Source organism: Ambystoma mexicanum, chromosome 11 (genome assembly GCF_040938575.1).
Source record: "Ambystoma mexicanum isolate Mex_15411 chromosome 11, UKY_AmexF1_1, whole genome shotgun sequence".
NCBI lineage: Eukaryota > Metazoa > Chordata > Amphibia > Caudata > Ambystomatidae > Ambystoma > Ambystoma mexicanum.
Window position 1 is genome coordinate 916,223,994 of NC_090934.1, and position 72,089 is coordinate 916,296,082.

The 72,089-nt window shown below is 44.3% G+C and overlaps 1 pseudogene; it reads right to left on the minus strand.

The window, feature by feature from the left end:
* Nucleotides 1-22,551: 22,551 nt before the first annotated feature.
* On the minus strand, nt 22,552-23,696 carry LOC138503911 (terminal nucleotidyltransferase 5C-like; annotated as a pseudogene).
* Between the last annotated feature and the right edge of the window lie 48,393 nt (nt 23,697-72,089).

Below are 72,089 nucleotides of genomic sequence, written 5' to 3' on the forward strand. Positions count from 1 at the left end.
CTCGCCTGGATTGTGACAATGGCCTTTTGGAACACCTTCCTGCCACTAACCTAGAATCTCTGCTAACCACCAGAAGTAAGGACATGTGTAGACTTGAACTCTACCAGACCAGGAAAGAAAGAAGCAGAAGGCAGACCTACTCTGTCTATGCCCCAAGACTCTGAAACCTCCTTCCCATGAACTCTTCAAGGAATGGCTCCTCCCTAACACCTAGGTCCACAAACCCTCCTCTCCCCACCCTACCTGAGACTCTGCTATCTGCTCCTCACTGTTTCTTTCCCTGGTTGCTTGTAGATACCTTGCTGCCAATTGCCACCTCTCCCCTATTGTTAGCTCCCTGCTCCCTTTTTCTCTGCTTCCCTCACTGTGTTCTTTCCCTTGTGATTATAAAGCTCTCCATTGCTTCCGAAGCTAGATCCATGCTCAATAAATATAATAATAATAATGAGAAAATGTTTTCCACAGGGGTGAAAGTATTAGAACTATTGAAGAACAGTGGTGACTGAATTTGGGTTACTGGTACACAGGCGAGATGGTAAAGCAGGTACTATTATATAGTGAAGCTGGTATGGTACTCGTGTAGAGAGGTGATGGTAAGGAAGTATTGTTGTATATGAGTGATTGTGAAGTGTCAGTTGAAAGGGACTAATATTGGAACCATCAAGGAAGTATTGTTGTCCAGGTGGGATGGTACTTGAAGTGCTGTTGTCTAGGTGGAATGTATGGGAAGTGCTGTTATTCAGGTTGGATGGTATGAGGTGTGCTTTTGTCCAGGTGTGATGGTATGGGAAGTGCTTTCGTCAAGTGGGATAGTATGGGAACTGCTGTTGCAGTGGTCAGATTACATGAGAAGTTTAGTGCGCTGGTGGGATGGTAACGAAAGTAGTGTTGTCAGAGAGGGTTGTTGGAAATGGCTGCGTGGTGTTACTTGCAGTGCAGCTTGACAATCTCAGGTCCTTTACTCTTGGGGACCTCATAGATGAGCAGGGCAGCGTGGTGAATGGCGAAAAGCCGAGACAGAGACGGAGCTAAAGGTAGCCGAGTTTGTGCTGGCCAGAGTGTGTTTGGAGATGGATCTGTGGTTGACGGCCCAATCATTTTGTTGACCCACTGTCTTGCCCGTATACAGGCTTTTTTGTTGGCTCTTTTAGTAAGCTGTTGGTGCATTGCATCCTCAGGCCAGGACCGCACTTCTAGAGTAAGGGAGTGTTAAGCCTCCCTACAGGCTGCTGTTTGGCTTTCTGCTCTGTTGGTGAGTTATACCCTAAAACCTTAAGTGGGCAGGTATGCTCAGTGGCCCTGATAAGGCTCAGTTTGGTGTGGCTCAGAATAATATTGTAGCCTGGTGTGTAGCTGGCAGCAGCATGTGGCAGTACCAGGGGAAAGAAAAAGTATTTGTGTGTTTGCTGATGGAGTCCACATGGCTATCTGCTTGTGTTTATCCATGCCTTGTGCAGAACTATTGCCAGGTTCAGGGTAGTTGGCTTAGTTTTGATGGACTGGACCAGAAGTTGATATTAATGTGATTTGCCAGGCCAAATCCAAGATCAGCAACATAATTACCATTGTGTGAATGACTTTGACTGCGGTTATGTCTAGTAAGGCCCCCAGATACCAAACAAGAAGCAATGTGCAGCACAAGGGGGAGAGTTTGAGCGAGACAACAAATGTTTCCGAAAGATATGCATCGAGTTTTGTTGGAATCCACAAGATTAAGTGAGGTTGACTTGTCCGTAGTACCAGATAAGAGTTGCTGTTCCCTTGATGAACAATCACTACAGTGTAAAACGGACGTGGGAAATGCTGGCAACAAAGTAAAATAGAACTTTTGGGGAAACAAAGCTCACCATTACAAACTGTTAACAACACCAGAGAGCCTGTTTTTAAATTGCTCCCAAGGATTGAAATTGTTATTCATGGTCCCGCAGCTTGGGTTACTTACCTCTCAAGATGTGACTCGGGTGCTGCTGCCGGGCTCAGTAAATGATAAAAACTGGACCTGTTTATATCTGAGAAATGTTCTAACTGTTGATTTTATCCTGTCTCATTACTTTTTAAAAATGTGGTATTTATTTGAGATTGCTTTTACATATGATGATCAAGTGTCATTGAATATGCCTAATTTGGCAACAGTGGGCAGGAGAACTAATATGCAGCTCCCCCATTATGAGGGAATAGACTCATGTATCCCCATGCTGCAAAGGCACAGGGAAGTGTGGCCTGGATCCCTCATATTCAGACTCAAATACAGAACTGAAGGTTGAACATCTAAGCCCAATTTATTATGAGATTGAGTGGGAATACTGGAGGGCTGAGCCAACACCCCGGGTAGTGGAGTGTTGTTGAAAAAGAGGATGATTAAGGACACAGGAATGTTTGTAATCAATACTGGTCCCCAGATGGATATGCAAATTGGGAATTGTTGGCAGGTTCAGTTAGTGGCTCAGGATAAGGGTCTGGTATTCATTCCAGTCTCCAAAAACTCTGCTTGTGAGTTGGAACTCTCTAGGTTTCAACCGTTTTTTGCGGATGGATGAATGGCAGACATTTAAAATGTATGACATTGTGCCTCTTCAAGAGACATGGCTGATTGATACACCAATATTTGATGGCTTCTCGGTCTCAGTAAGAAAAGTTAAGAAAGAAGCGCAAAGGGGCGTCCATTTGAAGGCTTATTTATTGCAATAAAAAACCCTCAAGTCTGCGGTTCCAAAAGTGGAATTCATTATCGGATGGCCTGTTGATTGGGGTTTTAAAGTTCATGTCTGAATGAATTTTAATTGAATGTCATATGATTATTTTGTATTTAAATCCGATTTTGACTTCAGAGATTTTAATATGGGAGGAATTATATAAGATACTTATGCATTGGCATGAAAATAGTAGAACCCCTTTAGTTATGTGTTTTGGTAATTGTAACTGTTTAAAATGGAGATGATACATTAGCAGTGGGTACAGGGGTCTCTAGGAGAGAAATGAGGGTGTACAAGTGGACAGCATTTATGAGAAGGTGGAATCTCATTCATTTAAATGGTAATGTGGAGGTAGACTGGGAGAGTGGATCTACTTTTTCTAGGTGCACTATTGATTTAATCTTCATGACTGATTCTTTAACTCATTTGGTCAGTTCCATCTTTATATGTAGTGTTCTAGAGAGTGATGATGCCAAACTGTTAGTCGACTTTAGTGTCATCCCTAATTTTGAGCAGTCGAATATCACAGCATGTACTGGTCTTAATTTAAATGGCCAGGGTAATAGGGTCTCTCATGTTCCAAAGATCCGGTGTGTTTTAATAATTTGATTAAAAGACATTGGGCCTCATTACACGGACGGCGGTAAGGGTTAACCGTCACCGTTAATGGTACCGGTGACCGTTAACCCCTACCGCCTTACTACGAGGTCCCTTTGCGGGTTTGAGACTTTAATGCCTGCTTTTTGCAGGCATTAAAAACCAACCCGCAAAGGGACCAGGGAGCTAATTACGGTACCGCAATTTGCGGTGCCGTAATTAGCATCTTCCCCATTCCCATTATGCCCTATGGGGCGAAAATGGGAATGGGGAAGGGCAATGGGGAAGGGGGAATTACCGCCCCACCAACCTTGGAATAGGGCGGTAATTCTCCTTTCCACCAAGGCGGTGCCAGTATTTTACTGGCATGGACCAAGGTGCTAATAGCACCTTGGTCCACCGCCGTCCGTGTAATGAGGCCCAGTGGGACAACTAGTTGAAGGGGCGAAAGGAGGTGAATAACATAGAAGTTTTGTTTACAGTTTTGTTGAAACAATGCAGTACTGCACTGACTCCATTTAGTTGGTAGTCTGTAGAGCCACTGCTACCCTCTAATAGAAGAAAGTTTGATATGGTTTTGAGGGATAAGAAGCGGGAGTTTAGACAGAGAAATAGGGAGATATTAAAGTCTTGTTCCTATAGTGTTGATGAGTGTGTTTGTCTCCTACATAGGAGTAGATTAATGTTCAATAAGTGGCTTAAATCATACAAAATTACTAAGAAAATCAAGCAGAATCAAGAAATGTTTTCGTTTTGCTCTCAACAAGAAAATAAAAGAATTTGTCAAATTTTGAATGGCTCCCAGGATCATAAAAGATGGTCACAGTCTAATGGAATCCTGGAAGATAGGTGTATTGCTCCCTTTAAGAATAGAGTGCCTCCAAAGAAGGAGGAGGTTTTGTTACCCTTGCACGAGAAGGACCATTGGACAATACATTAACAAATAGCAGATCCTGAATATGAGACAAATAGGCATCAGTAAAGGTCTGTGGACGCCCCTAAATGACTTGCTGTTCACTCTGCTAATTAAAAAGGTCTAATTGTCCAAAAATAAAGCACTATATGTAGCTAGTTTGGACATGAATGCTGCCTTTGATAGAGTGGACCAGAAACAAACTTGGAATAAACTCACTGTTTGGGGGATTCATGGGTGCCTATTAAGTCTTCTTAAACTTCTTTACCATAACAATAAGGCATATGCTAGATTACATTTTGAAGGAATTGTAACTAAGGAGTTTGAGATCGGTGTTGGGGTCAGACAGGGATGTGTGCTGGCCCCCACACTATTTAATTTGTATATTTCTGGAGGCCCTAAAACTGACAAATTCATTTCCTCAGAAGTTGGGCTCCATAGAAATTGTCTGGCTGCTATCTGCTGATGATACTGTCCGTTTTGATTTACCCCAATAGATTTGTAGAGGTCCTTGGATACTTTTGGGAAATACGGCAAGGAAAAAATGCTAGCTATTAATCCAGAGAAATCTAGAATGCCTGTATTCAGTAAGCAAAGGAAATTTAGGAATCATGTTTGGTACATTGATGGGTTCGTTATCCTGGAATTTGTGAGGTTACTTTAATTGAGATATAATTTTGCAGTAAAATCAGATCTAACCATCTGAAAACCAGTGTGTCAGCTACATTGGAAGAAATCATGGTCCAAATGAAATTGATTCATGCCAAACTCTGTCAATTTTCTCTTTTAACTCTTTTCATTTTTTATCAACAGAAAGTGATTCCTGTTGGGTGTCCTGACCCACGTTTAAGCTATCATGCCACAACATTTGGTGCTGTGGGCTTAGAAAATTCAAGATGGCGGAAAACCCACATGTGCGCCGAAATCCAGGAAAGCTGCGCAGTTTGTGCGCCCACCGAAATGGTTGCCTCACTTGCCACCCACCAGTGCGAGAATGAAAGGCCGGATTGCCAAGAGGGAAATGGGTTGCCAAAGGAAAAACAGTAGCGCCAGTTAGCTTCAAAGCGCTTTAAAACCACCATTGGACTACCCGCACAGTAGTCTGAAACCATTGGGAATGGCAATGCTGATTGCCAAATGCAACTTAGAATTGTGGGGAATTCATTTGTTAAATCCCAAAAATGGGTGCAGTACCAGTACTCACCACTATCCAAAAGCCGGCGTTTTAAAACCACCCTGTGTTTCTCTGAAGGCAGGCTCAAAATGCCTATTTTCAAACATTACAATATTTCAAAAATATTCACTGAACACCAGCAGACATTTGGCAGAATGGAGTTTTGTGTGCCTACAAAATCTGGGAAATGAAGAGCCCAGAACAATGCTTATAACAAAACTGGCTGAGCTATGGAGTCAGCAGTTTAAGTTGCACTGGATTTAAAGACACTAAAATCGAAAATGTTTAGATTAAATGAGTGACCTATGTTTGGTGTCACATGCCTTTGTAACTGTTGAAATGTCATAGTTTTGCACTTAGAATCAGCATTCTAGCTGCATGTGTAAAATTGCAAGTTAATTTAAAAAGCAACAAAAAACATGACAGTTAGCTGAAAGTCTGGCTTAAGGAACTTGATTTTGCTTGACAACTACCCCATCAGGAGTGAAACTTGAGTCACAGCTGTGTTCCCAGGACTATCTGCCTTTTTGCTGGCCACACTAAGAATATACCATCTATCTGATAATTGAATTACCTGTGCTCTGCAGGAGAGTGAACAATGCAACTCCCTTCACCCAGGCAGAGGGTTTATTGAGAGGATCATAAATGGCTTCCTCTTGAACAATGAGCCTTTCAGGACCCAAGCAAATCTTATATTGCAGGGGTCGTAAAAGTGGCTTACTCTTGGCAGAAACTGGGAGGGGGAGAAACTGGAGACAGAAGCTGGCTTGGCAGAACTGGATAAACCAGTATTTCTACCTTGTGCTGAGAGGAAACCACACCCCTTTGGAGCCAGAACATAACTTTAAAAAGATGGATCATTCATAGAGCGGACATGTGAAAATTTTATAAATGATACCATAATTCTTGTGATTTTTCTGCCCACAGTTTAAGAGGTTTTTAGAACCGGTGGTATGTTCAGGGGGGTGTCAGCGGAAAAGTGGATATTACTCTAAATGTATGCATGTTAAAAATCTGAAACTTCATCAGTTAATGTCCATACTCCCTGCGCACATGTATGTAAAATTGGGTCAATGTCAGAAATTGAAAAATCAGTTAAAAAGTCAATTATGTGCCATTTCTGAATGCAAGCTCTTAGAAACAGCAGATTTGGACAGAGACATGGCTAAATTCAGCCACACCATGTATATGTAATTTCAAGCAACTGTGTAACTGTGAAATATGTCTTTTGTTATCAAATATAGAATATGGGCAATCTGACAGGGGAGTGGCCTATCTGCAAGCCATAAAATGACATCACTCTGACTCACAGTTCCTTCCCCAATCAAGTGAGGAATGGAAATTTGACCAATGACAAGTGGAGAGGGGTAGGGGCTAGTGATGCTGCATACACACCCACTCTCAAAACACATAAAAGCAGACAGACAGGACAGATAGGGACCTTCAATTCTATCTGCCGCTGGAAGCTCTGCCGGAAAAATCCATACTTACCTCCATCAAACTTCAAAGAGCCAACACTTAGACTCCAAGATAAACAGAGACTTCAGAACCTTAACCAAAAAGGTCACTGCCAGCAAGAGTATTTGTCAGCAGGCCTAAAAATCTTTTTGCAACTGAACTCTTCAGACAGCCAGCTGACGCTGTCTGAATTTTGCCAAGAACTTTTGCAAGAACCCGGTGACAGAAATATCCAAAGAGAAGGCAGGACCGACCCAGAGAACCGGTGCATAGCAGAGACCAGGCCATTGTATCCAGAGTTCTGACCCCGATGCTGTGAGCAGTTCCAGAGACCAGACGCTGTGCCCAGAGACCGTCCGAAGTCCAGACCTGTTGACCAGATCGTGACAAAGCCGCCTTCCTGTTTAAAATCTCTTGTGAGTACCGCCAAACTGTACCAAACCAAAGCTCTTAGTTTAAATTCATCTAATTCAATCTATTTAACCTAAGTAGAACTGCCTGATAGCTCCAAATCTGTCACCTGTCATTCTAGCTGCAAAATCTGTCACTTGTCATTTTGAGCTTTTAAAATTTAAAATCTGAAAAACGACCTTCACAAAATCGCTCATATCTCCGCGACCGTTTGTCTTAGAGACTTGCAGTAACTTTCATTTGGAAGCTGAGATCCTAGGCTTTCCTAGGACCCCAAAACGATAGAGATAGTCCTTGTGGTTCCTCTGTAATAGCGCTCGGCGCATCCGCGAATTTTGCCGCGATTTGCAAATTTCTTCACGTGTAAAAAAATCGGCTGCTGCTTGCCTTCCATTTGCCAGAAATTCGTTTAACCTGCTAACTATCCCTGCATCATTGCTAGTGTGAGCCGGGACTAATATTAACTAGATACCACTCACCCTGAACCTCTGAAAGGGAATTAAAAGAATTTTAGCATATTTTTTAATTCATTGCCAGCACATGTCAAAGCAATTTGGGCCTGTGTTTTCAAACCTCTGTAGTCTAAGCTTGCTGGGGTGAACTGAATCACATTTGATTGCATTTCTGAGAACTGTGTGTTTTCCTTCCATTTCCTTGCCTTGCATCAAGGGGGGGAGGGGATTGCCAGAGAAAAGTGATTACATTGTTTTGTTGAAATCATATTGAGTATTTCTATACTGCATTTCATTCATTCAACCTTGCATCCATTTGAACTCTATAAAGCATTTTGTACCACCTTCTTCTTTTGTTCCTATTCACTTGTGTGCTACCTTATCCATTTCATGTCAACTCCTTATTGATTATAGAGAAGCGTGTTAGTGCCAGATTCTCCGTTGTTAATCTTTATCATATCAGATTAAGTGTGATATTCAATTATTAATTTATTATAAGGTGTGACATATATATATATCTATTGTTTAAATTATCAAATAAACCTTTTAACTTGCAAAACAGAACTACTTCTTGGCTCAGTGGGGTCAGGGGGATTCCAAGAGAGGGGTGTTATATAGGGGTAGTCATCCAGAACGCATGAACTGGACATAATGATATATCAATAAGGGTTTTCATTCAGTATTATAGACTAGGCGTTGACTTAGCTGTAGTGTTGAATTGAATCCTCTTACAAATTGGGGGCTCGAGCCGAGACGTTGGGTTAGATTTACCACTTGTGCAGCTTAATACAGTGTGCTAACTGACGGGATACATACATCCGGTCGGATCACCACGCTGCATTACGCTGTGAAGCATTCCTCAAAAGGGACACTCCAAGAAAAGTTCTGTTCTGCAAAAATAAAATACTAACTTCTGTAAGTCAGGACAGAGACCAATCTCTAGAATGATGACCTTGGTAGATATGAAAATAGCCAGAGAGCACTTCTTACATAAACTATTTGTGAGAGGTGAGTGGGTTGAGCAGGGCCAGGATGCCTGGTTGCAGGCCATCACGCGACAGGTCACTGAAACAGGGTCAGACTTATGGAGAGATCAGGGTCCATTACATGTGGCCCTGAGTGAACTATATATGGCTCCTAAAGCCAAAGAGGAACACAATAAGATTGCCAGGATAGCAGCATACCTGTACCTATATATGGGAGACATGCAGGATAGATGTGCTGAAAGCCAAAATCTGGCAAATAGGCAACAGATGGTGTTAGAGAAGGTCCAATCTGACCTGGTCTCTTCTGAGCAGAGGCTGCAGAGGAGCCAGGAGTCAGAAAATGACAGCAGACTGTACATCACTAAAATGAAGGAGGATATGGATGTGCTGCAAAAGGAAAAGTCAGAACAGGATACCAGATTTCTGGCCTTGCAGAAGGAACACCAAGAAGGTTTGGACTCCCTACTGCAAAGCCAGAAAAAGCTGGAGCAACAGCTAGACTTCAATAGGGCATGTTCTGAGCAGGTAGTCACCCTGCAAAGCCACCTAGATAGAGAGAAGGCAGAGAGCAATAAACTGATTTTGAAAGACCTGGATACCCAGACAGAGTTTGACCAGGAGCGCCAGAAAGCTGGTACCTTCCAAAGGCAGAGGGACGACCTGGCGGCACAAATGCAGGCTCTTAGTCAGGAAAGGGATACCTTAGGCCAGGAAGTCTGCCATTTAAAAAGAAAAATGGAAGAAAATCACCTGGCCCACCAGGGACTGGGTGACCGCCAAAAAGAACACCAGAACTTGCTAGAGCACACCAGGAGGGTGGAGGATGCTCTAGCAAGAAAGGAGCAGGCCAATAGGGACACAGCTCAGGAGGTAACCCTCCTGCAGCAAAGACTGGCCCAATTCTCCAGGACCAACCAGGAAGTACAGAGGGAAAATGAGGCTCTCTGCCAGCACAATGAGAGGCTCCAGCAACAGGTAGCGATGCAGGAGAAACTGATAGAGTCGAGTAAGGCCTTAACAGAGGAGCTGAAAGCACAAATGCAGGCTCTTGCATTGCAACAGGGAGCAGGGGCGGATAGAGATGAGGTTCGCTGGGAAATGGAAACTCCGGAGCATAACCTCAGGAGCCCTAGTACCAGAGGCCCTCATACCTCTCAGTCCCTGGACTCTGCCACCCCCATGTCCCCTGGCGCACGTGAGCACAGGACCACAGGGATGGCAGATTACTATCCAGCCAGAAGCATGGGGCTCATAGGCCAGTACCACCCAGGAATGGAGGGGTGGGCATCCGGGTATGGGCACCCAAGTACAGTACAGTTCAGTGGGGAACCCCAGGAGAGTAGGCCCATTAAGGGCATCCTGAAAACCTCTGCCCAATTAGGTCAGTGGAGGGGGTACCCATCAAATCCTGGCAGCAAGGAGGAATCTGAAGACTCCTCTGAACTGCGCAGGACACAGGAGACCAGGTCCCCACATTCTGCCAGCCATTCCCAGGGTCGCAGAATCCGGGAAAACCTGGACGAACAGACGGGAACCTCTGGGAGCAGTGCCTCTGAGTCCGAGGACGAATGGACAAGGGTTACCCGAACTAAAAAGGCCAATAAGGCAAAATGGGCCTTGCTAAAGGACCCCTTAAAGCAGATTAAGGCGATCAGGAGCGTCATCACGCCTTACCATAAGAACGCTAAGTATTCTGTTTGGGAGCACTTAGAGTTGTTTGAACAAATGATGGAGACTTTCCATTTGAAGGACAGCCAAAGCTGTATTCAGTATGTAAAGTGGACCTTCTCCCCGGAATACTCCAGTTTCTTTGCAGGGCTGGAGGACCAAAATCATTTAAGATGGTCCACCTATAAGGCGGCCATCTTGAAACATTTTTCTGTTCACAGAAATCCTCAAGAGGCTCGCAAGGCAGCCTACAATTTGCAATGTGGGGAGGATCAGGCCCCACAAGAATTTGTGCAGGAGTTAAAGCGTGCTTTTGCGCAGACCACCAGAAGGGTGCGCACAGACAGTCGAGAATTCGTTAATACATTTTTTCATGCCTTGCCCAAATACATCATGACCCAGCTCGTGAGGGATTTTCACGATAAAAGATCCTTAGACTGGGTCATTGAACAGGCTACCCGGATCTATGAGGTGCAGAAACCGGTAGATAGCAAAAGTAATGCCCAGAAAAACCCCAAAGCCAACAGCACCCCTGCTGCTGCCAAGGTGGCAGAGGTAAAGGTCACCCCCGTTTTGGATTTGGAGATGGGGGGGCCTAAAAACCTACCTGCACCTAATAATGCTAGGCCCAGAAGGTCTTCGGGCCAGTCACAGACAGGGAGCCAAGGAGGCAGCCCCACAAATGGGGTCCCTCGCTCTCCTGATTATGTAAGTCCCCGTTACAAGGGAAATCGACCCATCCTGGGTTATGTGTGGACTCCTCCATCCCAAGGGGGGGGATCCAGCCAAGCACCTAACCCAGGGAACTTCCCTCCAAACTTCCCACAGGAGGGCAGAAATTTACCAAACCCTGGGCAGAACTTTTTCCCCAGATATCCACCCGACTTTCAGCCCCAAAACCATCCATCCTTCTTTCCCCAATTCCCTGAGCCCAGACCACTGAATCCGGGAGAGGGGAGGCCAAGGGTGGAGGGGTACCCAAATCTTCCCAACCAGGGGTACTACCAGAGGAGGGACAGCTACCCTTCCCGGGATCAGCCCAGGGGAGAAAACAGGGCCCCGTATCAGCCTGAGCGGGTTTCCCAGTTAGAGCGCCAGGTTCAAAACATGGCGCGGGATATGGGTCACATACTGAGGGCTCAGCAGAACCCTCAGATCGGCATGCCGGCGCAGAGCGTACCCAACTCTGGACCTGGTGCTCCAGAACAATGACGGGGGCAGCACCCCGATAACACACCGGTTCCCAAGGAGGAGGCACAAAGGTAAGGGGGGTGTAAAGCCTTGGAGGAAGCTTCCTTCCTCACTTGTAAACAGCCCCTGGAAACCCAGGAACCGGAAACAAAATCTCCTGCCCTTGAAAGTCGGCCCCCTAAGGAGCAGAGGGGGGTAGGAGAAACAAAAGACCCAAACAGACTCAGTTTGAGGAGGAAGTACAGATCTTCCAATTTGAGGGAGAGGGATCCTCAGAGGATCCTGGGAAAAGGATCTTCTCCTTCAGAGAGGGGGGAACTCCTCCCAAAGAAAAATGGGTCTCTAGGGATGCAAATCCAGACTGGGGAGATGTGGAGACTGAGCTACCGCCGCCCACCATCTCATCCCAGAACCAACAGCAAGAAAATCCCCTGGTTCAAACCCATCCTGGTGACTGCCTCCAAAAAGGGGGGGGCGGCCCAGAACCGGAGCCAGGGGAACCCACAATGGCTCTGATCTCCAGTTGCCAACTTTTTCTTTCAGATTCCCAAGGCTCTCCACAGAATTCTGCCCAAAATTCTTCTCTCGCGATGTCCAAAACCAGAAAATTAGCCCACCAGTTGTCCAAAAATGTACATTACCTGTGCCCCCTTGAGGAGAAGGAGGGAAGATATTATGCCCCGGTACAAGTACAGGGGCAGGGTACAATCTCGGCACTGGTGGACACTGGATCTCAAGCTACCCTTCTGTCCAGAAGGGCCTTTGATGAACTGAATGCAGGAAGGGGAGAGAATTACCAAATTCCTCTCACCTCTCTTCCTGGACAACTCCAGAACTTTGACGGGAAGGAAATTCCTGTCGAGGGGACGGCAGATTTGGACATTAAAATTGGGCGACACAAGCTGAAACACCCGGTCATAGTTGTGACCCCAGAGGGCACCCCTTGTTTACTAGGGAATGACCTCCTGAGAAGGTTGTCACCCCTAATTGATTGCGTAAACATGGTCCTCTGGACCCAGACTAGCCGACCCATAAAATTAAAACAGAGTGTCAACCATGTTAGTTTAAACGGCACATGCCACATGGTTGAACAAAAATCAGACCAAGTAGAATTCCACTTCCAGAACAACCAAATTCCAGACGTGACAGTAATCGCAGTAGGACAACAGACTGGTGATGGGGGGTCCTCTCTATTTCTGAAAATCAACCTTCCTTCCAGTCTAAAGTGGTATTCCACGCTGGAAGGAAACACTCTGAAATTCTATACTAATCCACAATCAGGAACTCCCACTCCTATAGTCCAGAAAGATGTGAAATCAGCTCAAAGCCTGGCTGATATTCAGCAAATTGGAGAGCAGTTGTTCATCCCTGTTCAGTTAAATGATGGGAAGGACTCTGTTCTCGCTCGAGTGTGTGTGAACAACGGTAAGAGCTTCATCAGCGAAGCCATGTTTCGCCAACTCCCAAAAGATCCAGCCATTCCCACATTCAAACTGATAGACAAATGGGAAATGGACCTGGAAGCGCCTAATTCCAAACATCTCCTGCCAAGCAGGTGTATGCTCAAAATCTCCATTGGCAACAAGAGCATAGTCCACAATTGTTGGGTCGTGCGAGACGTCCCTGCCGCCTTTTACTTAGGCAGTGACATTCTCAATCGCTTTGCCATTAGTTTGGACCTAATAAACTTCAAAGATTGGTCCCGATTAGCGGATAATCCCATGGGCTTTGATGATCCAGAAAAAGCATTTAGGTCAGCTCAATTGCTACCTTATGCAGTTGAAATTCAGATTAAAGAGGAAGTCACCATCCCCGAAAGGACCCGACAATTCTCCCTGGAAGTGAAAGTTAAAAGAGGACAATATTTGCAAAACCCTGATGCTTATATACATCTAAATGCTTCTCTCCAACAGCAAGGGTTGGGGGTAAACCCAACTCCATTAGTCAACATAGAACATGACACCATTCTAATAGAGGTGGATAACAGCGACTTAAAGAGTATTACTCTAGCCGCAGGCACCATTATTGGAATGGCGGTTGATGACCGACATTTTTCCATCGACTTAGTAAATGAACTGTTAGGACCAATCCCCAAGGACTGTTTTGACAGTGACAGTGATGACAATACAACACCAGACAGGATTTTTACCCGGCATGGGGGGAACTTCCTGGTGTACACTTCTTGCCCTTATAGTAAGGAAGATGTGACTTGTGACTTCAGGAGGGATGAGGTGATTTTCCAGGTCCATGAGGGTTGCCTTTCCCACCTGAAGCCTCCGGTCCAAATCAGCACTCTGACCAGGGACTTCTCCACCCAGCTGGAGGAGGCCGCGGAGATAGCCAAACCAGAAGTCTTTCCAGGCTTCAGGCAGATGGTGGAAGAGAGAGTCAACCTAGCTGATGCCTGTGTGACTCTGGAACAAAAGCAAAAGTTGAAACAAGTTTTCTTGGATTTCCAAGATCTCTTTGCGGTAGACTCATATGACTGTGGTCGTACCGACATCCACACAACAACAATCCCCACGGACCCTGGCATGACTCCTGTGTTTGTGAAGCAATATCGCTTGCCTCTCGCATCAATGGAGTCCCTTACTGAAATAATTAAGAACCTTGAGTCCCGGGGAATAATCCGTCCCGTCCACAGCACCTTCAATAATCCGGTGCTGGGAATATTGAAGCCAAACGGCCAGTGGAGACTCTGCGCCGACCTTAGGGAGCTCAACAAACGGGTCCATACTTCCCGATTGCCTCTGCCCTACATTGACCAAGGGCTGGCCCAGATTCAGGGGTCACAGGTATTCACTGCAATAGACCTGACCAATGGATACTGGACCGTGCCTGTCAGCAGGGAGGACCAATACTAACTGGCTTTTACCTTTGGGGGCCAGCAGTACACATGGACCCGGACTCCCTTCGGATACCTCAACTCCGGCAATGAATTCAAAATTTTCCTACATAAGGCCATGCCCGACCTGGGTGCGAGGGGTAACCTGGCTTATGTAGATGATGTCCTCATCAAAAGTTCATCTGTGGAGGAACACATAGCGGAGATCCGTTATGTTCTGACACAGTTGAGGGCCGCCGGAGCAAAACTTTCCTTTCAGAAAGCACAGTGGTGTAGAACCCGTGTTAATTTCTTGGGGCATGAGATTACTCCTCAGGGCCTCTGTCCCCAGGAAAAGAAAGTGGAATCACTTCAGAAACTGAAAGACCCCACAACTCTGCGGGAACTAAGGAGCCTCCTTGGACTGACTAATTACAGCAGAAAGTTAATTGAGGGCTACGCAGAGATCACCAGACCCCTGATTCATCTCCTAAAGGGGGGGGTCAAGTGGGAATGGGGTCCAGAACAATCCGAGGCAGTAAGACAACTCAAGAGAAGCCTCTCACAAGCGCCTTGCCTAGCTTACCCTGTCAGAAACAAGGAGTTCTTCCTGGAGACGGGGTTCTCTAATACGTGCTTGACGGCCGTATTATACCAAAAGCATGACAAGGTCAATAAAGTAATCTCCTATGCGAGCAAAACTTTATCCTCTGTGGAGGAAAAATTCAACGATTGTGAGAAGGCACTCCTGGCAACGGTGTGGGCATTGAAGAATTACCGCCCGTTTATCCAGGGGGAACACATCATAGTGGAGACTCCACACCAGCCTCTGCAATATCTCCAAAGTGACAGAATCCGTGCCGGAAATGTGAGTAATTCCCGAATTACTTCCTGGATTCTGTCAATGCAAGGCTTTCCTGTGGAGGTCCGATATGGCCAAAACAAGAAGAGTCCCCTCGCGCAAGGTCTGGCTGACTTGCATGATTGTGCCAGAGAAAACTGTCTCGAGGACGAAAGTCTAAAAATCAAGGACAACATGGAGGCATACCTTAATTCCCCACACAAAGTCTTTGAAGAGGACAAGTGTGAGGGAATGCCCACTGTCTATGTGGATGGATGCTCTTACCATGTTGACAACAACGGGGAGAAAGAACTGGTGGCCGGCGTAGGGAATGCATGGGTGAATGAGTCCCCAGAACCCTCCGCTGGATACAAAATTGGTCCCCGAAGTAGTCAGGTGGCAGAATTGATGGCTGTGCATCAGGCCATCCTCACTGCTGTCCAGCATCAACTCCACGAACTGGTCATAATCACAGATTCGGATTATGTACAGAACGGGTTCGTGGAGCACCTGGTTAATTGGAAAACCAGAGGCATGTTATGTGCTAACAACAAACCCTTGAAACATGGGAAGTTGATCCAAAACATTGATGATCTGGTCACATCGAATGGGATGACCATCTATTGGAAAAAGATCAAGGGTCATTCCAAAGTAGAGGGACCAGACAAAACTGGAAATGACTTAGCTGATCAGCTGGCCAAAACCGGGGCCATCCAAGGGGATCTAATTGAGATTGAGTCCCTGTTGGGGGAAATCCAGGTCACTGCTATCACTAGGTCCCAGACAAATGCTCACAACGACCTTTCAATTGCACAATGGAGTAAGGAGACCCCTGATGCTGATTTGATTACTGCTCAGAAGGGGGATCCAATAATTGGTAAATTTTACCAGCATCTTGAGGACCCTGAGAACTTTCCCCTGACGGATACCGATTACAATGGGAAAGAGGACCTAAGAGTGTTGATGAAATGTCCAAAAATGTTCCGAATCCAAGACGGGTTGTTGGTAAGGAAATCCAAAGCTGGCCACGATCAGTGGGTGGTTCCTACCTCATTCCGAAGCCTGATGTTAAGTCACGCCCATGATGCGGCCACCGCCGGTCATAGGGGGTTTCACACAACATTGGAAATCTTAAGAGAGGTTGCATACTGGCCACACATGGGGCAGGACCTCGACCAATACTTGAAGGGGTGTCTTGTGTGTGGACAATTTCAGCCATCATCCCTCACGCACCGCGCGCCTCTCCAAAAGCGGGGGATGACACTGCCATGGTCAGATTTACAAATCGACTTTGTAGGCCCTGTGATTCGCTCGGCTAGGGGGAATAAGTACATGTTGACTGTGACATGCTTGTTTACCAAGTGGGTGGAATGTCTCCCAGCCCCAAACTGCAAGGCAGAAACAGCAGCTGCCTTGATGATTAACCACATCTTTTCCCGTTTCGGCCTACCTCAAAGGATTGAGTCAGACAGAGGTAGCCACTTCACCAGTGAAGTAATGACAAAGATGTGGGAGATACTGGGGGTCAAAAGGAAGTTACATATTGCTTACAGGCCAGCTTCTTCTGGGGCAGTAGAGAGATATAACCGGACAATTGTGAGCATATTAAAGAAGTTTGTGGCAGATTCTGGGCCAAGTTGGGATATCCGATTACCTCTGGTCCTAATGGCCATCAGATCTACCCCTTCATCTGCAACCAAAATGTCACCATTTGAGTTGATGACTGGGCGCAAGATGGTGCTTCCTCAGCATTTGCTCTACAGGACCCAAGAGCAGACACTGATAAATGCCTCCACAACTCATGAGTATGTGGAGAATTTAAGGAAACACCTCCAACATGCTTTTGCTTACGCTCAGCGGAATCTAGAAAGATCGGCTGATAGCATGAAGACCCACTATGACCTGAAAACTTCCAGGAAGGAATATCAGGTGGGGGACCGGGTCTATTTATACAACTTCCAAAGAAACCAGGCAAAGCAGTGCAAATTCTTGCCTACATGGAAGGGACCCTTTGAGATCATCGACAAGATCTCCCCTGTGGCCTACAAAATCCACATCCCCAAAGGTCCTTTGGCAGCGGGGGAAGACAAGTGGGTCCACATAAACCAGTTGAAATGTTGCCATCCCAGGCACGCTCTGCAACAACTGGAGGAATCCTCTGGAATCCTAGCGGGTACTGTCTCAGACTAATTCAGTTCCAACCATAAAACATACCACATCTATTCTCTAAAATATTGTGATTTGCATGAAACGGTCTCTTAGTTATACTGTTTTTTTATCAAAATAAGAATGTAATGTTTCGTCATGATGAAATGCATATGCTGTCCCACCATCTCAACAGTGGTGGAAAAACGTCTATGAGTAGGTATTGCCGCTCTTCCTTTGCCATCCTAGGAGAAAGAAAACCTTGAGACTGGCCAAGGAGGATGATCTGGAGACCGGGAACGAAGATCCAATGGGCCCAGTGGACCGCCCGATACTCCCATCAGGACTGGCGAGGAGAACCGATCGATCAGTACCGGATGGAGAAGAAGATGCTGAACTGTGCCATCTACAGAAGAGGAAGAAGATTATGCGGACAGACCGGTGCGTGGGTCAAAACCCTTGGGCACGCGACTCCCCATCGACTCAAATTCAAAGTGCAGTCGCGTGGGGGGGCTTGTTGGGTGTCCTGACCCACGTTTAAGCTATCATGCCACAACATTTGGTGCTGTGGGCTTAGAAAATTCAAGATGGCGGAAAACCCACATGTGCGCCGAAATCCAGGAAAGCTGCGCAGTTTGTGCGCCCACCGAAATGGTTGCCTCACTTGCCACCCACCAGTGCGAGAATGAAAGGCCGGATTGCCATGAGGGAAATGGGTTGCCAAAGGAAAAACAGTAGCGCCAGTTAGCTTCAAAGCGCTTTAAAACCACCATTGGACTACCCGCACAGTAGTCTGAAACCATTGGGAATGGCAATGCTGATTGCCAAATGCAACTTAGAATTGTGGGGAATTCATTTGTTAAATCCCAAAAATGGGTGCAGTAACAGTACTCACCACTATCCAAAAGCCGGCGTTTTAAAACCACCCTGTGTTTCTCTGAAGGCAGGCTCAAAATGCCTATTTTCAAACATTACAATATTTCAAAAATATTCACTGAACACCAGCAGACATTTGGCAGAATGGAGTTTTGTGTGCCTACAAAATCTGGGAAATGAAGAGCCCAGAACAATGCTTATAACAAAACTGGCTGAGCTATGGAGTCAGCAGTTTAAGTTGCACTGGATTTAAAGACACTAAAATCGAAAATGTTTAGATTAAATGAGTGACCTATGTTTGGTGTCACATGCCTTTGTAACTGTTGAAATGTCATAGTTTTGCACTTAGAATCAGCATTCTAGCTGCATGTGTAAAATTGCAAGTTAATTTAAAAAGCAACAAAAAACATGACAGTTAGCTGAAAGTCTGGCTTAAGGAACTTGATTTTGCTTGACAACTAACCCCATCAGGAGTGAAACTTGAGTCACAGCTGTGTTCCCAGGACTATCTGCCTTTTTGCTGGCCACACTAAGAATATACCATCTATCTGATAATTGAATTACCTGTGCTCTGCAGGAGAGTGAACAATGCAACTCCCTTCACCCAGGCAGAGGGTTTATTGAGAGGATCATAAATGGCTTCCTCTTGAACAATGAGCCTTTCAGGACCCAAGCAAATCTTATATTGCAGGGGTCGTAAAAGTGGCTTACTCTTGGCAGAAACTGGGAGGGGGAGAAACTGGAGACAGAAGCTGGCTTGGCAGAACTGGATAAACCAGTATTTCTACCTTGTGCTGAGAGGAAACCACACCCCTTTGGAGCCAGAACATAACTTTAAAAAGATGGATCATTCATAGAGCGGACATGTGAAAATGTTATAAATGATACCATAATTCTTGTGATTTTTCTGCCCACAGTTTAAGAGGTTTTTAGAACCGGTGGTATGTTCAGGGGGGTGTCAGCGGAAAAGTGGATATTACTCTAAATGTATGCATGTTAAAAATCTGAAACTTCATCAGTTAATGTCCATACTCCCTGCGCACATGTATGTAAAATTGGGTCAATGTCAGAAATTGAAAAATCAGTTAAAAAGTCAATTATGTGCCATTTCTGAATGCAAGCTCTTAGAAACAGCAGATTTGGACAGAGACATGGCTAAATTCAGCCACACCATGTATATGTAATTTCAAGCAACTGTGTAACTGTGAAATATGTCTTTTGTTATCAAATATAGAATATGGGCAATCTGACAGGGGAGTGGCCTATCTGCAAGCCATAAAATGACATCACTCTGACTCACAGTTCCTTCCCCAATCAAGTGAGGAATGGAAATTTGACCAATGACAAGTGGAGAGGGGTAGGGGCTAGTGATGCTGCATACACACCCACTCTCAAAACACATAAAAGCAGACAGACAGGACAGATAGGGACCTTCAATTCTATCTGCCGCTGGAAGCTCTGCCGGAAAAATCCATACTTACCTCCATCAAACTTCAAAGAGCCAACACTTAGACTCCAAGATAAACAGGGACTTCAGAACCTTAACCAAAAAGGTCACTGCCAGCAAGAGTATTTGTCAGCAGGCCTAAAAATCTTTTTGCAACTGAACTCTTCAGACAGCCGGCTGACGCTGTCTGAATTTTGCCAAGAACTTTTGCAAGAACCCGGTGACAGAAATATCCAAAGAGAAGGCAGGACCCGACCCAGAGAACCGGTGCCTAGCAGAGACCAGGCCATTGTATCCAGAGTGCTGACCCCGATGCTGTGAGCAGTTCCAGAGACCAGACGCTGTGCCCAGAGACCGTCCGAAGTCCAGACCTGTTGACCAGATCGTGACAAAGCCGCCTTCCTGTTTAAAATCTCTTGTGAGTACCGCCAAACTGTACCAAACCAAAGCTCTAAGTTTAAATTCATCTAATTCAATCTATTTAACCTAGGTAGAACTGCCTGATAGCTCCAAATCTGTCACCTGTCATTCTAGCTGCAAAATCTGTCACTTGTCATTTTGAGCTTTTAAAATTTCAAATCTGAAAAACGACCTTCACAAAATCGCTCATATCTCCGCGACCGTTTGTCTTAGAGACTTGCAGTAACTTTCATTTGGAAGCTGAGATCCTAGGCTTTCCTAGGACCCCAAAACGATAGAGATAGTCCTTGTGGTTCCTCTGTAATAGCGCTCGGCGCATCCGCGAATTTTGCTGCGATTTGCAAATTTCTTCACGTGTAAAAAAATCGGCTGCTGCTTGCCTTCCATTTGCCAGAAATTCGTTTAACCTGCTAACTATCCCTGCATCATTGCTAGTGTGAGCCGGGACTAATATTAACTAGATACCACTCACCCTGAACCTCTGAAAGGGAATTAAAAGCATTTTAGCATATTTTTTAATTCATTGCCAGCACATGTCAAAGCAATTTGGGCCTGTGTTTTCAAACTTCTGTAGTCTAAGCTTGCTGGGGTGAACTGAATCACATTTGATTGCATTTCTGAGAACTGTGTGTTTTCCTTCCATTTCCTTGCCTTGCATCAAGGGGGGGAGGGGATTGCCAGAGAAAAGTGATTACATTGTTTTGTTGAAATCATATTGAGTATTTCTATACTGCATTTCATTCATTCAACCTTGCATCCATTTGAACTCTATAAAGCATTTTGTACCACCTTCTTCTTTTGTTCCTATTCACTTGTGTGCTACCTTATCCATTTCATGTCAACTCCTTATTGATTATAGAGAAGCGTGTTAGTGCCAGATTCTCCGTTGTTAATCTTTATCATATCAGATTAAGTGTGATATTCAATTATTAATTTATTATAAGGTGTGACATATATATATCTATTGTTTAAATTATCAAATAAACCTTTTAACTTGCAAAACAGAACTACTTCTTGGCTCAGTGGGGCCAGGGGGATTCCAAGAGAGGGGTGTTATATAGGGGTAGTCATCCAGAACGCATGAACTGGACATAATGATATATCAATAAGGGTTTTCATTCAGTATTATAGACTAGGCGTTGACTTAGCTGTAGTGTTGAATTGAATCCTCTTACATTCCCAAATTAACATATGTATAAGAATGACTGCCTTCTTCGATTAAGGGTTGTTTGGATGTGTTTGAAGGTCGATTATGGAGGAGAGTACTGGGACAAACTCTGTGCCTCTTATTGTGATTTGATGGGAGCTGTGCTTATTTTCCTGGTGCCATGTGAATAAATCTAAGAAGCTCAAATGGTATTTGAAAATCAGGAGGGAGGAGGGAACATCTTTATATAATGCCTTTGGACAAATGTTCTGACATATTCATGACTTGTCGGTCATGTTTTTCATGTTGACCTGTGAGGAACATGTAAAAGAAGCAGCAATTAATCCTGACACTAGCCATTATAATGTTAAAAGGTTGATGGGGAACTGTGTAAGATCTGTCACTTGGGATTCTCTGCAAAAGTATAAACTTTATGAAGAATATAACTTTGTATCTGTAAATTTGATTAAACCTCTCCCTTATTTGAATAAATCACCCTCAAAGAAATGCATGTTTTTCTTAAAAGAACATATAGATTGTATTATGTGTTGACAAAGGAAACTCTTAAGCACTTAACTCTGTACTGTCGTGCCTTGGATGAGTTGAGAATTCAATATATAGGTAGATGTGTTCATTCACTAAGGTGTGGGCTGTGCGACAGTTTATGGGCTCGAATAATGACTGGTGCCTCTTTATGATAAGCCACCGCATTAATGTCATCATTTTTTAAAGAGTTTTTTTAATATTACTACAGGACATCCAGGCACTTTTTCGTGAGCTTTTAAGTTTAACAAACAATATATATGTGTAGGGAACTTGTTCATTGTGTATCAATGTCTTAGTATCCAGGATGTGGGGTTGGGTTGTTTTCAGAAGTGCGCTTTTGTATTTTCTTTTTGTTAATAATTGTATTAATTGGGAAATTCAGATTAATACGTCATTAGATTTATTGTAAAAGGTTTAATATGTAAACAAATCACAGAAAATAAAAAATAAAATAAGAAAATAAGTATTGTTGAACAGGTGGGATTTTACAGAAAGTTGTGTTGCAGCATGAGGATAGAAAAGAAAATATTGCTGCACACGCGGGATTGTATGGCATGTATTTTTGCACAGGTGTTTTTAGAAAGAACTGTTATTGGTTCCCTGGTTCAATAGGATTGTAAGTGTTGTAGGATTGGATGTGATGTTAAGTTATTGGGTGTTATCCCATACATTGCTGCAATATGTATGGCCAGTTGGTGCATACTGGACCTAAAGAAAGTGGTGAGCTTGGTTCAGATAGTACGGTAAGTGGTAAAATCATTGCTAGCTACAGGGGACCCAGGTGGGATAGCTCTGACTGCAGGAGGAGGCATTTGCAATGCAGTAGTTGCTGAAATTTGCAACTCTGACATCAGGGGCTGGCTGATAGTAGCATGTAAGGTTTGCAGCACTATGGTTGATGTTCTGCTCCGCTAGGATCCGCAGAGCTAGCAGGGAGATTAGGTTCAGGGTCTGCCTCCGCTCGTGCTGCATGAGGCACACTGTACTTTCGTTCACAAACCGACGAAGAATCATGAGGTAGTCATACTTGCTCTTTTCCTCCCCTATGAAGTGGTTCCGCAGTTAAGTCTTCAAGATGTCGGAGAAGACTATAAAGAAGCGAGAGCACATGTAGCGCTCTAGCATTTTGAGTTCATCCTTATCCGCCAACTTAAAGTCTCGCACCAGAGGGTTACTGTATGTCCTCCACCATGAATTGCTTCTGGGTTTTTGGTGGAAATCAGCTTGTTCTGGAGGTGGTCCAGGGCAGCACCAAAGTCACCATAAACTCTCTTGCCAATCACAGTAGGATGGAAGTGTTCAGACATAGGATTTACTGAGCAGCTGTAATGAAAAAACAGCAAGTCCAAAATATTCCGAAAGGAGTCCACACTAAATTCAAACTGCCTCCAAAAAAAGTCCACGAACTTCAGCTCAATGTTGCGCCCATCTTTATTGGACAGGTATATTAAACTCCAGCGATCAGTATCTGTGCACACTTTCACCAGCTTCTGGACGTATGCTTTCTTTAACGTAATGGGGCTGATCTTCTCTTTGTTCACACCCTCTGGCAGAAAGTTTAAGAGTGAACCCAACACAACATCTCGGACCAACTGGAACTCTGCCTCTGTAGGCAGGTCCACCTTGAAAATGAAATCCAAGCCCTTGTAACCCAAGCCATTATCCTTGACCAGGACATGGCTTGCTGCATAGCCATTGAGCCAGACATCAGAAAACTTGGGACTCTTCTCCCCCAATCTGCAGTGCGCCATCTGGGCAATGTCTTTCAAGGTGATCTCCAGAGTTGGAAAGTTCCCACGTCCGTGGACTGGGACAACCTCAGTAAGGAAGTCATTCAAACAGCTGACTTGTTCCCAGCCGAGAACACTGCTCGACTTCCAATCGACATGGCCTTCTTGATCCGTCATCTTATTACTGTGGGGCGCCCTGTCAAACTAGGGGTGTATAAATAAAGCTTGAGGCCAGGCACGCATTCAGCTCCTCTGACTTCAACTGCAGGGAGCACTCCAACGCCAACAGCTAATCCTCACTGACAGCCTCACTAAGTGGTAAAATGCAAGATCGCTTTATTGTGTGGGAGACTGCAGATTAAAAGTACCTTGTTTCTGTGCAAGGGTGTGTTTCTATGTAGTTTATGTTGAGAGACCTTTCTACCCATAGTTTGAGAGTGCATTAGTTGGAACTGTGTTATACAAATTGGTGGGAGAGGGGTAGGGCTCTGATGTTTTTGTCTGTGTTGGGGTGTGTTCAATTGCCATGTGTGTGTGACATAAGGCCTCATTACAAGTTCAGCAGTAGCCTTGCCAGTAAAACCGGCAGGCTGCTGCCGAACTTGCTAATTTTACCAATGGCCTGGCAATGGGCAATTACCGGGGCATTACGGATCCACCGGACCCAGTAATTGCTCATTCCCGGGAGCCGGAAAGAAATGCTCCCCTCAATGGGAATGGGGAGGTTGGATGCACCGGCACCATTCGTGAATGGTGCCGGTGCATCCAGCATGGTCTGCTCGCCCGTGCCGGTACACCTGTCAGGTCAGACCAGCAGGCGGGAAGGCACCCGCGAGGAGATCTCGTAGTTTGCTGGTCCGGTAACAACGGTACCGGCAAGCTTCCCGGTACCATTGTTACCGGACTGGCAAACTCGTAATGAGGCCATTATGCACATGCAGAGGTGGGGTGAATGGGACATATTGTTGCACAGAAAGGATATTGTAGCTACTATTGTTGCATGGTAGAATGGTATGTGAATTATTATTGTGCATGTGCAGCAGCATGCAGCTTAATGGCTGAAAGGGATGTGTATGGAAAGTATTAGAACTATAGCAGTGATGTAGTAAAAAGTACTGGTTTGGTTAGTGCAGTACACATCGATGCACATGGGTTGGGATGATAATGAGTGATGGTAGCAAATGTATTGATGTGCGAGTCGTGGCAGGCCATGGATTGGTGCACGTGGGTCATGGTAGAGGAAGTGATGATGCACAGGGCGATGCTGTAGAAAGTATTAATACACAGATGTGATATTGTAGAAATCAATGGTGCAAATAGACCATGGTATATAAAGTATTAATAAATAAGGGTAATTGTATACAAAACATTCGTGCACATGGTTCATGCAGGCTACAGTTTCCCGGTGATTGCGGCCAAACAATGGAATTCATGCCGCTGGCACTAAGATCAGAACCCTCGCTCTGGTCCTTCCGCAAAGGCCTCAAAATCTGGCTCTTTGCCCAAGATTTCTAAAAGCACTTACCTACCTCTACCAGCTCAACCTCTGTAACCCCGCCATTTTTGTAATCTTTGCAATTTATGGAAGCAATGCATGAGTTTAATATAACTGAACACCCATACAAATGCATGTGTAACGTTTGTAATCTATCACCACTGCAAACAACCACTGTAACCAACCCTCTTAAGAAAAGTGCCTATATACCTCTGGGCTTGGTGCGCTATACAATGACTAAATAAATAAATAAAATGGCAGCGGAAATGTTAAATCAGAGGGTGATGCTATCTAAATTAGTAGTGCGCAGAAGAGATAGTGTCAAAATTAGTGGTACAAATAGGCCATGATATAATAATTATTCAGGCACAGGAGAGATTGTATGTTAAGTAATGGCATGTAGGATTAAGGGTTTAGTAAATTTGGCACACAGGGTTGATGGTTTACAAGGCAAAATGCAGCACTGACAGGTTCCCACTTTGGTTAGTTGATGATTGCACACTTACCATGCTACTTATAGTGATGTAGACACTCTTCACGCAGCACGCAGTCTTTGAGGTTCCACATTGCTCAATGTGTGCAACAATTACGAATGCCCCATCATTGTGCTGGGAAAAGAAGTGTAAACTGCATTAGTACAGTACAGGCAGCCAGGATATGCCATCACCACAACCAAGAACATTACAGTGTTCGATCTCATGGATGCTTTGTGTCATAATTACTTCCAGGCCATGAAATATCAACTTGTCCAGGATGCAGCGTCCTTGCAAATAATTGCAAAACCGAGGAGAGAGTTTATCCAAGACAGTCTAACATGCGTCCAGCATATGGATCAGGAAGCACTTGTGTATAGGTGCGTAATAAATGCCATATCATATCATATCATATATCATCATTAACCTCATCAAAGTGGAATATCTTCTTTTCGTCCTTTGTTTGGTCTTAGTAGTGCACAGTAGGAGTAGTATGCTACTCAAAACTAAGTGAAGACTAGAACACAAATATTTGTTTAGTATTCTTTTAGTAATCAATGAGAATTCATCCCGTGGACTAGTTTTCATACACTAGTATTCATAAATAAATACTATGCAATACTAAAAACGATTCCATATAGTCTCCAAATACTGTAAAAAGACAACTCAAATACACAACCGCACTGCAGGGTCCAGAGCAAACAAATAAAAGAGACAGTGAAAAAATAACACAGACTTTTATTTTTATCAAAAAAGTTGACAATAAGCAGGGTACAGAGGGACAAAGAGTGTCCAATAAGGCGTTTCGCACTACCCGAGTGCATGTTCACACAGGATTCGTTTGGCAACAGTGATTATTTCTAGTCTCAAAGTCCTTCTTTACTTTTGACAATGATCATGTCTGGATCAGTAATACAGAGAATGCAGGCAGACATGTTGGAATAGGTGACTCACAACCATGTAGAAACCATACTACCACTATAACATGAATAAGTTGATCTTCATTGTGCAATTAAGTAATAATAAACAAACAATTCAAAGCAAAGGATCATGACATTGTAATTCAGATGTTCAATATTGTCAAAGTGACTTACATCATAATATACTATAACTAAATACCAGAATCCTAAAGTGCAAGAACTCTCAGCAGCGTAAATACTCATATACAGCCTTGCATGCAAAACTGCACATGCTCAAAGCTGCCCAAATATAAATCCTCATTAAACAATTTATTAAAAAGCAAAGCCGATTCTAAAAAGCATATCATTACAATGTTGAATAGTAATACACATGTTCAGTATGCTAAAAGTAGCAGACATCCTCACACATAATAGCCTGCTTAAGATGCAAATGCTTATAGCTGCCCAAGAATAAAATACTGGTGCATAAAAAGCTAGCAGAGCCACATTCACGTGGGAATGAAGAAATAAAGGTCTTAAAACAATGATATGCTGCTGGCAAACTAAAGTGCAAGGATAACAAGATGTACTGACAGCAACAAAGGTGCAAATGTATGACCCGATCATGAGAGAATAATAACGCACACGTTATAAAAACAACGTGCGTAACAACCAACCACTCAAAATTAAAATTACCTAAAACAAAGGCCAGTTGGACTTAAGGTGCAAAATGCAAGAGAGTCCATATGCCATGGCATGAGAGATGAGAGATGAGTGACTGAATAAAACGTGTTTATTATTTATTATTACAGGTTGCAGTGGGAATGATATGATGTGACATGATATGGCATTTATAACACACCTATACACAAGTGTTTCAAGGAGCGACGAGGCAAGGCAGGGCAAGCAGAGGGAAGACAGAGACAGCGATCCTACTGGGCCAGGTGACATTGAGATCATGCAACTGCAGGAAATGGGGGGCATGGGAAAAGTGCAAGGATGAAGGGGAGGGGGCAGTGCAGTACATAGGATAATAGTGAAATAAATAAAGACTAAATAAAAGTGTTGCCAGCTGGTGGCAAGTGCAAGGGTAAGTTCCAGAGGGAGGCCCCAGCAGAAGAGAGAGATTTACCACCAACTCGCTGCTTGGAGAAGCAAAGCGACTAACCCTGAGGGAGTTGGAGACGGATGGGCGAAGAGTTCGAGAAGGAAGATATTTAGGAAGAGAGAGTTGAAGCTATTGAGGTCCCAGGCCCCAGAAGGCCTTGTGGACAATGCATAGGGGTTTGAACTTAATCCTCGCCGACACTGGGAGCCAGTGCAGAGATTTCATCCCTGGAGAGATACAAACCCTGGGCTTGAGGCCAAGGACAAGTCTTGCAGTCCTGTTTTGTATGAGTTGCAGAGGGTGGAGAGTAGAGGCAGACAGATTTAGAAGAGGCTTTTGCAGTAGTCCAGCCTGGAGAGACCTAGGGATCTGGAGACAGTGCGCTTCTGGGGGAAGGAGACGAAAGGAAGAATACCTCTGAGGAGGTGCAGTTGGTAGTGTGACTTCTTAGAGACGTCAGAGATGTGAGGAGAGAAGGAAAGTGTGGAGTTGAAGATGACCCGAAGGTTTTTAGCCTCACAGGTGGGAGCAGGAAGAGGGTCAAGAGAGGCCGGCCAGAGAGTGACATGAAAGGAGGGAGCAGGTATGCCGATGAGAAGAATCTCGGTTTACTGGCATTAAGGCAGAGATCATTGGCGGCACACCACTCCTGGATGGCAGACAGAGAGTCAGAGATGAGGGAAGGAGAGGAGGTTGCTGAAGGAAGCCTGGAAAGGAGCTGAGTGTCATCCGCATAGCACTGAAAGTTGGGGCAGAGAGCGGCAATGCAGTGGCCAAGAAGTGCCAGGTGTTGGTTGAACAGCCAGGGAGAGAGGTTAGACCCCTGGGGAACACCACAGGTAGAGATAGAGATAGAGATAGAGGAAAGGCCCAAGTTGGACCTGGGAGGGTCGATCGGAGTGGAAGGAGGTCACCTAAGCCAGGGCCTGATCGGTGATACACAGGTTAGCACGAAGATGGTTAAGAAGGATGGCATGGATGACTGTGTCAAAGGCAGAGGAGAGATCAAGTAAGCGGAGGACACAGGGGGTGTTGGAATCGAGGTTGGAGAGCAGGTCTTCACAGATGTTCAGGAGAGCAGTTTCCATGCTTATGGCAGCTCTGAAGCCAGACTGATGGTCATGGAGACAACCAACAGATTCAGAGTGAAGATTAAGCTGGGAGATGGCCAGTTTTTCCAGGAGTTTGCCCAGCAAAGGAGTGATGGAGATTGGACGATAGTTAGCAGGGCAGGAAGGGTCAGCTGTGGGTTTCTTAAGAAGAGGGTGCACAAGGGAATGCTTTTGGTGGGAAGGGAAGACTCCAGTGGTGAAGGAGTGGTTGCAGAAGTCAGCCAGGGCAGGAGCCAGGGTGTCAATGTGGTCCTTGATGGTTTTGGAGAAACAAGGGTGAACCTGTTTTGACGAGACTTTCATAGACCAGACTTGTCTAGAAACTTCGTCTGAGGAGAACAGGCGAAAGGCAGAGAAGGAGGGAGGAGAGGTAGCCGAAGATGGGCCAGAGGAAGAGCAGGGAGTAGAGGGAGGATGAGGAGAGGAAGAGAGAGAGGAAAGGATGTCCTGAGTTTTGGACATGAAATGAGAAGCAACGGCCGTGCAGAGGGCTTAGGAAGGGACAGGAGAGGTAGATACTGAAGCAGGATTGGCCAACTCCTTGAAGATAAAGCATTCAGCCGAGTTGTTAGATGCAGCGGAGATGCAGGCTTGGATGTGGGCTCTCTTCTTGGTGCAGACAGAGAGACAGTATTGCCTTTAGAGCAGGCGGCAGGCCGGTTTGTCAGAGGATGTACCAGAAGCACGCCATTTCCTTTCAGCCACCCTGCACTTGCGTCTAAGGGTGACGAGGTCTGAGTCATACCAAGACACAGGTCGCTAGATTTCAACCACTCCTAGGTACATAAGTTATGTTTTGTTATTTGAAAGAAATCTTCGACATCCTATATACGGTTTGAGTGACTGAGAGCGGGTACAAGGCCAGGGAGCTGCAAATGAGCATGGAGCATAGAGACATTTGTTTGCATTCACCCATGCATAGCAAAGAAACCACCCCTGCTCTTTCACTCCTCTCCCCTCTCTTTTCACGTACTTAGATGAATCACCATTAGTGCGAAGCAAGAAAGGAGGATGGGAGGTTGGGATTCAGGGCTTGCATACTTTTGGTTTCCCACTCAGGGAGGACAACAGCTACCTACCCTCTGCCCCTTGCAGATGCTGCAAATAGAAAGTAGCTAGATAGGGAATGAGGGTAGCTGGTATTTCCTTTCATGTGTCATTGTTATGGAAACATAAGGCAAAGGAGTGCTTGCAAGTTACTCCCATGAACTCTGGAATTAGGTATTAGGTCTTGGACAGGGATGATGGTGCAACAAAAATAAATAGTGGCTCGGTCAACGAAGTTGGTGCAACACATATTGACTAAGTGGTTGAAATGGTCAAAAGAAGTAGGTCCTTCACTTCCCTGTTTCAAATGTTGCTTTCTTCAGTCAGACCATATATCAGTTAACATGTAACAGCTATACGCAGGGTTTCCTCATGAACATTCGAGGAATTCTAGGAAGGTGCAGTAGTGGAATTATTTTCATTTTTTTCATCATCAACCCTGATATGACATTCCATATTGTGATACAATAGTACCACACTCTTCAAGTTCTAATAGTTCAAATGAAAACATTCTAGGGGTACAGTAGTGTTAGGCAGAATCCTGTGCAGTTCCCTTGGGGAACACTGCAAAAGGATTAAGACTATAGGATTAAGCAGTAAACCCAATTGGTAGCAGTCTGCACCACCCAGATTTACCTGATAGCTGTGGCTGAGCAGTCAGACTTCTCTCAAGATGAGTAGGGCAGTATACAGAGGATACACAATAGGGCCAAAAACACAGTGGAGCAAACAAACACTGACCAGAGCTTGGTATCAAAAGTATATAGTTATTTATTTAAAACACACTTTAGGAAATACACTAGCACTATAGAGCAAAGCAAGTTCAAACACAATCAACAAAAGTATACACACCTCCCTTAATAATTATTTAGACAAGTCTAGGTCAAAACACCACTATTTGTAAAAACAGATGCGAGTGCTTAACTTAGATGGCACTCCAATAATTAAGTTAGAGGGAGAGAAAAAGACAGGTCATGAAAATAAAACCGTTCCCAACACTTTTCTAAGACCAGAGCAAGCTAGTGAAGGCAGAGTCTACTGTAGAGCCACAGTTCATAGGCCAGGGCCACTTTAAATGGAGCAAGGCGAAGTGTGCCCAAGATCACAGAGTTTAAAAATGCACTTAAGTCTTTGCAAAATGTTCAAAAGAAGTTTGTTTGATTCGAAAGATAAATTTAGAAGGTCTGGGGGCTAACCCAGTTGGAAAGCCAAGGATTTAAGGGTCACCTTTAGCCATCCGTGGAAAGGGAGGCCAGGTGGAACACAGTACCTTTAAAAGTGAGGAAGCTCCAGCGGTGGCAGTTGTTCCTGGCAGCGGGTGCAGTTCGTGGTTTCGACCAGGAAGGAGAAGATCTCGTCGAGGAGGAAACTTGGAGTCGTTGCACTACCCAGGGATGAAACCAGCCATGGAGTTCGTTCGGTTAAAAGGTGCATTCCTTTTATTCGCGGTCCTGCTGGACTGATGCTTGGCTATCCGGCCGCCGGGTTCTTGGCACTGGCGATTCGACCAAGGGACGTCCTGGAAGGCGAATGTCGAACTGGTTGATCCCACCAGCTCAGGGGGAGAAGACTCTTACAGCAGAAGATCTTCTCTTGTCGTCGGGGAAGTGGTGAGGTCGTTGCAGCAGGGCTCCACTGGTGGTGTCGTTGTTGCAGATGGCTCAGCTTCTCCCCTCTTTGGATTTTTCAGGTCCAGTGGCAACTTCTGAAGTTCCAGTCCCAAAAGCCCTGCTTTTATGCAGAAAAACCCCCATTCAACAGCCTAGCTGTAACTCATACATGCTAAGTGGTGAGCTGGGCGGCTCACCACTGGGCCAATCAGAACAGAGTGTGACTTGGGTTGCCAAGGCAACGCAGTCCAGGGTGCCAATTCCCCCACCCACACATCCTGTGAACCCCAGACAGAGTGGCACCAGTTGCAGGGCTTCTGTGGAAAAGGCCGCCAAAAAGTGGAACAAAGGGCCCGACCTTGGTTGGAGTTACAAAGACGGACACATACGCCATTTTGGAAAAGAGTTCTGGCGAAAAAGACCCAACCGGCGATTTTTTATTAATTAAATAAACCAGCGGTATCTTTACAATGCACCAAAAAAGTGGTGCGTTAAAAATTAATGGGAAAATACCATAGGAAATATTCTGGTGGAATATTTCGCATGATAACCACTGCCACCAGCCAGAAACTCGACAAGGGGGGACTGGACAGTGCCCCCTTGGAAACAGACCCAGGGGCAATCTAATTAACCCCTTCCAGTACTTCCACAATATGATGGTTTGTACTGGTTCTGTTCACAATGTTGGACTAATAAAGCCAATGGTGACTTTACATGCCCTGGGAGACAGTAGTCAGTCCCAGGGTATGGAGTCTATGTTTAGGGGTTACCATGACACCCCTGTGTTACTGCACTGAGGGTGCTGTGTAACACATATACCAAAACAGATGATACCCTATGGAGTAAAAGACCCATAGGATAAGCCGGAGTCGCGAAAAGGGCGGAGGCAACGACTGTTGAGAGTCTGTGGAGCTGTGACCCCTGTGCTTCTCCTGTGTGCATGTGGGCACCCGTGGTCCAGCAGCCTGAACTGCCGACTTGAAAGAGAAGTGACCTGCAGCAACGTGCAACGTTCTACAAGCAGTAATTGGGCTCTGTCCCTTTAACCAGCACAACCTGATCTCTCAGCTGAGCATTTTTTTTTTTAAAACCAGCGTGACACGTGACCTATCACGCGACTTTGACCAGACGGACAAAAAGCTTGCCGCGGCGCCCTTGCAGCGATAAGCCCGGAGTCGCGAAAAGGGCAGAGGCAACGTCTGTTGAGAGTCTGTGGCGCTGTGACCCCTGTGCTTCTTCTGTGTGCGTATGGGCACCCGTGGTTCAGCAGCTTCAACTGCCGACTTGGAAGAGAAGCGAGCTGCAGCAACGTGCAACGTTCTACAAGCAGTAATTGGGCTCTGTCCCTTTAACCAGCACAACCTGATCTCTCAGCTGAGCATTTTTTTTTTTAAACCAGCACGACACGTGACACGTGACCTATCACGTGACTTTGACCAGATGGACAAAAAGCTTGCCACAGCGCCCTTGCAGCGATAAGCCCTGAGTCGCGAAAAGGGCGGAGGCAACGTCTGTTGAGAGTCTGTTTGGAGCTGTGCGGAGTGAGGGACCCCTGGTGGGGCGGGGGCAGCTGGAAAGTGAGGATGAGCCCCTCCTCGCCAAAGGAGCTGCCAAGTGCACCGTCTACCCCAAGATGCAGATCCGGAGCCGACTCAGAAGTGGTCACGCATTCGGATATGGATATGCCCACAGTCTTGGAAGGCAAGAAATCAAAGGGAAAAGAGGGACTGGATCCTGAGAAGAAAGACGTCGGAAGCCTGACTCCCTCAGAAGCAGCGACCTGCGAGAATGTGGAGGAAGGTAGGATCTCTCTGTTACCTTTCCATCAACCACCCTCCCCTCCCCACCTCTCTGATTCCATACTTGTGACAGCTGACATATCTTCGCAACCGGCTGTAGTACAAGGACCAATTGTGAGGATTCAAGACATGTCAGTTGTAAAATCTAAAAGGGTGTCACGACTTTGGAAGGCTCCGACGGGGGATCCACAGCAGACCAAAATAAAATGGCCGGCTGCAAAGAGAGGGGAACCTTGTGTCACGCAAGGTCGATGGAAGCCATACTGGGTCAGCTGGAAAAAGGTGGGGGGAGATCGGGGAATGCGGGGCCCCTACTCAGAAGTGCTCTAAAGGGTAACACAGGAGTGGGAACAGCTGAGACGCGGGATAGGGCAAGGGCTATGTATGGTAGAGTGTTCCCTTGTGAGGCCTACACAGAGGTGAAACACACAGAACACAAAGCAAATGGATGGACAAACCTCGGCATGGTGATAGACGCTGGTAATGCAGCAACCACATCTCTGCATATTGATGCGACCAATGACTTGACAATTGTAGCACAAACAATCATTTCATCAGAGGAAATAATAGCGGAGCAAGGAGCAGAGATGACTGATGAGCCCCCGCCTGCACTTGAGGAGAAGAGTGGTTGGGAAGGCCTGAATGAAGTAGGGCAAAAAATACAGCCAGAGGAAGAGGCGGGGGGTAATGTTGTGGCTGAGATATACGTAGAAGGCCCATTTAAATTACGAGTACTAGAGGAAAAAGCCTTGGAAAAATTCAACGCAATGGTCTCGCCCGTAAACGATGACAGACTTCCGGAGCAAAGTCAGATAACCAACCAAAATGTGGAGATCACAGTGGAACTACATCAAACTCCCAGGTAAACCCCAATCCGGAAGTCAAGAGACTCAAGCAAACCTTCAATAAGTATGGATGATTCATTAGAAGAAATAACATCGACATACGATGCTCTAAATGCAGATGATATATCTGGAACCCCGAACGCGGCCGTATACGATCGCCTACATAAGCTTTTGAACAACAAGATTGACGAATCAACAGATACAAACTCAATAATTGATAAGATGCCTGGAGAGAAAAAATCAAGGGGGGGAGACGAAATGATGTCCGAAATACAGAAAAGTCCAGAGAAGGATGATGAAGCCATGAAGTATAAGTCGGTAGATCAATCAAAAACGAAACCCCCCCCCCCCTGTGAAAAGTGGAAAGGGGGGAGACTGAAGCAGGGAAAGAATTCTCAAAAACAACAGTTCTGTAAAATACCACTGATTAACCTATTGAAATTCAAAGGCCAAAAGAAAAAGTCTGCCTACAAAACAACGCTGTTAAACTTGACAAAGGCAGATTGTATAAAAAGCTACTTTGGCCTCAGAGATTTAAAGGAAAAGCACACAGAGGAAGAAATATCTGACGCGGATTTACTAAACAGCGTTCTACACACAGATGACTATGATACCCTGCCAGATAAAGAGAGAGAGTGCATCAGTGGGCAGGAAGGGAGGGAAGCCAACAATACGCCTGTTAGATGGCATTTCAAGAAACCGGCAATTACACAGGGATTGTCTAGTGGAAAACCAACCTCATCTACCACACCTCTATTGGAAATTCATGAGGCCGAGACCCTCAGGTCTGAAACATCTGCCACTAAAGCCCAGACACCTCTGCTTCAAATAGAGCTGATGGCAACAAAAAGAACGTCAGTTACAACGCAGACAACAGTACCACTACCTGAACCAATTCTTTTGAAAAAATGTACAGTCGGGATCCAGACGGACATAAACTTTAGTAATAAAGACGAAAAGGATGGAATGGCAAAAAAACTAAACACAAATAAAAGATCTCCACAAATAAAAACGCCTCCACAGACCAACACAACAACTACAAGCAGAAGATGTAGTGAAGACACTTCAACATCGAGTACAGACCCAACACAAAAAATAGACCTAATGTCTATAATGTCGACAATAACCATAGCTCTAGCACCCTTCACAAAGCTATATGAGGCTTTAAATGATACAGCAAGGGACCAGACATCTTTGATTGCTCTGATGAACACAAAATTAACCCATCTAGAAGGTTACGTAGTAGCAAAAGACGCACTTTCTAAAAAACAAGAAGAAGAACCAAGAGAGAATGAGAATAGAGGGGTTTTACCTACGACTCAGATCTGAAAAAGAAAAATGTGATAGAGGGTACAAAAAGTGTGTCCTCAAAAGAATCAAAAGGAAATATTAAAACTGCAGGAAAGGAGACCCAAGTGGGGTTGGAGATAAAGAGCAAGCAGCTAAAACAACAGAAAGAAAAAGTGGGCATGACCCAGATGGGGAAAGAGAAAGAGGTAGGAACCAAAAATCAATTCTGAGTAACCACCAGAGGTTATCAAATAGAGAGAGTTCTATCGGATAGTCTAAACAAATAAGAAAAAAACCCTGCACAGAGACGATTGCTAACATGAAAATAAATGAAACCATTACTAATTTTAGCCAACCAGCTGATGAGACAATAGACTCAGGAAGTGACATAAGTGAGTGGAGTGTATATACAGTTGACGAATATGAAACAGAAAACAACGCATCTCCAAGATTCAAGATTCAAAAGAAAAGCAGTTATGTTAGACCTCACTAACATGGAGATGGAACCTAAGAAGAAGGTCCGCATTATAGAAAAGGAGCCCGCTGAGGCTCAACAGGCTCAACTCTTATGAAAAGAAAATGAAGGAAAAAATCAAGAAGATAGGCTGTTCACAATAGGGAAAGGAAAATCAACCCCAGAGGAAGGCAAGCAGATACAGAAACGCATATCTGGTCGGAAAGTAGTTCAAAAAGGGAAGATGATCAGAAGAAGGAAACATGGGTTACACTACCAAGACATAAATCAAGGAATAACACGACTAGAAATTCTTCCCCGATAAGCCGTAAATGAAGGATGAGTAATGAGCAAAGGCAAAGGACACCAAAAAAAGACCAAACAGAAAAGTCATATCCTCTAAGAATACAAAGCTCCTGTATATTTCGTCTGGAACGAAAAAAAACGGTCAAAAGACGACTTGATTTTAAATAGGAACACAATCATCAGTCTATTCAAGCAGATCCCAAGGCTACGAGACATCCAAAATCGAGATTTATGGATGGTAGAACCTTGTGAAACAGGGAGATATGACTGTTCATATCTACACATCAAATCAGAAGTTATTAAAATGATGCTTCAGCAAGAAGCATCAAACTTTGCTATCCTTGGATATGATTTACAAGAATCACAGACTCGGGCCACAACACCTGAAAATGAAAAAAACAAATCTTCTAATAAAATTCCAGGAAAAACCCAGCGTGGAAACCTAAAGACAAGGTGGGGGAATAGCGGACACGAGGAAAATCAAGAGCGGCCAGCAACCAAGGAAAAAGAAAAGGAAAATCGACAAGGAACAAGGGGAAGAGAAGATTTACCCGGTAAGAATAATCATTGGTCTGAACAGCCAAGAAGACACCTAGAACATTCTAAAGAGAAGACGATTACAAGTCCAAAAGGACATCGAGGAGAAGGATCTTCCCCCAGGGACAAATATAGCCCGTATACGGCTGATGAACTATCATATAATGAAAGAAAGGAGACCAGACCGGAAAAGGGGAAAAAAGGTGGGTTCAATCGCGCAGTGAAAATTCTGAGGAGATCACCGCTAAATTGGTCATGGAAATCGTCAGATATACACACAAAGAAACACAATTAGCAATCAGAAAGGCCGATCTGGACCTTGCAGGATGACAAACTTGTAAAAGCATGTTCCTTAGCGACACAGGGAAATTTCTTCATAGATATGGCCCCGTGGAACACCCAAGGGTTAGTCACCTAACTGCAAAGAGCGAAGTTAACCTGGGGCAATGGGACTTACTATGTTTACAGGAGACATGGTTAACACAGAAACCGGAAATGGATGGATACTCAACATTTGTCAAACCAGCAAAACAGGGACCAAAGGGACGTCCCACAGCCGGCCTACTTACAGCAATAAGAGTAGGCAGTGGTTTGGAGGTGACGGCACAGATGGACTCTCCAGATCAATTTCTAGTCTTAATAATATCCTGGAAATATACAGACATTAGGAGTATATAAAAGGAAGATCATATACTACTAATTAACACCTATTGGAACCCAGCAACAAGTGGGGACGAGCTATATCTGGAAAACATCATCAGCATTCTAGATGAAGTCGCCAAAAACCAAGCTTGCAACCATATAATAATTACAGGGGATTTTAACGCAATATGCAAGAATATTGGAAACCAACGATCACACCTACCAAAATCTTCACCAATCCTGAGAAGAGGTGAGAACTTTGAAAAAACTTTGGGATCAAGAGACCTGCACAACCTGCACTGGCTATGATCAGATAAAAATTTGGAGATCCCTTCCTGGCAAAGACTGGAACAATCAGGGACATTAGACCACACATTTATGTCGAAGGAGTTACTGGGAATGACGGTCAGTTTTGCAATGGTAAGGACCTTAAACAGTGACCATAATTTACAGCACACAAGATGGGTCAATCTACAGAAACCCCAACAGTTTCTTAACCATGATCTGGACATGAACAGTAATGGTTCCAGGTTAAAACTGACGGAGAACGCAATTAAGCAAATTTCTGAAAAGTATTCCATAATAATGGAAGATGAAGCCAATACAAAAAAAAACAGAGAAGCTGGTGGATTACACACTCCTGCTAAAGAAATACATAAAGACAGCAAAAAAAATCAAGGAGACCCCAAAGAACCACCTTTATGCGTATAACCAGGAATTAGTAATGAGAAGAAGAACCCTACGAAAATTAAAACGGATAGCAAACACATCCGGTACACAACTGCGCAAGAAAGCTGGAAAAACGCCAATAGGAACTACAAATCCTGGATAATACAAAAAAGGCACTCTCTATACCAGGCAGATTCGGAATTAATGTTAAAAACACTATGTGGGAAAAAATCAAGAGATTTTTGGACCCTAATAAAGGACACTATGACGGCCTGTACTACTGCATTAGAAAACAGTGTGGGAGAAGCAAATTGGATATCCCACTTTTCCAACTTATATGCACCACTGCCCGCTATGGAGAATGCTTGTCAGCAAAAAAAGAAAAGGGGGAACGAGTCTCCATGGAATATTACAACAAAGGAAGAAGACATCGTAATGAAAATCAAAAAACGTAACAATTCAAGGGCCCCGGGGCCTGATGGGATCACAAATAGTGACTTTAAACAACATCAAGAGATATGGGCCACCTTGATTAGTAACATCTTTAAGAACTGCAACCAGAAGCAAAACATACCAGCATCATGGAGAAAAGCTATAGTAGTCCAAATTTTTAAACGTGGAAATTATGAGGATCCATGCCACTACCGCCCAATAACCTTATTCAATGTTATTGGGAAAATATACGGCGGGCTCGCCTTGGAAGCATTTCAAGCCTGGATCAAAGCTGAAAACAGGAGCGATCCATTCCAGACAGGATTCGTAAAAAACACAGGAACATCGACCAATATACTGACGTTGACAACAATCAAAGTCAAGGCCATACAGACCGGTCAACCCGTATATATGGCATTTGTTGACCTGGTACAGGCGTTTGACCAGGTCAACAGGGACATATTATGGGAAAAGCTGGAAGCTATGAAATGCCCTTTTTGTATTATGGGCCCGATTTAAACCTTGTATCAGGATACATCTATAAAAGTAAGGCTTGGGCAGGACGGATTACTGTCAAGGGAAATACCTACCTTCAGTGGTGTGTAGCAAGGATGCCCTCTGGCTCCTGCATTGTATAATGTGTATATCGCTGACTACGCTGATCAGTAGAAGGAAATAAGATGCTTCCCTCCAACTATTGGTGGAGAAAAAATATCACGCCTGTTATATGCAGACGACATCATTCTGCTTGATAACACTCCAAGAGGTCTGCAAAGACAGCTCACGAACTTGATCGCATATCTGAAGCGAAACAACCTAAAGCTGAATCCAGAAAAAAGCAAGATAATGGCCTGGGTAGGAAATAAAAAGAAGTGCCAAAACAAACAGAACTGGTTTGCGGAGGGGCTAAAATTGGAAAAAGTAAGAGACTTCAAATACCTGGGAGTCATGATGTCCATTAGCGAGGCTGAAACTGCAATGCAAAATCTGCTATGGACAAAAGTGAAAACTCTAACCATACAAGCCCGGATGATCGACAATAAATACAGGAAATGTTCATTATTGGCAGTAATCAACTTCTATAAAGCAAAGGTGGTACCATCAATACTTTATGGAGCAGATGCAATGTTCCTAGTGCCAGAAACACTGTGGCATAAACTCGCGAGTTACTTCTGGAAGAAAGTCCTCAATTTGGCACAATCAACACCGATGCCACTGCTAAGGAGAGAACTGTGTCTTGTATCACTAAAAGCGATTCAGGAGAGAAATATGCTAATGCTATATCGGAAAGTCCAGTAGGAGAATAAACCAAAACCATTGGAGTTGGTGAATAATGAGATGACAACTAATAAGATCCATGCATTGAAAGACTGCAAGCTGAGAAATAATTTCTTATTGAAAGATCTAGATGTCTCGCAGGAGACACTTGAAAAAAACCCAGATAAAATATCAAAAACAATCTTTGAAGCAGACTGGATCAGGACAGAGGATATAGCGTGATCATACAAGCTAACGAAAGACTTTCCAATGGTCCCAAAGAAACTATATGACACAAGAAGCTACTTGAAAAAGTTGCCGGATAAAAGGTTGGCCAGAACATATCTGAGATTTCGGTTAAATCAACTACAAACTAACGAAATTCAATTCATAAGGATATTGTCATCACACAACAAATGTAGATATTGCAAATCGGCGGAGATAGTGGAAACTAGCCAACATCTTTTACTTGAATGTGAAGGTACAAGGACATCAAGATCTGTCTATCTAGGAAAAATAATGCAATCATTCAGTACTCTAACAGAGAATAACTGCTGGCAGGCCTTTTATGAAGGTGAAAATACTAAAAGTGTGATAGCGGTGGCATCTTTCTTCGAAAATATCAAGTTAACAACAACCTAAAGGGAATAGAAGTTGTGAGATAAACCCTATTGAGGGAGAAGACTTCCTATGTGAAATTGTCTGACCACGTCTTACAAAAAACCTGAGTTAACACAACAACACGAACATTGAGAAGTCTCCTAAGGGATTAAACAAACAACGGAAAGAAGATCGACAATATAAACTGATTAAAGAGCCTTAGTACGACTAGGTTTATCCAAGGAACTTAACAGGACAGGCTGCGGTAACATCGGAAATGGTCAAAATGGATGACCTGGATTGGATTCCAGAACACTTAAGGTTGAAGGGGATCCTTATGGATACAATGGACTTTCTTTTTATTTTATCTTTGAAAAAATTCTTTGTACGATTGAATCAAATAAAAAAAAAAAAGACCCCGTAGCCCATAAGCACATACCAAGTCAAAGTCATACCTCAAATCATGCCTAACTGTGGGAGAAAAAAGAGTCTCACTCTTAGCAGGAGAAAGAAACAAACCCCAAAAATCCAGCAAAGCTGCTGGGGGACTCACTAGGTTTGGGAAATTAGCCTTATAAGAGAATTTGCCCTAACAAGTAGCAACAGAGTAACTACAGTGGGGCTAGGGAGAACCCTGACTTGTTTAATGTAGCACAATCAGTTTTAGGTCGAGTCTGCCAATCTTCCTCTTGAGAGGATCTGCACAATGCTGCTGTGGATGATAGAAGTGACTCAAACAGGTCGAGGATTAGTTGAATTTGCATGAACAATAAATATAAACAGGCTTGAGCCAGAAAAAAAGGAAGCCAACATTAATCCCAAAAGTAAGCACAACTACTTGTCTTGGCCAAAGTTCTATCAGTGCTTTTCCCAAAAACAAAATGGATGCATAGTGTGATAAATATATGCTTCTTTGCTTCGACAGAATACTTCCAAAAATTGGCCTTTTCAATCAGGGCACGATTATTTTAAAGTTCCCTTCACACTGCTGAGAGCCCGAAAACATCATCATCTCAGCCAAATATGTCTTGTATTTACTTTTCTGTCCTTAACACTCTTGTTATACCACTTATATTTTCTCAACTTGGTTACTTCTCTTCACTCCTCTTTGGCTGGTCACACTATGGGCCTCATTATGAGGTTGGCGGTGCATAAACAAATAAATGCTGGTAATTCTGTTACAGAGCATTGCTGTTTCCTGCACCTCAAAGAACTACACACGCATAGATGCAAAAGGTCTGTTGCAGTTTTGTTTTGTAGATCTGCATTGGCGCCACATTACCGCAGCACCAAACTATGAGTTTGGCAGTAGGGAGGTGGGTTTGCCTACAACGTTGGAGGTAAAACTTCCTCCCTTCTACCAAAAATCAACCGAATTGCCGCAGCAGAATTATCACCAGCGGTAATTCTGCCAAAATCCCCATGGTCTCATATGGACTCCAAGAATGGGGACTTCCAGCACCACTTGTAATCCCACGGTAAACCCGGAGGACCAAGAACCAAGTGGCGGTAACGGTATTCCGTTTGGCTATTCTTTCTAAACTCTGCTAATACTATAATAGCCTAATATTTTTGATCCATCCGTGTTCATACATCTCTCCTTCTCTAGCTACTGTCTATTGGCTTTTCTTCGATGACTGTCTTCACTTTTGTCATCTGTGCATTTTCTTTAAATCTGCTCATCGTCTTGTCCTCACCTATATTTTCGCCCTTGTTTCTGTGCACTCTCCCACTGATCTGCTTCCATCTTCTTCATCTCTTTTTTCTCTTGGCTGCTCCTCATCCTTCTTGTGCTGTATCCCGCTTTCATTTAATCTCTCGTTGCTCTCAAACTAGGGAATGCTCGACCTCACTTTTTATGCCCGGACAATTCTCTTACCTCTTTTGATTGTCTCTCAAAACCTGTATTCTTTGTCATCCCGATTGTTAGGAATGTAAGGCTATGTTGTTTGCTTTTTCTCTTCATGTATTTGTGTTACCATAATTATGTACAGCGGTTTTATGTTAAGTACTTTATACATTTAAATAAATAAATAAAACAAAAAGGCATGATCTTGCACATTATTTATCGCTTAAAAGTAACGAAGTCTATGTGAAATGATTGTCTGCCAACAGCCTTTCAAGTAAAATGAACAGGTGTGTTTTAACTTCAAAGGTACAGTTCCAAACAGTTGTAAAATGTAGTGGAACTGTTAACTGCAAACATTAAATGTAGTGAAACTTAGTTCCCATTAGTTTATGCTACCTTAAACCTCTGTCCTATATATCAAACTTTGCATCCCAAAGGGCTACTGATGAGGTCATCACAATGTATAAGGGTAGTGGGCAGAGCAGCTCCCATTTAAAGATCAGCTGTTTGTCACTGAGTAGTTGGAAGAGTTGGCTAGCATCAGGAAAACAACAAATATCTCTGTGCCTTCAATTTGTACCCTGGAAGAATATGCTAGCATACAATAATGTGATGTACATTTGTATTGAATCTGTGGCGAATTATTTCTCCATTGTAGTTTCTCATGTGCAGAAACATGTGAGTGTTCCGGGGAGGCTGTGCAGGCCCTATTGTGTGGGCCTCATTACAAGATCGGCGGTGCAGGCAAAAAGTGGTGGCAATTCGATTACCACCACCTTTTTGCAGTAATGGAATTGCTGATGTTTGTACCGCACAACCAAATTCAAAGTTTTGAGGAAAACTAGACGATTCACCTGCAGCAAAAATCTGGAGGTAAATCCTCAACTTTCCCTCCAAAAATTGCTAGAATTACTGGAGAGAAATACTAGATGGAGTAATTCTGCCAAAATCCCCATGGAGTCCTATGGACCCAACCTTACGTCACCCATAATCAGGTGATAAGACCACAGGGCCAATTAGTGGTTACTGTTATCAATTTGGCAGTAACACAGTAGATTTACTGCCTTATTACAGCCAAACTTGTAATGAGTCCCACATTTGACAGTTAATGGTTTAGGCAATATGACTGATGATTATGGTAGATTTTTTTTTTTTAAAGCTGGCCATAAACAATATTGAAAAGATGACACCTTTATTAGTCTGGCATTCATGTTATTTTGCTGAATTTCAGGGTAACATGAGTCGTTCTTTAAGGCCGTTGATGCATCCCTACATGCAGCTGTCCTTCCCCATTTTTCACTTCATTGTTGTAACTATTCTTTAAGAAACCTAAATTTGTGCAAATGGATTAATCAGTGCTCACTGGAAAACAGAATGCTTCTAGACACTGTCCGGCAGTAACCCTGCCGGTGCTTCTGGTGGGTTGGTGCCGGACTCGCAACACTTTACCGTCACGGACTTCCCGGTGCCAACGGGACATTACAAGTACTGGCGGATCGGGATGGTCAGGCGCCGGTAAATGTTAATCCCCATTCCCATGGAACCCAATAGGACACCATGGGAGTGGGGAGACAGAAGCACCTGCACCATTGCTAACGGTGCCAGTGTTTCTGTGAAAACTGTGCGGGCGGGTGCCGTTGCGCCTGGCAGGTCAGAACTGACGAGCGCAATGGCCCCTACCTGCAGGCTTGTAGAGTGGTGGTTCAGAATGGGTGCCAGTCAATTCCGGACCGCCACACTCGTAATGAGGCCCAATGACTCGGTTAGACTTTGCTACTTTTTAAAGAACCACTTTGCTCTTTCATGGGCTGGGTATCCAAGGTTATCCTATGCTGCACTGCCACCACCTGGAAAAGGATTGAGAATTGTTTTAAAGAAGTGTGCATTGCTTTGCACACATAAACTATTTTGGAGACCTGCTCAGATATAACACCCTTTGACGCTCCGGCATGTCACATTTTCAGCCTGCTTTTTAAGGGATCTTACTTTTCGGTTTCTTTGCGTTAGGATTTGTCTTATTGTGGTGATTGATGTTGCGCCACATTTGCACAGGTTCTAGTAATGCTATCTCACAATGCCTGAAAATTATGTTTAGTAAATTTGTCATGCATCAGCATTTGTTCAGGCATTTACTCCAGCCACCATATATTACCATTAAATGCCCAAAAGCATGCCCCTTTTTAAAAGACTACCGTTAAATGCCCAGACTTTTTCCCCATTGCCGATGTGTGACAAAATGACTGCTGCTCTTTGCGAATACAAGGATGAGGAGCGGCTAAACCTCCTACTCAGACCCAAACTACTACTAAACCAGCAGTGATCCCAATCATAAAGGTAAAACAGACATCGCCCGACCATGAAGATCTACTTTGTCTTTAGTTGTAACGTGGATTTGCTTCCAATGCCAACGTGTTGCCCCTGTGCTATCCTCCGGTTGACACTTGCATGATATTTAATTGTTGTGGCTTTAATAATTGTGTGCTCGCTCAGTAACCATATAATTACCACGTATGGCTTATTTTAGAGGTTACCCTGCCACCATACAGATTAGGCAGACAATTATTATACTTTAGATCAGTGGGGCAGAAGTTAAAACGCTACCTCTGTGTGCAGGGTCATGGTGACCCAGTAGCTGTCACGTATGCACATTTGACCTTTAAATCATCCGTGTGCCTCTGAAGAGCAGGACCTTCATATGGCAGGAGAAAGGTACATGGATGCACTAATCTTTTGGCATCAAGCATTTTATGAAAGAGGGGTCTATTTCGTGTGTCCACCTTTCAAAAGCAGAACTATCTGCATGATTTTATAATAATAAAATTAAACAAACTAGCCTTTCACACCGGCACCAGATGGCATTCTGTCACACGATTTCCAACAATGCAGCAGATGTTTGCCGCATTGACAAGACTTGCTATCAAATGCCCACTCAATTACCCCAGTGCCACGGATTATCATCAAATGCCTTGGTACTTGCATATGCACTTGCCCTCTTGCCAATAATTGCCATTAAATGCCAAGGCACCCATCCCATTGCCATCAACAGCCGTTACTTGCTCTGTGGGGAAGAATTGTCATCAAATACACAGAAACGTAGCCTATTTCTAAGGATGTCTCACAAATTCTGAGGTACTTGATCTATTGCAAAGAATTATCATTAACTACCCCTGTTCTTCATTCACTGGTCAGGATTCCCTGCAATTACTCAAGTTCTTCACCCACTGTCTGCATACTCCTCTAAATGGCTGGGGTATAGGAGGAAAGGTTACAACGGTGCAGTTTTTCTTCCTACACACTGCCTTTAACGTGCAGCAGCAGAGGAGTAGAAAGCAGCAAAAAGCGAGCTGTACCAGCCCCACCCATGTTTGTTGGTTTGTCATAACCCAGACTGACCAGGCAATGAAGCAGGGCAGGGGAAATGCAGCAACAATGCAGTGCATCTTCCTGGTGCTTCCTTTATTTCAGCCACCTTCACACTGCTAGTGACAGTGTGATTGGGGTGGACACTCGTGGTAGCGGAAGAAAAAGAAAAGCAACGTGAGAGATGCTCGCCAACCAAGCAATTCCGGTGCCTGGCCAAGAAGCAGGGGAGATCGGACAGTGCACTTGTGTGGTGTCTTTCAGACAAGGCTTCACACAGGGGCCAACCAAGCAATTCCGGTGCCTGGCCAAGAAGCAGGGGAGATCGGACAGTGCACTTGTGTGGTGTCTTTCAGACAAGGCTTCACACAGGGGCCAACCAAGCAATTCCGGTGCCTGGCCAAGAAGCAGGGGAGATCGGACAGTGCAATTGTGTGGTGTCTTTCAGACAAGGCTTCACACAGGGGCCAACCAAGCAATTCCCGTGCCTGGCCAAGAAGAAGGGGAGATCGGACAGTGCACTTGTGCGGTGTCTTTCAGACAAGGCTTCACACAGGGGCCAACCAAGCAATTCCGGTGCCTGGCCAAGAAGCAGGGGAGATCGGACAGTGCACTTGTGCGGTGTCTTTCAGACAAGGATTCACACAGGGGCCAACCAAGCAATTCCCGTGCCTGGCCAAGAAGCAGGGGAGATCGGACAGTGCACTTGTGTGGTGTCTTTCAGACAAGGCTTCACACAGGGGCCAACCAAGCAATTCCCGTGCCTGGCCAAGAAGCAGGGGAGATCGGACAGTGCACTTGTGTGGTGTCTTTCAGACAAGGCTTCACACAGGGGCCAACCAAGCAATTCCGGTGCCTGGCCAAGAAGCAGGGGAGATCGGACAGTGCACTTGTGTGGTGTCTTTCAGACAAGGCTTCACACAGGGGCCAACCAAGCAATTCCCGTGCCTGGCCAAGAAGCAGGGGAGATCGGACAGTGCACTCGTGTGGTGTCTTTCAGACAAGGCTTCACACAGGGGCCAACCAAGCAATTCCAGTGCCTGGCCAAGAAGCAGGGGAGATCGGACAGTGCACTAGTGTGGTGTCCTTCAGACAAAGCTTCACACAGGGGCCAATCAAGCAATTCCGGTGCCTGGCCAAGAAGCAGGGGAGATCGGACAGTGCACTCGTGTGGTGTCTTTCAGACAAGGCTTCACACAGGGGCCAATGAACCAATTCCGGTGCCTGGCCAAGAAGCAGGGGAGATCGGACAGTGCACTCGTGTGGTGTCTTTCAGACAAGGCTTCACACAGGGGCCAATGAAGCAATTCCGGTGCCTGGCCAAGAAGCAGGGGATATCGGACAGTGCACTCGTGTGGTGTCTTTCAGACAAGGCTTCACACAGGGGCCAACCAAGCAATTCCCGTGCCTGGCCAAGAAGCAGGGGAGATCGGACAGTGCACTCGTGTGGTGTCTTTCAGACAAGGCTTCACACAGGGGCCAATCAAGCAATTCCGGTGCCTGGCCAAGAAGCAGGGGAGATCGGACAGTGCACTAGTGTGGTGTCTTTCAGACAAAGCTTCACACAGGGGCCAATCAAGCAATTCCGGTGCCTGGCCAAGAAGCAGGGGAGATCGGACAGTGCACTCGTGTGGTGTCTTTCAGACAAGGCTTCACACAGGGGCCAATCAAGCAATTCCCGTGCCTGGCCAAGAAGCAGGGGAGATCGGACAGTGCACTCGTGTGGTGTCTTTCAGACAAGGCTTCACACAGGAGCCAATCAAGCAATTCCCGTGCCTGGCCAAGAAGCAGGGGAGATCGGACAGTGCACTCGTGTGGTGTCTTTCAGACAAGGCTTCACACAGGGGCCAATCAAGCAATTCCCGTGCCTGGCCAAGAAGCAGGGGAGATCGGACAGTGCACTCGTGTGGTGTCTTTCAGACAAGGCTTCACACAGGGGCCAATCAAGCAATTCCCGTGCCTGGCCAAGAAGCAGGGGAGATCGGACAGTGCACTCGTGTGGTGTCTTTCAGACAAGGCTTCACACAGGGGCCAATCAAGCAATTCCCGTGCCTGGCCAAGAAGCAGGGGAGATCGGACAGTGCACTCGTGTGGTGTCTTTCAGACAAGGCTTCACACAGGGGCCAACCAAGCAATTCCCGTGTCTGGCCAAGAAGCAGGGGAGATCGGACAGTGCACTCGTGTGGTGTCTTTCAGACAAGGCTTCACACAGGGGCCAATCAAGCAATTCCCGTGTCTGGCCAAGAAGCAGGGAAGATCGGACAGTGCACTTGTGTGGTGACATTCAGACAAGGCTTCACACAGGGGACATTCAGACAAGGCTTCACACAGGGGACAAAAGGAGATCCAACAAGTTTTCCAATTTCATGTGATTACCAATGGTAGTCATGCCCATTTACCTTGTCCACACTACAGATGTCATTGGGCCTCATTATACCAGTGGCTGCCATGGTATGAACGGTGCCGGCAAGGCACCGGCACCGTTCATACCGGGCCGCCACATTACGAGTTCTGCTCGCGAGTCCCTGACAGGCTGCCAGGTTTTACCTGGCGGGATGTGCGGCACCCGCGAGCAGAACTCGTGATTGCACCAACACCGCTATCAAGGGTGCCGGTGCAACCATGCTCCCCACCACCATTATGCCCTATTGGGCAGAATGGGGATCGGGAGCCCGGCATTACCGCCTCCTGCGAATGGGCAATTACCGGCCCATTCAACTCGTAATGGGCCGTTTGTTGCCTAATCGTGGGAGGCAGTGCCGGTTGCGAGCATAGCGGTAGCGAGCCTGCCATACAGGCACGCCTACCGCCATGCTCGTACTGAGGCTTATTGTCTTTAGCTTGTACAAATTCGGAAGGGTTTGAGGCTGGAATAAGCCTGACCAGATACAAACCTGTAAAACGAAAGTTATTTCGAAGACTCTAAAAATGGATATACGACTTCTTATTAGCTAGCATTGTGTATGTGTCTAAACCTTGTAAACTAACTCAGAAACTCACTCTCGAAATCAAACATTTGACAATTTCATATAGAGGCTACTCCCGTTATAGTGACAATTTAGGGTGCATGGTTTGGACCCTTGGATGATAAAACCATGGCGATGGTTGCTAGAAGGTATAACAAAATGCTGAGTCTTAAAAAAATTGATTAAAGGAAATGGCTGGCATAGATCAGATTTTAAGGCTTGTGGAGTTTGTGAATAGTCAGAGAGGTTTGGCAGTAGGATGACAGGGACATTATGTCATCTCCCAAATAATGGAAAATCACCAGGCGTTTCCAGGACATTAACTCGGAACTCAGCCTATACAATTAATAAAATCAGCTAAGGATTCTCAAATCCACCTCCAACCATGCATGTATTCAAGTGGCAATACAACTGTATGGATTATGAAAATTATTCTGTCCCTTTTTTATTTGTTTCTATATTTTAACCTAGCCAACATCACTATACATTGGGCCTCATTATAAGTTTGCCGGTCCGGTAGTAACTGTTGTTACCGGACCAGCAAACTACGAGTTGTGCTCGCGGGTGCCTTCCCGCCTGCCAGGACTGACCTGGTGGGCGTACCGGCACCCACGAGCGCAGCCCCTATTGGGCTCAAATGGGAATGGGAAGCATTTCATTCCGGCACCCGCGAATGGGCGATTACCGGGTCTGGCAGGGCCGTAATGACCCTGTAATTGCCCATTCATGGGCGCTGGGAAAAAAATTATACCGGTGGTAGCCGTGCTGGTTTTACTGGCACGGCTAGCGCCGGTATCGACTTAACATATTACTGCGGGTTTCCAGCAAACTCACCATGCACATCATCACTATAAATGATCAAATACCTTATGTCGACATAGAGATGGCAGCAAATCCAGAACACACTACTCACTATTACACTCATTCTTGCACTGATTCCCACACTGATTTCCACACTGAAACTCACACACTCCCATTCTCACAATCACTGTCACACTCGTTCTCACTCTAAATTCCCTCGAACTCACACTCAATCTCACTATTATACTCTTAAACACATTCTTACATGACTAACTCACACACTCAATTGCACACTCTCTCGAATAGTTACCGCTTATCATCACTTTCACATTAACACACATATCTTTATATGTCACGTTTAATGAAGTTATCTCCAGAACGTGCGGTGGAATACCATCTCGGGAGTAGGTTTTCAGTCTGTAGGCAAGCGTCCCAACATGCAGTGCTACAGCTGAAAGAAAAGGCCCAGGGAATTCAGATGGAGGTGTCTTCGTCAGGAGTGATATCAGTGACTTGAGCGGGGGTCCGACCGATACTGTTCTGCAGGTGTGGATGGACCATGGGGATTCTGTGAGAAGATGCAGATCTAGGGCAAGTTGGTAGATATCTGGCTCAGACCTGACTATCGACAGCGAGGATGAGAGGAAGAGAGGAGGACACTGACAGACTAGAGGAGGCCATAGAAACATGGCGAAAAGGAGAGATTGGGAAGCAATGTTGAGACACTAGCAGCTGGGGCCAAACTGAGTTGCTAGAGTGAGTCCAGGCTTCTGAACTGACCAGAAGAGGAAAGTACAACCTCCAAAAAAGGTGACACTGAGAGATCAAGGTTGGACACCAGAAGTCAGAGGAAGAGGACAAAGAAGAGCCTGAGACAAAGGGAAATGCCCAGGCCCAACTCACAATGGAACAACCCTCCTGAGACAGGGGGCTCAAGGGGAAATGCTATAACATTGAATCTATATTCCTAAAGTGCATCAAGAAAGTGGCAGTGAAGAGAAATGCTGCATAATAGGGTTTTGAATGAGAATTCCTAGAGAATTCCTAGAGCATATTAGGAAAGTGACTTTGAAATTAAATGTTGTATGGTGGAACCTGGAGTGCCCTAACATATGTAACATTGAAGAGAAATACTGCAAGAGCTACTATATTGATGTGTAATTTCCTAGAGCAATATAAGAAAGTGATATTGAAAAGAAAAGATGCATGCTGCTGCTAAGAGTGTGATTTTCTAGAGGATGTTAAGAAAGCGACTGTGAAAAGAAATGCTACAAAGCAAACGGTGTTAAGTCCGTGGCTTTTAAAATTTATATTCCATACAATTATACAGGTAATTCTGTTTCTGACAGGAAGGTCTGCTAATCATACCCATTTTTCATAAATGCTGCAGGCAAAAATGCAGTGGCACAGGGCAGGTTCAAAGGTCACATGTGCATTCCTGACAAAATCTGGAACACAAAGTTACAACAGAAGGTGGGGGACTTTTTAACTGCCTGCACCTCTGATCTAAATTATAATAATTGCATGCCTCAGTCAGTCTGGTGGCCTGGAAATCCTTAGGTATGTGCCATGCCTAGTTGTGGCTTGGTGACTGATAAGAGCACACAATTATATTGTGTGGCATGGTCAGTAGGCTGACATTGTCAAGAGGGGATGGGAGCTCCTCTCGGGCAGGGGTGAGCAGATAGAATTCTGGATCCAGTTGTATCCCTGAAGTTGACTGTGGTAGTTGATAGGAATCATTCCACACACCCCATGTGCCAGAAGCAGAGCCCGACATCCAGAGTGGAAAATATAAGAATCAGCAGACCACTGTAAAAAAAAATCACAAAGGAAGGCCTCACCATGCCAAACTACAGAACCGGCTACAGGAGCATGCTGCTAGCAGGGAGAGAGGCCGACTAAAGCCGCTCACACACACAGCCCAATGAAAATCAGTGCGGGGCAGCCAAAAGGCTTTGGTGGGCCTATGCAACAAGACCAAACCCCAATAGACCACCAAAAAAAAACAGAGGAGAAGGATCAACCCTCCCCTGGACTGCCTATAACGGGGATACCTTACAACACACCCCTTAACAGAAACATTAACACTCACCATGCAGAGACGCAATGGCCACTAGGCAGCAAACCTGCCCAAGGAAAGTGGGTGCAGCTTGGCTCACTATTTATGCCTTTCCAATGTACATATATACCCTGGGTGGGCAGGACAGGGCCAGATTGGGCAGTGAAAGGAAACCAATCACTTTTTGAGGAGGGGAAATATAAGGGAAGGAAAGTAGCACTAGAGGTCAGCAGTGGAGGTGGAGGATGGCCAAGAGACCAGCAGGAAGGAGAAATGAGCACTGTATTTAGGTGTTTTGTGGAGCAAGTGAGGTATCGACTAGTGAGTGGAAGTGGTACTGCAGTGGAGTGTGCGTTTTTTTGTGGTAAGTATGCAGAAAGGCTAGTGTAAAGAGTGAATGTGAAGTGAATGGTACACAGTGAAATTAAGGTGTTTGTATTGTTTGGAGGGAGGAGGACAGCATTGTGTAGGAGGGGAGTTGTAGTGTGGGTGAGGGTTGCAGTATGGGGGACAGGAGTTGTAGTGTGGAGGCCGATAATAGTAGTGTGGAGTGTGGTAATTGTAGTTTGGTGGAAGGGAGTAGTTGTGTGGAGTAGGAGAGTAGTAGTGTGACGATGGGAAGAGCAACCATGGGAGGAGAAGTAACAGCATAGGGTGGAGGTAAGAACAAGGAAGAGCAAAACACCCAAGGAACAGTAGGAAGATGGGAGGAGTAGGATGGAAGTAGTCAGAGTAGAAAAGGAAGAGATGAAAGTGGGCTTGACAGGACAACCTGAATCAAATCAGCATAAATGTAAATTGATAATGCCATTCCTTCTAGAACACTAACTATTGGCTAGATTAGGAAGTCCCTGAGAGAGCCTTAGATAGAAAAGTCTGAATGGCCTTTAAGTCTGTACCATCAGTCCATACCATCAAGACAAGACCGAATCTAGACAGTAGGGGTTATCATCCAATTTCCACTAACCCGGAGCAGGGACGCCTGAGTCATTGTCTAAGGGCCAAAACAAGACAAGAGAGAGGGAGATGGATTATCCTAGGGCCCACAAAGAAGAATATAAAAAACCTTGAACCATCTCTGCATCGTGGAGTGAATTATGTTGCCATTTGTGTCAACATCTACAGCAATTTGATATCACATTAGTGTCAGCTCTGTGAGCAGGGCCAGATGTGGCAGGGCTGATGTGAATTGGTGTTGTGTCGCACCTTCTCCACTACAGCCATGTGGAAGAATAGCCAGGATGCTGCGTCTGATTCTCCTGCAGGAAGGGTAACATGTTCAGTCAGGGCAGAGGAACCTGTCCCAGGTCTCCTGTGGACTGGTCCTTAAAAGGACACACTGGCATAGCAAAAGCCACACTCAAACCATGGGCCTGACCACCAGAGTCCCTTTAAAGTCAGCAGGCATCAGAAGGGGGCAGGATTAGGGTAGCCCTGTGGGAAAGGTGGGCCAAAGGAAGACTTGCACCATCTTGATTTCTTTTTGGGCTCTCTACCCCTTCATGTCCACCTGCAGGCAAGGCACTCTAGGTGTGATGCCATGAGGCAATGGACACTTGTTAGAACAGCCTGGATTCGTCCCCTCAGAGCAGATTTGCTTTATACCAAACCCCTGTGACATTGTGCCTTTAAAAGGGAGAGCCCCCCCTCAATCTTTGAATCTTCTCTGTACTCTGAAGAATGAGAAGACACGTTCATCTGGAGGGCTATTGAAGTTATGGTCTAGCTTAAAGTCCTTTGCCAGGGACGTGAAAAGAGTAAATATTCAGGACATAGGTGAGCTCTGTCCACAACCATCCTTAGGGAACAGTAGGAGTGAAAAGCTGTGGTTCAAAACCTGCCTCTCTGCTGACGGTGGCACTGGAACCCAGAATCTGCATTGGAAATAAAGGACACCTTGAAGGTGCTGGCCACTTCCTCAAGTGGAATCGCAAAACTGAAGGACTCACTTTGTCCCTGGAGACCCTGGATTGGGCTTTCCAGCAACCCACAACTCAAGCAACAGCTCTGGTCCCTGGTTCCCACATCAAACTACTTGTTAACTATACTGACACAGATATCAGCTGTGTGTCCCAAGATTCTTCATGCCATGTGCTGTTTCTGCTTGAGTATCACGCCGTATGTTGGACCAAGTCACCCAGTTCCGAACCTGATGTTGAATCACCACCTTAGAATTTGTCTTGAAGTCTTGCTTGACTCTGTTGAGAGACTAGACAAGAATAATATACTATGAAGCTGCCCTGCCGCCCTAGCCATCTTTTTGGGACCATAGTAGCTTTTAAGGCCCACTTACATGCCTGTTTCTTCAATGAAATATCCTGGAACAGTGATATTGTTGCCAATCTATCGCCTGAACACCCTACCTCATCTACCCAGAGTGCCTTTTCACAAAGGTCTGCATTCTCTGGGTTTCTTTTACAGGGTGGAGTTTTGCTAGTGTTTTCTGATTAGTTGTTCGCTTTTTATTTTATGATTAAAGTATCTATGATTTTATATAACCTTTATCGGACATGCTTTTATTCTGGTACTTAGTTTATTTGAATTGTTACTGATATCAGCTACCCCCTCCTGAAGACTGCCCTCGGCTTGTGCGACTAAAAGTGGGGACTTTCGGGGGGCTGTGTCTGCAGAGGAGTAGTCATTTACAGTACAGTAAATACAGTAAATGGCATGAAAGGAAAACATTGTACTCAGGAACTTCGAGTGAGACATCTTAAGGCCTAGTGAGAAGGGGAAGTCAAAAAACATTTTGGATGCTGGAACCAGGAGTCAGAACACATTTCCAGAAAGTAAAACAAATGTTTGACATTACTCTGGGACTTGATGATCAAAGCATCTAGTTCCTTAAAGATCTCTAGTGATTGCTCATCACGTATCACCTTTGACAATCTTTGAAAACTCAGCAATATGTGTTACACTGTATGTCATTGTTCAAGTCTTCATTTCTTCGAGGCTGTACACTTTTCATGGCATATCATGTCATGCATGACATGACATTAACAGTACGCTTGACGTGCAATAAGCTCCCAGTTTTATATTCGCAAGTTGCAAGAAATTCTTAATAAGCTAACCGTTTGACATATTCAGTACCCTTTCAGTTTCACATTCCCAGTAGCATTCCGGTATGATATTCTGAGGACAGTTGACATTCCCAGTAAGAACCCAGTTTTACATTGAAATAAAGCTTGACATCCCGATTATGCTGACCCTGACAGACTGGCATTCACAGTGAAGTCCAAGTTTCTCATCTCAGGTAACAATGACAATAACATCCTTTTGTGATATTCCTGGTAAGCTTGACACTCCCAGTAATTCCTTAGTTTGACATTGCCATTAACATCTCAGTTTCACATTTCTGATTAACTCCCTGTGTAACATTTCAGATAAGCTTGAAATGCCCAGTAATTTCCCAGTTTGCCATCCCCAGTAAATTCCCAGTCACCCAGTTTATGCAATTTTAGTAGCGGAACTGTAAACATCAGAATGTGTCCCAGATCCCAAGGAGAGAATGCTCCTTTTGGTGAAATCCTGGCTGTGTAGCTCAAACGTAAAAGATACATACACGCAATACCATAAAGGCAGGCAATGTGATGAGGCTCAGTACTCAGCAAATTTAGACAAGGGGTTCCAAATCCTCAGCACAAAATGAGATTCTAGTATCACATAAATGACCGCAGCTTTGTTGTTTGAGCCAACTCATCTAAGTCACAAATTTCTTCTTAAAAATGGCAGAGCAAGCATCTCTTTTGAATAGACTTAGGGCCTCAACAAAAGTTTGTTGGTAGCCCTTAAATGAAGTGGTAACGCTATAAGCACCACATTAAAGGGTCCACCCAATCACAAGTCTGGCAGCATTTACCCCCAGCTCTAAACTGGGGGTAAATGCACAATTTTAACGCCCATTTTTTCGGGCACAATTAGTGCTGCGCTATTAGCGCCCGCTAATTGTGCCGAAAATGCCAATTGGCTCCAATGGACCCAATGTGGAATGGGGAATACCCATTACCACCCAATCCTTGAAACGGTGGTAATACTGCCTAATACCACCAGGATACCGCCCAACACGTGATGAGGCCCCTAGACTAAGAAATGCACCTTGCTTGATCTTCCTCAATGTTACCTAGGCCCATTAAAAGAAATGTAACATGTTCCGAACCAGCTGAACCTAGGTATGTGCAAACATGTCCACAACATTCTAATATGACAACATCACTCAAGTACATATCGCGTATCACTGTCTCCCCACAAAATGATAGCCAGCTGTAAGATGGCTCCACTAAATTAATAATCTGCTTACCTCCGTTTAACTGGGGTACATTGCCGAAAGTTGAACTATTCTTTTGATGTACTCATGCAGTGCACAGTAAGGTCGACTTGAGCCTTTAAACAATACTTGTCATTAACAATCTGCAATCGTTTCCTTCCAGAGTTGCACCAGTGCTGTCCATCTGTGTCTTACAGAAGGGAAAACTCTCCTTCTTTAGTGGCATCTCAAATACAAGGACATCTCTGCATTAGCATTATTATGGCTACAGACCTATTCATTTTGTCATCCTTCATATCCAATGTTCTTCTACTGCCGATTGATTGCAGCATCGCTGCACTCGGCCACCTCTTGTTTAGCACTGAGATGGAGTGACTCTGACAATGGATATTTCTCCTCTGTGAAAGATAGCAAGCTAAAGAATCTGGGTAAGGCTCTTGTAACTGGGACTACTGTCCGGCAGAGCGACTCCCAGGACCCTGCCTTGTTTTTTGCATAATTTAAGTAACTTTGGGCCTCACCCTAAGTTACTGGGGGAATGCAGGCATTTACCCCTTCTTCACTATTCTTAGAGAGGCACATCTCCACCCTACTGATGAAGTCCAACCATATTGAAACACGTGTCTGGGGTTGCTGTTAGTACTCTTGTTCAGAGGAGAATTGCCTAGCATTTTAGTGCTGGACTTCCCCAAGGCCGGACAAAAACTGACATGTTTTGGATATTTCTCCTCTGTGAAAGATAGTGAGCTAAAGAATTTGGGTAAGGCTCTCTCTCATAACCGCGACTAATGTCCGGCAGAGGGACTCCCAGTACAGGACCCCCCTTGTTTTTTGCATGACTCTGACAAGGCCCGTTGTACTGGAGCAACTAACACTTGAGGCACGTCCCTAACACAAAAGAACCAAAGATCCATCATCAAGAAACCAGCATCAAGTAAAGCATCCTGATCCAAGCAACTAATGTCATGGTTTGTTGCTTTTGGCCAAAACTAGGCTTTTTTCATCAGTATTTTTATTAATCCCAGGGTTCGGGGCCTGTTACCACACGCATGCCCTGAAACCCTGATCTATTTCTGCCATGGAAAGAGCCAGCTGCAAATCAGTGTTTAGTGAGCAGCCAAGCACATGGACCTTCGATCGTGATCTTATCCATGATTATTAGGTTGGCATGAAAATAAGCCTGGAAGTATTAGGTACTTGTTTAATGGATAGGCAATGTCAACCTTATTCGTCATATGGTATAAAAATAATTAGTACCCGGCGAGAGTCAAGCAGAATGCAACACGCATTCTGATTGGCTCTCGCCGGGTCCTTACCCGGCCGAGAATCCTTCGATTCTTGGGTGGGATTCCAGTTGCCATGTCCTCAGCGAGGGGCGTAGCAGCCCCTCAGCCAATGAGGAGGCTCGAAGTGGGGCCATCCCCGCTCAGAGCCTCCACACGGCTGAGAGGCTGCCTTCGTCCCCCGCTGGGGACTCAGGTAAGGTATTTTTTTTTTTCTTCCCTTCCCTCCCTCCTCCCTGCCCTCCCCACCCCACTTACCTGCTTGCTCCTGCGTCCCCGGTGGGGGATGATAGCAGCCTCCAGCAGTGTGGAGACTCGGAGCGGGGCCATCCCCGCTCCGCGCCTCCACACGGCTGGAAGCTTCCATCGTCCCCCGCTGGGGACGCAGGTACGTATTATTTTTTTTTTCTTCTCCTCCCTCCCAATCCCACTTACCTTCTGCTTCTTTTTCTTTTTCGGGAGCGGATGCGCTGGGAACACTTGTCTTCCCAGTGCGTCTGCTCCCGATGGCCGCCATGGAAAGGGAAAACGGACTCTGTTTTCCCTTTGCATGGCAGCCATTTTCTTGGCCTTTTTTTTTTTTTCTGTCCGGAAACGCCGCAGCGTTTCGGGATAGAAAAAAATGCTTTTAGTGCCCTGGTCACGCACATAATGCAGGCCGGGGTACTAAAAGCAATATGACCCTCACGGCGGGGTCATTACCGACTCAGGTAATGCCCCGGGGCCTTTGTTAACTATGTGCCCAGGGGCATTACCTGAGTCGGTAATGCCCCCGCCGCTCGGGTCATATTGCTTAATTATTCAGAGGTTTATTTGAAAGCAATTGTGAATATTTTTAATGAATTGAATAGCCTGTTTTGTTTAATAAGCAATGTGAAGAATGTTATGCCTATCAAAATGGTGTTCTAATTAGGGACTGTTCATTGTGTGCCCTGAGGCCTACGGGCATGTGGCGCAGTACAACGAATAAATAAATAAATAAATAAATAATCATAAAGATGATGCTCTGTAGTTGGAAGCGTTAGCCTGTGTAGGATTGGACAAGCCTCTCTTTGTTACAAGAAGATTGTATATTCTGATATTTAATAAGTCCATAATGTGTACTCATTACTCTATTCCTAAGCATTGAGTTGACCTTCAAAGGGAATTGTGCATGTTCCTGGCTCTAATATGGAATGCAAAAGGTTCAGCAAAGAAATTATACTAATTCACAATGTGTCACCTTAGCCAAGAGGTATCTGCAGTCACCATGGAAGGTGTAGACCCTCTCGTCAAATGTTATGACGTGTGATCCTCCTTTAAGAGAGCATTTCCCAGAGCAAGGCTTGGCTGTGCAGGACCACTGGCCACCATCACAGGTACTAAAAGAAAAAATATCAGATATTACTGGGAATATTGAAACAATCTTTTATGTCTTATTTGGATAAAATTCATCATTGTTATTCTTACAACAGTACGTTTTATAATTTCATAGGGCAATAGCTTCTGAGCTATCGCCAAACATTTCAGGTACAATAAGGAGTGCATGATAATGGGAGCACTGACCTAGAGATTTATGCATTTTAGTGATACGTGTAATCCTGGGGTATTGATGATATTGCTTCCTAAAATGTCAGCTTCCCCAGTATGATGGCGCGTGGCACACAGAGAAGATTAGAGAAGTTATGCATGAGCAAAGGAAGTACTGGGTATGCTAGTTGCAGTTAGCATTTGGTGTTCCTGCTTAGAAGAATATATTTTCACTTTTTCGTAATGGGAGTGTTTATTACTTCAGCATGATTATGTCTATCTTTCAACTTTTGAATGTAAGGTGGTTTCTAGCAGCACAGGCTTGCTGCACCTTTTGTGTGGCATGAATGGTTACTATAGGTGTGGCTAAGGGTCTACCCCAGCTCTTGCTTAAGCCTTTTTTGACATTTGGGAATTTCTGTGCTCAAATCTTCATATCTGTTTTGTTTTAAAAGGTATGCTGAGAATATTTGTGTACTCTTTTCCCTGGAAGATCGTATTTCTAATAATAGTTACGATGTGTGTTGGCTCTCAAGTGTTGATGAAGTTAATGGATTTGGCTGATGCATTGAATAGGCAATGACAGCATATCCTCAGTAACCCACTTGATTCAACAACTATTGCTATGCTATGGTATCCTGCGGGCTAACAGCACAAAATAAATAAATAAATAATATGACATATATTGTAATCAAATACCGGCCAGTGCTGCCAAAATCCTCAGTTCTCACACCATTGTATTTTTTTATTACAAAAATCCAAAGTACTCGCACCACTGCCAGGTATTGCATTCTAAACCTCAGGTACTTGCTCTGTAACAATACAATGCCCAGATGCTCACACCATTGTCAAGGACATGTGAAATCAGCATAGCCGTGCCAGCATCCAGTATCGGCAGCTAGCACCTCAGTGCCTGACTCCATTAAGCTTAGTGTGCAAAGCACTGCTAGATTGTATTATGCCCAGTTAGCAAAGAAGTAGCCATTCCGTGAAATGTGTTTACCCGAATCAAGTTCATCAAACAATATATGCATTAAAAATACATACGATATACACAATACTCGAATCAGTATGATCACATATTAAGTATACAATTAAAACCAATACAGAAATTGTGTGAAAGAGACAATCTAGACGAAAATATCCTGAGAGCTGCAGTAATAAAACATTCTACAGACTGTCAAACCCTACAATCATGTGCTACCATTTATGCAGGTCTACATGCGCTGAATTTATAGATGTTGACAAGGAGGAGAAGCTATTCCCTGTGAGTTATAGCATTCCACTCACAGAAAAATAAATATATCATGTTCAAGAACTGGGCGGCAAGCCTCCAAAGCATTCTAATAGAAATAGCCTGCACAGAGGAAGATCTGATATCTAACCCAGACCGGGTTAAACTAAAAATGGAATGGAGAGACTGGATCAAAACAACCGAAAAAGCCAGTGCCAACAAAATACTGGCCCACCTCCCACCAACATTTAACGAAGTGAAAAAATCACAAAATTACCTCCTGAAATTTCCGAACAAAGCAATGCGAAACATGATCCTGAGTGCCAGACTCAACTTGCTGAGGACAAAGGAAATTCTAGCCATACGTAATCAGGCAACAGACAACAGCTGTCGGCTATGTAAGAACATTGACCAAGTGGAAAACTTGAAACATTTGACCCTGCAGTGCCCGAATACCAAACAAGGCACAGTCACATATCTCCAACCTTGTCTGCAAGGTGTAACGCTGGTAGAAGAAGAGGTGCTGTGGCACAGACTAATTTCAGGAGAGACAACACGTTGGTCCCTGTCATTGGTGAAGCTAATAGAAACAGCCTTTAAGAGGATAAACCAGACAGGCACCATTGAGACGGCATCCGAAAACCAGGGAATAGCTTGATCTAAACCCAATTACCGAAGAGGGAGACGCTTCCTACAGCTAAAAAAAAAAAAAAAAAAAAAACGGAATATAACCAGACGGGATCAAAGGACTCCAGAGTCAAGAGTTCATCTCCGCACTTCGGGACTCCTTAAGTTGGGAAAAACCCTTGTAAAAATTGAAAATCTATTTTTTAATTAAAATTCAAGTAAAAAAAATAAATAAAAATAAATCATGTTAGTTTCTTGGGCGTATTATTACAATGGCTTCTTTTGCTCACTTAGTGCCCTTTTCAGCTCGTGGTAGTTGATATAATCATAGACGAGTAACCATAACCCTTGCCTGTTTATCAGAAACAATAACGATGGAAGAATCTTCTGACAAGTTAGTATGAAGTTAAATAAAGTTTGAACAAATAACTTCCTATTTCTTTGAGATACAGAACATGTGTTCAAAAAGAATGTTGAGTAACCAGCACCCGAAACCAGCCACGGTATTGATTTCTGTGAGTCCAACTTTAAGAGATTGTTTATAATCAAATGTAGAAGTTGTAACTCTTTGTTTTTCCAAATAGCCGTCCATAGTAGAGTTGGGGCCACTCTTAAACTAAAAAGAAGCAGATTCGCAAAATACTGTACGTATGCTCTTGTGTTGGTAAATATTTGAATTATTGTGCTTAGTAATTGTTCATCAATATTGATACCTCGTAGTTCTGTCCACAATTTGTGCCAATAAGCCTTATCAAAGGCTATCAACAAGTCCATAAATGGCAAGTATAAAAAACCTTTCTTGGCCTCATAGTAACATTACATGGTCCGTGATAAGCTCAGCTACTGATCTGCTGAGCCCATTTTCTAAAGAAGCGACAAGTGTGAGTCAGACAGCAAATCATGTTGTTATCCCCACCCTTGCATTCTTAAAAGTAATATTTTGTTACAGACAAATCACTCAGAAACATCGGTCTGATAGGCTCTGTGCCCTTTGGAAAAATGTGTTCTATTACACTCAACACGTTTCAGGGAGTTCCCTAGATAACAACACTGTTTTCAAAAGTTTACATAAAAAAGGTTACATAAGAATGGAGACCAGAGCTCAGGCATTCTCTTATGAATGTCCCTTGAAGCTGCATTAGGCCCTGGTGCTTTAAGTGAGCCAAATTCTTGTATTGCTTTAGAGACTTCCTCAATTGTTATACACTTATCCAACTGATTTAAATGCTGCCCTTTTAGTCCCAAATAACCCACTGCACCATGGGCTACAATGTTCCTGAATGTCCTAGTATCCGGGCATTGGCTGGCCTCCCAGATTTATCCCCAGGCCTTCGGTTTAGAACATAGTTTGGCTCCGCTTGTGTTATTGTGATAATTAGTATAAGCCATCCATCTAGATTCAGACGTAGATGCTGGGTATTTGAGATGTCTAATTAATGCCAGTTTAACCACCATGCAACCCTTAATACACCAAGTAAATCTTTAGTTCTGATGTTATACAGGTTTGTCAGTACTCATGCATGTCTCAAAAATTGTACTGAGCTCAACACATAACTTCATAAAAGTTACACCTTAACAATCTTCTTGTAAACATGTATAGATCTCTATCATACCCTTCTTCAAGATTAAAGCCAATAAAAAGGGGCAGGGGGCACTCAATGAATCCCATTGTGGGACAATCTGATTTAGTTATTCCATTAATCACACTCAACAGCTCTAAAGCCATAATCATCAATGTAATCTCCTGCATGTCTATAAAGTTGGTTTGAAGCATCATATCCTCCACACTCAAAACATGTGCTTCATTTAGAGGAGAAGAATAGCCACCATTAGTACCCGGCACGCGCGGCGCAAAGGGAATACTGTGTGGTGATTGGCTCATTTGCGAGCCATACCACACGGTATTCCCAGTTACGCCGTGCGTGCCGGCTACTCTGTTCCTGGTGAGGGGCGTGGCCATCCCCGCTCCGAGCCTCCCCGCGGCTCAGTGGCTGCCTTCGCCCCCCGCCGGGGACTCAGGTAAGTCTTTTTTTTTTTTTTTATTCCCTTCCCTCCCACCGCCCCCAACTTACCTTCTTGTTCCTGCGTCCTCAACAGGAGACGAGGGAAGCCTCCAGCCGTTTGGAGACTCGGAGCGGTGCCATCCCCGCTCTGCGCCTCCACACGGCTGGGGCTTCCCTCGTCCCCGCCGGGGACGCAGGTAGGTTTTATTTTTTCCCTCTAACGCCCTCCGAACCCAACTTACCTTTTTTTTTAATCCTTTTTCGGGAGCGGACGCGCTGGGAACACTTGTGAACCCAGCGCGTCCGCGCCCAATGGCCGCCATGGAAAGGGGAAATGGACTCCATTTTCCCTTTCCATGGCAGCGGCCATTTTCTTGGTTGGTGTTTTTTTTTTCTGTTCCGAAACGTTTCGGAACAGAAAAAAATAAATAAATTAGTACCCCGGTCTAACGGGCCGGGGTACTAATGGCAATAAGACCCTCGGCGGCGGGCAAATACCGCCCACGGTAGTGCCCGGGGCTTCGTATAACTACGGCCACGGGCATTACCTGGGGCGGTATTGGCCCGCCGCCTCGGGTCTTATTGCCACAATAATAACAAAACTAGAGTTATCTCTCATATGCCAAAACATATGCCAAAATTCATCAAAACAATTGGGGAGAATCTAACTTCATTTATTCATTTCTTCATCCATCCCTGTGTGGTTGTAAACATTAAGAAGGAGACCTTCAAAACCTCTTTCTTTACATAGTTTTACGACCTAGATGTTATTGGTCAAAACTATAATCCATAACGTAATCCAGTAGCATGTAAGAAATCCTTGTAATAAGCCACCCTTCGCTGTACCCCAATTTGAGGAAACTGCTGAAGTAAAAAAGGAGGAATAACCTGATGTATAGAGATGGTCAACAGCCCTTGTCCCTTGTAACAGAATTTCCTTTTTTTTATATAAACATGCACCATCCCGGATCATCCAACATGTTTTTAAAACCAGAGATATTCCACAATAATAAGTCCCAACAGTCATTGATATTATCATTGTTAATATTTCCCCAAGGCTCAGAATGGAACTCTACACTAGTGGTTTCTTGCTGCAGTTTAACATTGTTTACACTCTCTTGCACCACATATGTGTCATGAAAAAATGTCTTCAAAGGATTCTCCTCTGCCTTCTTCAACACTTTAGGACGATCTATCATTTTGTATTCTGTTGGGCCTAACATTGAACCCTGTGAATCATTTAAGTCCAAACTAAGTCAATCAACCTCATTTAGGTCATCCTATAATTGGTTAGTACGGAGTCTGCCATCATTGATTATCCGCATACCTGAACTGATCTGCAGAGATTGCTCCCACCTTTGCCAACCCTTGATTGCTCCAAGCATACTCTTTCTCTAGATAAATATGGTCATGTTAATTAGTAATATCCACATGAACTGGTGGAGGATTACAATTGCCTAATGGGACCAAATCTATAGTTGTGTTTGATTTGGAGCTTTTTATATACAATAAGCCTTTGACCATCACATGTTTTCTAAATATGAGAATATCCTCATCACCAACACAATGGGCTTCATTACAAGTGTGGTGGTTCAGAAATAAGGGTTCTGGTTGCACCGTACCAGCATCCTTTCCGGACCGCCACACTACAACTCTGCGGACGGGAGCCGTTGCACCCATCAGGTCTGACCTGCCGGGCGTAACGGCATCCGCTTGCAGAGTTTTCACAGAAGCACTGGCACCGTTACTAACGGTGCCGGTGCTTCCGTGTCCCCATTCCCATGGAGTTCTATGGGACTCTATGGGAATGGACACTTACACTTTCCACCACCTGCTATCATGGGCCACCTGGACTTGTAACGTCCTGGTGGCACCAGGATCTCAGGCGGTGGTAACAGTGTTACGAGTCCGCGGCAACCTGCCGGTAGCACCAGCGGGTTACTGCCGGACTTGTATTGAGGCCCAATAATGTTCCTTACCTTTTTTTAAAATATCCCTTTAATCCATACATTTCGTATTATAACTCATCAAATCCCTGTTTGCTGTTTATGTATACAAATACCAGTTATTTTTAGAACCACTTCCTCCTCTGGCTCAAATTAGTTAACATCTTGAGACTATTCAGCAAACAAGCATTTTGCCTTGAATCCAACTTATGAAGAAATGGAATTAGTCCCCAAAAATTGCTACCAATTTGGATAACCTTTCATAAAGTGCCCCTCTCTTGCTATTTAAACTATTATAACAGGTTTGCTCCACAGCATTTTCTGAAGAAAGCATGACATCTACTTATTCTCTCAAAAATAAATTTGAAAGAAAACCCGATGTAATGTTTTGTACTGGAGAAAAAAACAGTTATCGTGTCCGAGTAGTACCACAACGAAAAATAATCTGGGCTCAATTAGATACAGTGAACAGAGGTTCTGCAGTCCAAGCTGGTGCCCTTCCATTAAATTGGGAAACCTTAAGTCAGAAGAATATAGGTTGTGTTCATGAACAATCAGAAAAAGATCGACCGACAAAGCTTGGCCTTACCATTCTGGGAAAACCTATATCGGTATTGGTGGCAGCAATACCTAATGTTCCTGCACCTATGATCTTGGGTAGTGAGGTTCCACATTTTGATGAATGGGTTTTCCAAATAGCAGGGACACAATTAATTGAAATCTATTAAATCCTTTCTGTTCAAATAGAGAAAACATTCCTTTAGTATTCCCCATGACTCTTGGGTTAAAAAAGAATTCATAATAGAGGATCCAGTCTCGGACTTAGGAGACAGGGGAACCTGCTAAAAATGCAGGAGAGGCTGGTGACTTAGGAGGGGGAAAGGAACCTGGACCAGGAGGTCAGGACTTTAAGGGGAAGGTCTTATGATGAATCCTGTGGTATCCTTACAAAAACCCTTCCTAAAGTCTCCTCCCAGATGGCCAGGGAAAGGCAGGCACTTCCTGATCATGAGGTGGTATTAGCCGAGGGGATCACCAGGGAGGGGAAGGGCCCCAGTTGGATAAGACGCAGTATTTGTCTTCCTCGAGGAAAGGAATATCCTTAATAGCGGAATATGTGATGGCTTGTTGTCAGCAAGAACCTTTATTTTCTCAAACTAACTGTTGGACTGGGGGTGAAGACAGTGATACTTAGTCAGGTACAGAAGTTAAGAAAACCCCTTTTAAGCTTACTGACATTTATAGAAATTAAAGCTCATACGACTCCAAAAGAAATAGTTAAGGGTATTCTTTATATTTTAGCAATTTAAACACTGAGAAACCCTGTGTCATGGGATTCCTTTGGGGAATATGTATAAGTAGAGTAATCAACTTTGTGATGTTAATTTCACTTAAAAATCTGAATTCTAAATTGGCAACTTCAAGACTAGAAGTAGAACCATTGGCTATTATGTGAATTTAACTGTTACATTGGTTGCTGTTGTTTTGTCATATATTACTTTGTTAAGTTGTTGTATGATTAAGTGTGAAGGAAAGAAAACCTTTGGTAGAGTGTTTTCTTTAGTTTATATTAGGTAGGGAAATCCTCATCTGGGTAGGGATAGTGAGGCATCTCTCCAGCCCTTTGAGTTAATAAAAAGGCATCTTTTGAAAAATCTTCAACAAGTTGTCCAGCTCACATTTCTGACCCCTCACAATAGCTTACCATAGCTGGGTAAATTGTTTGGTTTTTCAATTGTGCACTGCAACCTAAAATCCCTTTAATGCCGTTTTTTCTCTGAATGTGCTGATCAAACTGCCGCTGTACACATTTTAGCACTGAACCCACTACATGATGAGGGCATAAGAAAATAATGTAAGTTTTGTGGCACCAGCAATGATAAAATAGATTAAATGTGGCTGATAGATAGCTAAGATTGTTGAGCGAGTAATGTCATGTGGCATATAAATTGGTAGCTAAACCTACTGTGTGTGCACTAAAGATGTCAAAAGAGTCATACAAAAGAAAATGTACACAAATGGCAGGTTTCTATAGATATTATCACTGTGAAGACTTGCGTCACTTAGCCAACACCAAGGATGATGAAGGTATTAACAAAACAGTTCATAGGTTTAACCTGAAAGGCCATTTTGCTAGGTGTTGAAAAAGTTTTGGAAAAGACTGTCAAAGGTATATGTATTGTGAGGGCTTGAAAAACGGGATGTACCGCTCAAGGTGGAAGAAGCGGATAAATAGAAAAAAGGACCCTATGCATACTGTGACGAATCCACGGAATTTGCCCCCTGTGCACAAATTGGAGTCACCCCGTTTGGGACTAGGGAGATCAGCCTGCTAAGCTTAACATCTTCTAGGGGACAGGGCAAGTGGGATCTTACTGGAGCTGATCCCCCTTAGAGACCATCCCTTGTCTCAAGAATACAATACGTTTATTGGTCACATGGAAATTGACATATGTAATGAGGTACCACTACATGAATCAAAGGCTGGGGTGGTTTCTGAAACTACTCAAGCACGGTCCTTGATCTGGCCCAGAGAATGAGAAATAAGCACACCCTCTTGCTGCTAAGTAGAAGCGCCCATCCACAATGGCGGAAATTAAGAGCGAGGCTGGCAGAGCCGCACAGTGAAACGACCCTCTGGGAGGTGTGCGCTGTAGAGAGAAACGCATACCCAATGTGGTGCGTTGATCCATGGTGGAGGCCGTGGAACGCTCTGCAAAGCTGCCATTGCACTGAACCAAAAGATCAAAGACCCGAGGTCCAATGGAGGGAGATGAAACCACCAAACTGGGGCAAGATGAAGAGTCACCACCAATACCGCACCAGAAGCTGATGGGAAGGGAGTACCCAGTCCAGCAGAGGCCAAGGAAGCCAACTGACCCAGACCGCACCATCTTTCAACTTGCCCAACCGTAAGAGCGACACCTGAAAGAAACACCTACATGCATGGACATTTTACATAGTGTTGGCAAAATCCAAATGAGAATAATGACTAGTAAATGGGACTGGATGTTAGAGACTGTTAAATAGAGTGATACGGCCAGGTTTTGGAAGTGTATCACAGATCGAGATCTACCGGGAGACACGACTCTACAAGTTTGTATCTCCCTAGACATGTGGCACGATCACTTCGAGGCCCTGTTTCAAACTCCATGTGGAACTGAAGTCTCAGGCGGAGTGATCTCTATTGTGATGAACGGGCATCAAAACCAGAAGGACCTACTCAGAACGTACAGAGAGGGATTTGCACAAAGCAATTAGGTCCCAGGCTGCTGGTAAAGCACTGGGCCCGGACAAAGTCCTAGTAAATTTATATAAGGGGAGTTGACAATCTTGGTGCCAATTTTAACAAAAGTTTTCAATGTTAAGTTGGCTTTGAATAGCATCCCAGACTCTTTGCAGAACGCTGAAATTGTGCCGATCTTCAAAAAGGGAGAACGGGAGAAACTGTCTAATTATCGCCGATCTCCCTTTTAGATGCCACAGGGAAAATCTTTGCTAAAGCAATTTTGAAACACCTTCATAAGTGGGTTGACACTGTAAGTCCTCTTAATCATCAACAAGCAGGCTTCTAATCTGGATTAAACACTTTGGGCAGTTTGGACCAGGGGTTTTGGCGATGTCTGATCATACAAATAGTCTTAATGAAATCTAAACTGTATGCTGTATTTGTCCACTTGAAAAGAGATTTTGACAGTGCCCCAAGAGCTGTACTCTGGGAGGCTCTGTGGGCTAAAAACATTCCAGAGTTGCTAGATACATTATTACTTCTTCATTCCAAGAACATGGCAGCAGTAGGTTGCAGTCTGGCAGGTGATGTGACAAAATCCTTTGCCGTTGTTAGTCGAGTCAGGCAGGGTTGTGTGCTTGCTTCCCTGCTTTTCTGCATTTACATCACCTCCATTATTGACCACCTGCTGACGTTTGGATTGATAGAGTCCCAGCCCTTTATATGCAGAGAATGTGGTTTTGCAGACCACAACCCCTATGGGCTTGCTCTTGGCTCTGTCTGGTTTTGAAAAGAAAAGGAGTAAACTAGGTCTGGAGATCAATGCGACCAGGACAACGTCCATTGTTTTCAGCCCTAGGCACTCCAAAACTTGAGCCCTGCATTTATGTGTGCATAGTACCACCTTGGAGCAAGTTTCGTTGTATGATTATCTTGGCATCCATTTCACAAGCAATCTAGGATGGTCCAATCAGTTGCTCAAAGCAAAGACCACTTTAGAAAAGAATAGTGGAGCTTTAACAAAATTTTACTCCAATGATGGCAGGGTTCTCATCAAACCAGTTTTGGAGATATGTAAGATCCAGATATAGGCGGTGGCCTTGTACGTATCAGATATATGAGGCTACGCAAACACTCGCCCATTGGCGGTAATTGAAAACACATTTCTTAAGAGTATTTTGCATCCTGACTGTCGCACATGAATGGAATCCAATTTAGATTATATTTGTGCAGAGGCTGGGTTGAGATCAATTTTTTACAGGCTCAGATTATGGGGATCTTTAGGCTTGATTAAAAACAGAGAAGCCCTGGAGCATGTGCTATCACTGAGGGGTGGGAGTAAAATCCCCTGGTTTGTACATGTAAAGGAGTGGTTTGGAAAATTAGGACTATGCTGTTATTGGGAGGAACCATCATCCATAGGTAGTGACTCAAAACCCAGAGTGAAATTGGTTTACTCCAATTACAAAAGGAGCAGAATGTTGACGCTGTGTTCCAGCCTGGCATGTGGCTCTGAGTATTTGAGTGTTAAAGCCACGCCGGGATATGAAAATTACCTTGACATAGTTGTCCTAGTCTATTCCCATGCATTACATATCAAATTTTGAATTGGATGTTTACAACTGTGTTCTTACTCTATATATTTGGATAACATGGCGGGAGACAGCTGTTTGATTTGCGGTGCAGCAGTTGCAACCCCCTGTTAATTTCTTGCTTAGTTATGAGAGGTTGCGAGACTTGTGGAAAATGTACCCCAGGCCATTGTTTCTACTGCACGATATCAATATGGGGAGGGAGGCTATGCTCTTCTGTAAATTAACTTCAAACCTGGATGTAGTATATTTTGTTGCAAAGTACATCCATTGAGCTTGGCTTAAGAGCAAACACTGCAATGTCAAGCTTGAACCATTGATTGGTGGCAATGCTATTTAACCACATCAGCAGTTTAGGAAACATTAGTCTAATATTTTAAATAATTGGAAACTGAAGAATTGTGATTTGTACTTTGCACCATGTCATTTGTATTTAAATGATTTTATTGCCCAAGAATGCGTAATGTTTTTATCACAATTTGAGCCAAAGACTTTTACTAAACTCAGGGGGTGGGAAAATGCCTCTGTCTCTGCACTGGATGTGTTTTGCTACCTAAAACTAAAACGAAGGTCCTCTCACTGTCAGAATGTTCAAAGCAAAACCATCCTGTGTCCAAAGTTTTATTCTGACCCTCACACTCTAACAAAAATACACTCTAAGGTGAAAATGGTCATGTCTTTGGCCTTAAGCTGTTTATAAATATTCAAAAGAAGAATGTGTTATTCCAACACAAAAGTTCCAGAAAGACAGAGTTCCTCATTCCAGAGGGTGGTTCCCTTCCCCTGGATTTCTCTACCCTCTGTGTGTTCAAAGATCCCAGTTCCTTGAAATTCTCTTATTCTACAATGCAATTGTTTAACAGAAGCAACTGGGTTCTTTATCCCTATCTCGTTAGGATACCCGGTGTAGTCTCCTACCAGGTTTTCACTTTTTTCCTTGGTTTCACACAAACTTTAACTGATCCTCAGATATCCTTCTCAGGGCCTCTTTTTGCTGATATACTTCTACCGGACCCTTTGGCAGGCTGGTGGGAAAGTAATATAATTTTCTGCCATTGCAATAAGAACTCATATAGAAGAGCATTGGTTAAGGCAATGCTAGAAGTACTGGGGATTTCAGAATTATCTTTTAAAATGTCTTCAGTCACAAGAATATTCTCAGACTGTATGCAAAGTGGTGGCTGTAATGTGAGGTTTGGACTGGTAAATCAGAACTTGTGAGCAGCCATTTTGAATTGTGCAGGTGCATTGGCTTCCAAAGGCATAGACGTGTATCAGGACCTGTGACACTCTGTATTCCATTTATATGAAACTTAGCATGTGCCGCTCTATGATAGAATGGAGGAAATCTCTATACAGGGCTTTGCATAATTAGGGACTGTCACTGTTAATAGCCCACAGACTCAAACAAACATGATGGACCTGAATCAAGCAGCTCTAGAAGTCGTACTGGCTAGATATTATTTTCCTAGGCTAACAGGCAGAGAGAAAGAGGCTCTTTATGGACGTATCATTTACGTACCTGTGTCTAAATCCTAATGGAAGTCATACCTCTGAGTGTTGCATGATGATTGGTTCATGGAACATAGCAGGGCTGGGGAATAGACTAAATGATCCTGATTTTGTGCTGTTTTTGAAACAAGTGGACATTTTATTTCTGCAGGAAACGTGGGCTTTCAATAAGGTTGACATAGACAATGTCTAAGCCTTTTTGTGAAGGTGTCTACAGCTATAAGGGACAGAAGTCGTGGTAGCTTGGCAATGTATGTATCAAGGGTCTTGAAGACCAAGAAGATCACATTGTTTTTTTAGCTTGCCTTCACTGTTGATTATAGATCTAGAATTGGTTAATGGTACTCTGTGGCCTGTTGCACAGTTCTATAATGCACCCTGCTCCCCAGACAGTGGCGTCCCTGTGTTAGAGCTGGTGGAACTGATTTATGATACAAGAGATTGTGCAGATGTGTTGACTGATGTGATGTTTCTAATAGGTGGTGATTTTAACCTAAAAATTGAAACATACGTGGCTGGAGATGGTATCACCGAAGAGGATATAGCATCGGTGCTGACCTACCAGTTTTGATGGAATCTTCCACTGACAAGAAGGGTAGGACATTTGCTGAAATCCTCATTGAGCTGGGATGTTTCCTTCTGATACCCGGGGTAGATGCATTTTTGTAAATGCCAGACACTGCTCAATGGTTGACTATTTCATACTACCTATAGAAAATTGTCCTTGGGTCAAGGATTTCAAAGGGAGATAAGGGAGACAACATTGGTGAATACAAAACACTACGCTGGAAGAGTGCAGATGCCGATCAATTGACAGCCAAGTTCATGCATGCAATCATACATGATTTAGAGATGTCTATGCAATCTGGTACCCCAGGTGAAGCCAAGGGGCAGGCTTGGGAAAATGTAATGACAGTAATTAGCCAAGGTTTTAGGAGTAAGCCTTCTAGAGGGAAAAACATGATAGGGAGAACAATATGGTTTGATGCAAAATGTACACTGGGTAAACAATTGCTTCTTTGTGTGCTGCAAGCTCAACATCGATATCATGGGGATAAAGCAAAAGCCAGGGTATCCTGCAAGATGGTTTTCAAAAACTAGGATATTGGAGTTAGTGAAGCAACCATGGTGGGATTTAAAAAGGGCAGCAATCCAAGGTGGTTTAAAAACATACTGGCAAACGATTGCCGCTGTATGAAGTGCAAATGATAAACCTTTGAGGGTGCACAAAGATAGTATGGGTGAAGCCAAGTGGACTCAGCAGTTCCCATTGTTATGTAACACACTTAACGGTAAGGTGCATATAAGTAGCCTATATTATAATCAGTGGAAGCACAGTGGATCCCGTTTGGTGGTTTCAGGAAATGAAGTAACTCGGGCTCTTCTGAGGATGGCTAATGGCAAATCTGCAGGACCAGACTCTATCCCGATCATGTTTTTCAAGCATGAAATGATGTGGGCGCTAGTAGCTACTGTGATATTCAGTAACATATTATATCAGAGGGATCTACCTACCTTGTGGAAGAAGGCAATTATTGTTCCAATTTTAAGAAGGGTGATAAATACGATCCTGCATCTTATTGGCCAATCTCACTCATTGATCCCTCGGCAAAATGGTTTGGGTGGGTCCTACATGCTAAGATCATGGAGTGGGTGACAGAGAATCAAATCCTCTCAGAATACCAGTATGGCTTCCTGGAGGTTGTAGGCACAGTAGACCAAATATTAAATCTGAACCTCGTTATAGACAAGTACGTA